Source organism: Callionymus lyra, chromosome 12 (assembly GCF_982586985.1).
Source record: "Callionymus lyra chromosome 12, fCalLyr1.hap1.1, whole genome shotgun sequence".
Classification (NCBI taxonomy): domain Eukaryota; kingdom Metazoa; phylum Chordata; class Actinopteri; order Syngnathiformes; family Callionymidae; genus Callionymus; species Callionymus lyra.
Window position 1 is genome coordinate 25313753 of NC_141829.1, and position 70484 is coordinate 25384236.

General features: G+C 41.6%; 3 protein-coding genes across 5 annotated transcripts; 2 read left to right on the forward strand and 1 right to left on the reverse strand.

Moving 5' to 3' along the window:
• Window positions 1-12018: 12018 nt before the first annotated feature.
• Window positions 12019-21071, forward strand: gja5a (gap junction protein, alpha 5a). The gene is made up of 2 exons (XM_087803639.1): window positions 12019-12124; window positions 18742-21071. Exon 2 carries the CDS (start codon window positions 18814-18816, stop codon window positions 19969-19971), a length of 1158 nt encoding a protein of 385 aa, XP_087659765.1. The 5' UTR covers window positions 12019-12124; window positions 18742-18813; the 3' UTR covers window positions 19972-21071.
• Window positions 21072-22872: 1801 nt separating this feature from the next.
• Window positions 22873-26748, forward strand: acp6 (acid phosphatase 6, lysophosphatidic). The gene is made up of 12 exons (XM_087803637.1): window positions 22873-22913; window positions 23122-23165; window positions 23546-23747; window positions 23814-23942; window positions 24171-24301; window positions 24367-24446; window positions 24504-24591; window positions 24657-24789; window positions 25795-25895; window positions 25955-26044; window positions 26102-26267; window positions 26324-26748. The coding sequence occupies exons 3-12, from the start codon at window positions 23553-23555 to the stop codon at window positions 26456-26458; spliced, it is 1248 nt and encodes a 415-aa protein (XP_087659763.1). The 5' UTR covers window positions 22873-22913; window positions 23122-23165; window positions 23546-23552; the 3' UTR covers window positions 26459-26748.
• A 694-nt stretch (window positions 26749-27442) lies between these two features.
• Window positions 27443-58157, reverse strand: bcl9 (BCL9 transcription coactivator). 3 transcript variants are annotated; one of them, XM_087803552.1, is made up of 10 exons: window positions 57983-58157; window positions 54897-55063; window positions 37689-38162; window positions 34442-34755; window positions 34259-34366; window positions 34004-34184; window positions 33283-33379; window positions 31061-33209; window positions 29790-30026; window positions 27443-29715 (listed from the first exon to the last, which is right to left on the reverse strand). In XM_087803552.1, the coding sequence occupies exons 3-10, from the start codon at window positions 37970-37972 to the stop codon at window positions 28676-28678; spliced, it is 4410 nt and encodes a 1469-aa protein (XP_087659678.1). In that variant the 5' UTR covers window positions 37973-38162; window positions 54897-55063; window positions 57983-58157; the 3' UTR covers window positions 27443-28675. The 3 variants fall into 3 exon arrangements, with proteins under 3 accessions (XP_087659678.1, XP_087659676.1, XP_087659677.1); XM_087803550.1 differs by having other exon boundaries at window positions 29790-30062; XM_087803551.1 differs by lacking the exon at window positions 57983-58157 and adding an exon at window positions 57603-57906 and having other exon boundaries at window positions 29790-30062.
• Window positions 58158-70484: the final 12327 nt, after the last annotated feature.

Sequence of the window (70484 nt, forward strand, 5' to 3'; positions counted from 1 at the left end):
ATCTCCCACAAAAATATTTATTCATAAATATATTGACCATTTTTTAGTCAATATTGAACAAGACAAAACAGTTACCTACACATACAATATTATACATACATACATACAATAGTGTCTTTACATGAGTTTACTGTAATGACTTCCACTTCCTGAATAATTTAAGCAGCCCATTGGTCAGTATCTAACTAGTAGCAAATCAGTTCAATTTTATTCAAAGCATAATTTCCAAACTAAGTTATCTCGAAACACAGTTTAAGCAAGACGATATGGGAGAATATAAAAGCTAATCTCAGTGAATCTACAATGGATGAAGTAGTGTGACAGTGACAAGGATAAACTTTCTTAAGTATCGACTTCTTAGTAGACAAAAAACCCCACCAAAGATATTTAGCGTTTGAAGATATTTAGCACACTCCTAAAATAGTCCTGGCTTCTTCGAGGACATGGCTGAGTGTCTGAATACAAGTTGACGGTCTGTGTCATCAAGCCTTCATTTTTAAAAAATACATTTCCAGTAGAGATATCCAATTTTGTAACCTCTCTGCCTCACTTAATGAAAATTCAGTGTTGAGTTACATTTATCTTTACTTTTTAATTGACTGTGGTCACATAGAACCACAGATGCAGATGCATCATCACAATGTAAATTAGTTTAGCAGCCGAAACACTGGCTCCCTTGTGTAGCAGTCAAGTGACGGGGTGGATAAAAGTTTGACGTCTAATTTTTGTTAAGAGTAAGAAGGGTTGAAGTTGTCAAAATGAATTTATAAGGATCAAATGTTTCACTTAAGGGAATGACAAAAAGTATCAATGTCATTGTGAATAAAAAATAATTGTATTTACTTTTTCTTCATTCAAGTCTTGCGTAGTCATCAGTGAACCGTTTTATTTAAAAGTCTTAATATTTAACTTGTTTTTCTAAAAAGTTACATTTCTATATAAAAACCAGGGTCACAAGCAAGCAAGTTTACACAAATATTGATTGACTTAAAGTATCTTATCGCATGTACGTAACACACCATAGATTCTGTAAGAAGGAACATATTTTTTCAACAGAAATGTAAAGTTACGGGAATTTTAAACTGAATGCAACACTTGCTAGCTAAGCTATTGGCTAACAGTGCTAGCTTCATTGAGATTAGAATGTAAATTGTTGAAATCTACACAGAAATAACAATTACCTTTTATAAAATGACAACAAAATATATGTTTAATAGATTTTATCTGATGTGGGAAATATTTGTATGATGTTACATTTAAAACAGAAAAGTGAAATTGGAAATATTAACTGGAGCTATTCTACCATAATTTCGTTTCATCCATTTTTGCCTAATTCTGAGGTCATAGAGGTCCCAACTTGTCCCAGCTACTAGGTATAAAAGGAATGGGACACCCTGGAAGAATCCTGATGATAACCCTTACCATAAAAAGCAGTTTCGATGATATGGTGTTATATGGTGTTAAAACGGATGATTTTCTAGGGGAACAGGTGAAGAGCAAAGCAGTCATCCGGAAAGTGATTTTCCAAAATGATCTCGGAGGTTCACGGCTGCAGAAAGGCGTCATTCAGGGCCGGCTTTGAGAGATGCTATCAACGAGAGCCTTCACAGTGGCGAGCCGCTCGGGGCTATTTTAAGTCTCATGACACGGCACAACGCTCAATGGAATCAGGCTTATGGTTACAGACGCACATTGTTTTAGAAAACTTGTTGGTTTTAGAGTTCACCCGTTCATCAATGAATATTTGTGCCCAGATGTGTGAGACACATTGTCTCCCTTTGTGCGACCATGACCTCCCCCTCTGCCCTCACCACTCACAAATCCTTCTGTTTACTTTGCAGAACTCTTTTTATTTTCTCATGAGTCATCTGGTTCTTCTTCTCTCTGAAGTATGAATGGAGGTTTGTTGCGTCAAATCGGCTTCCTTCGTCACAAACCTGTGCCGTGTTTCCCTGTTTCCTCTGTTGATGGTTTGAGAGACCAGGAGGCCTCACTAGAACTCAGCAAAGTGTTCCTGTCCAAACATTTATATTATATACATGTAAGTCATTGTAACATGGTGTAGTGAAAATATGGTTCAATTTTCATGGAATGTCTAGCGCTCTGGTGATAATAAATCTTAAATCCTATTTAAGAATTGACCTAGAATGACAAAGTACCATCTAACTAATGGCCTTATTTATTATTAAACGTTATTTTTTAATCATCATCAGCTCCTAAATTGGTTACAATGCAATACAAACCGGTAGAGGAAGATGTATTGAAGCAAAAGAAAATATAATACAACTGAGGAAAGTGAAGAATATGTAATGAAAAGAGAAGTATCATGTCAATATCACAACTATTCATTTTCTACCGCTTATATCCCTTATAAGTTGGATCTGGACCTGGAAGCATTAACTACTGCACCAACGTGCACCCGACAAGATTGACTTTTATAAGTACTTCATTGAAAAGTTTTATAACTTATTTAAGCTAAATTGAAAACCAACACATATCAATCTATACAACAGAGCAATAAAGGACAAGCGTCCAGGATTACCACCGTTGAACGGTTTGATCGAGAGAGGGCGAAGACTCTCGGATGCGAAGACATCCTGGAGGCTCTAAGGAGGGGCCAAAGCAAAGATAGTGGCGCTGACATCAAGGCTGTTTGAATGCTGACCTGGATTCTGGCCTGGATCACATGGAAGCAGCCTGTTTGGTGAAGAAAGGTAAATGTAGGACAGTGAAGCGTCAAGAGAGACAAACTGCACGCGTTGAAGTAAGAAGCAGAAAAATTTTAAATGGGGCAGATTTCTCTTTTACAGCACTTTTACACCATGAAGCTAGAGATGTGTACCTCGCCTCTTAATGTCCGCATCGGCATCTCATTCATCACAAATCTCTTATTTCACATTAAATTCACAATTATTATTTTTTTAATAATTAACATGTTTTTTTCTGTGATCGAATACACCAACTCGTATTCTATTAATTTGGTCAACCAGGATATCATGAGATAATGTTTGAAGATGGGGGGTTATGGAGTTTTAAATTAAAAATGTGTTTTTATAAAACCCTGACGAGTGTCCGTCACAGTTGAAGGTTCTGGTGGAAACACACATCCTTCACCATGAGCCACTTATCTGCTCCTGAGACATTGTGTGAAGGGGCCGAGACCTCAGCTGGGCCAGGTCTTGCTATTGTGTTCGGGAGGTCAAATTTGTTGAGTTTGGACTGAACCACTGCGCAACAACCGGCTAGGACAATAGTCTGCGGTCGATAAGTTAATGTCGCTCAAACACACTTTTACAACAGGAATATGGTGACATAACTGTAGTATCGCAGTGTAAACAAAAAGTACTGGTCGAAGATGACAACTTTTGTCGCGTCGTAAATATTTTCGCCGGCTATTGTGCGGCAGTCTGCTGCCAAACGCGTGAACGCGATGGCCGGTCAGATTAACGCGAGCGGCGGCGGCGTGGATGGTGAGAGGATCGCAGTGTTTGGACTCACTACCTGCTTCTGTGCCTGAAGTTTCCTCTACAGCCACAAACACCTTCCTCCTGTGTCAGGAAGTAACGTTGGTCAAACGACAGCCATTGTCCTCCGTGTGTGTTTGTGTGTGTGTCGACCCTTCACTACATGTAGAGACACAAAAGTGTGTCACACAGAGGATTAGTAGCATGTTTATTACACACCAATTCAACCTCTCAACTGTAACTTCCACTGTTGCAGTGCACTATGGGATTGTGGTGCAAGTTGTTATACTAACAGGCCATTGACAATAAACATTGGAAAGTTGTTTTTTCTTTCAAACTCAATAAAAACTTGACAACTTGTTTACAAACTTGGACTCGCTCCCACTCAGTGAACCTATCACTGCAGCATGCTTGTGTGTTCAAATGTTCCCCTGTTTTCACACAAACAAGACAGCCCCACTTGTTGGAGAGCAGGGATCAGCGCCATCTAGTGGCAAAAGACCAACACTTCAGAAATACATTGTGGTAGATGTGTGTTGGATTTGGGTATAATTTTTATGTCACATTGCTTAGACATTTCTTGCTGACCCTCACTGAGCATTGGTATCTTCTTAGCTCGACATTTGATTCATTCCAGACCAGCAGGAGGTTCTTTGACAGTCTCCATAAGCCAACCCATTTCTTTAAGGTCAAAGGTCGCTGGAGCTAACTTCTTAAGTCAGCATCTTACAAAGTATCTGAAAAAATTTAGATCAATTGTTGAGCTCCAACAATGCTATAAAAACAGCTTTAAAAGCTGAAAACAGTAAGCAGTAGACAAACAGCTTGATGTTTGTCCAGTCACAGTTGGACTTTAATGAGGTTGTAATTTGTTGTCCAGATGTAATCTGGCGGTCAGCTCCAGCAGCTTCGGACTTGAAAGTGTGGGTGGGAGAAGAGGCAGGAATTGTTCTCACCAGTGCAGGAGGAAGTGGAAGGGCAGCTTCCTCTGAGGGATGCATAAGTACAACTGGGTGGAGTGATGTGAAACTTTCAGAGAGACGAAGCTATGACTGTGTTGGTCTCCACCTGCCCTTGAACCATGAATTGTGTTGCTGTGTGTCATGTTTTAAATGGTCAAACAGAAGATTCCTGAGTTTTCTTCACATTCGCTAAAGCTCTCCAACATCTTCACATGAGCACCCGTGTTTGTGTGCATGCATGTGTGTGTGTGTATCCTTTTTTTTTCATGTGTTTATGTGTGTTTGTATATATTTGTGTGTGTATGTGTGCATGCATCCATAAGTGTTTCTGTACATGTGGGTTTCTATTTGTGCCTCAGTGAGTTTATATGAATTTGTATGTGTATGCACACGTGGTTGTGTATATTTATGAGTTTATGTGTATGGAGTTAGCTCTCTACCACCAATATGTCTTGGTTATCATACTCAAAAGGTTTTTGTCTCTTCGCTCAAACCATCTTTCACTCTGCTGCTCGCTCAATGTAAATATCAGAGAACTAACAATAAAATGAATTAAGGGGACAGTGAGTGGTTATGTTACATATCATTTATTTGCTTCTAAATGGAGTCTACTGACTCCTTCAATAAACATCTTAAGACATTTTTATTTGTTCAGGCTTTTCCTTGATTTTCTGGAACTCCTGTGTTATTCTCAGTATTATCTTGACTTTTAAAGTATATATTTTATTGAGTATTGTTTTGATTGTTTAAGCACTTTTTGACCCTGGTCTGGAAAAGCGCTATATAAATACAAATGACTTACTTACTTGATGTAATCCTTAGCCCGCAACGTTATTTCTGCTTATTCTGTTCGTTGCAGATGCTGTTGTAAGTCATTCAAAAGAAAAGCATTCTCTTAGGGATTCACACACCTAGCACAGTCACCAGAAGACGTTTAAGGCTATTTAATTTCAGTCCAATACATCAAGCAAGGCGTAAAATAAAAAAACTGGCTGACGTGGATATAGGATGGACAAGGACCTGACAAAACATCAACGAAGTACTGGCGACAGAGAAAGAGGAGAGGGGAGCTTCATTCATTCCTCGTGCTATAGATTGTATAATTCTGTATTTTGGAGCAAGAGCAGAGTGAAAGGATGATGTTATTCTATATTTGTACCCTTTTCTTTTATTATTTCGTTATTTCCTTTGATCCATGTTCTTTATATTTGCATTTTTTCATCCCTCGAACTTTGTTCTTTTTACTTTTATTTTCTTGTTCTTGTTTTTATGAAACAATCGTCTTCTGTGTACTGGAAACCCAATTTGCCGAAGGAGATCTCCAGAGGGATTAATAAAGTACATTTAATCTATCTAATCTAATCTAAATGGAGAAGAGACCAGGACCTGCTGTCGATTGTGAAGGGTATAAACAAACAGCAAGATAAAAAATGTTTAAAAAAAATATATTAAAAAATAAAAAAAATAAACAAAGGGAAACTAAATATGTTAAGCCTTTTGACAACGTGATACATGCAGCCTTGAACTAAATTGATGCACATGTGAGGTGTCGGTTGTTCCCAGATTCGGAGCACTGTTCTACATATGAGCATTAGGATTAGCATTAGAACAACGTTTGTTGTCGCACTTTTTGAATACCAAAACACAAAACTTAAAAGTGTTTTAGTGTCACTGTTCTACAAATATATTTAGCTTGGTTATTATGCTGGAAATATGCTGCTAAACTGTTAGCCACATGCTAAAGACAAAGGAGCATAACAGATCCCATAGATGCGAAGATTACAAGACTCAGGAAGTTCACGACTGGAGGACTTGAAAGCGAAAAATATATGTGTGTGTGTGTTGGCGCAGGAAGACCTGGAGGTGTATGGAGAAGCGGACACTCCCTCTGGTCAAAGGAACACTCGGACCTGCCGGCAGCTCCCGTCCACTGCCTGCTGCACAACACAATGTTATCATGAAGCGGAGCACCGACACACACTGCCAGGCCTCCACTGGCACACACACACACCCGCCTGTCGCACAAGTTCAGCCAGAAAAGATTTACAACTCGACCTCCTCAGACCCACTTGAGCGATGACCCGGTCCACCAGGAAGTCATAAAGCATCGTCATATTGTGCACATCAAGTGTGCTGCGACCTTTTGTCCGAAGGTCAACGCACAGACATATAGAACCAACACGTTCACACACACACACACACACTCCTCCGCTGTCAGTCATCGCACACACATAAAACAAATACTCAAGACAAAGTCAATCTGTTCACACACAGCGCCCGTCTGTCTTGCTGCTGTCCGGGGTGAGACCGGCTTCTTCCTGTGTTTGTTAGGCGGCTCCTCCATACGAGGATGCTGGCCTCCTCAGTCCAGGGTGGACGGTACCAAGAGTGCAAACTTCCTCTGACACAAACCTTGATAACCCCTGCTGTGGGAGAGGAACCTGCCGCTCTCACAGGTTCTGGCTTGACAGCTCAAAAGTCATGATGACGGAGGGTTCGTGACATCGATTGTTCTGAGATGTGGCCCAGGAGTCATGGAGGGACTGTGTGAGAAAGCTACAAAATAATGGACCTCAAATATTTTTTAAATACTTAAACATTTGATGGTACAATTCTGACTATATGATCCACCATTTTGACTCTCCACTAACTTTAGACCTTCCACTATGGTGACCTAGTTTTTTTTTTTAAATGGGAAGTCATTTTGTTACATGGAATTAACAACCACACAGAGGCAATTAGCAAAATCTACATATTACGTTAGTTGGGAAGAAACCTTTATTCAAAGCTTAATTTTATCTACAAAATTTTAACTGCAAGCATAGAGCCAGGGCGTTGAGTTCATGACTGACAACAATACTAGCCACAGAAAGATTGCAACTCAATGAGGTTAGTGAGAGGGAGTGTGACGGATCGATGACGTAAAACAAGTTGGGAGTGAGTTGTCTATTGAGTTAGAAAGTGAGTGTGAAAGAGATTTTATTTGAGGTAGAAGACTAGCTGTTCTTTGTTAGTTCACTTGTTTGAGTCTCACTCAAAACCATACATATATATATAAATATATATATATACATTTAAGTTGTCGAACACAACGATGTTTAATAGCTCCAGATGTCATAAAGAAGAAAAATGAGACAAAAACTGCCGCTAATCTACAGACAAAATAAATCAAAACTCATACATGTACTATTGTAGTACTTTAAGGCAGGGGTCCCCAATATCTTTTGAACCACAGACCTGTTAAATGTCAGGATTATAAACGTTTCACTATAACGCTGAATCAGCAAGATGATCGTGTATGTGCATCTATGTTGTGTGTAAGCATTATTTATATGGAATGAGTATTCTGAAACCAGAGTTTGTTTCTAGAGTTTTGTGTTTTCCTCGTTTTCAATAATTAAGAGTCACATGCTCATGTTATTTGTGAGAAAATCCATTTTCTTTTTTTAAATGAAACAACTTTTAGATAGTAATAATAAATAGAAAACTTTTTTTTTTTCTTTCTGAGTGGCCCGGTAGCAGACGTCTCATGGACCTGTACTGGTCTTGGTCCCCGGAGGTTTAATTCAATTCAATTCAATTCAATTTTATTTAAAGTGTCTTATCATAACAAAGTTATCTCAAGACACTATACAGTTGAAATAAGACTACAGTTGATTAAGGAAAAATAGATCCCAGCAATTCAACAAAGAGCAAGAAACAAAACACTGTACAGTGAGCTGTACAGTGAGCAATGGCGAGGAAAAACTTCCTTTTAGAAGGCAGAAACCTCGAGCGGAACCCGACTCATTGTTGACGGCCTGCCGCTTTGACCGGCTGGGAGGAAGGATGGGGGGGTAGACAGATGGATAAGGAGAGGAGTGAGGGAGGATATAGTGAGAGAAAAGAGGAGAGTGTAGGAGGGTCCATGGGGGTGCTGGAGAGAACTCGGGATCTGATGACGTGGTGAAGATCCTGGATCAGCAGCAGCTCTGGAGGTGGATCCCTGGATCAGCAACAGCTCTGGAGGTGGATCCCTGGATCAGCAGCAGCTCTGGAGGTGGATCCCTGGGGCTCCGGGAGAGAAATAAAAAGGTGTGGGTTTGGGACAAATGTAGACAATACACAGGTATACAGACTCCGGTGACGGGTGAAGATATATAGAGGGGAGAGGGGGGGGGGTTGAAATAGCCAGGCCAGAGGGCACATACCTAGCACAGCAGATCCAGACACAGGGGCCCAAGCTGCGGCAGGAACCCGCGGGAGACCAGGACCCGGCAGGCGAGATAACCACCAGAGCAGACCCCAAACACCAGCGAGAAGGCGGACCACCACCGGGGGCGCGAGCACAGGCGAGGACGACCGAGGAAGCAGAGAGGGGGAGGCACCAGGCGCAGGCACCGGGGCAGAGGGGCAGCCAGAAGAACCAGTCAGGGGATAGGGCCCCGGGGCCAGGCCGGGCGACGGAGGACCCCCAGACCGTCAGGCCGCCACCAAGGAGATGGGGACCCACCACAGCAGCGGCGGCGGAACCCCCCCCAATACCCTGCGGACACGGCCAGTAGCCGGGTTGAGTGCCACCGCATGAGCCCGGGGGAGCAATGGCCAGGCACCGGCCCAGGTCCCCCGGGTCACAGGGGGGCCACGGTTGTGCGGGCAGGGCGGGGGCAATGGGGCTGCAGCCATCCGGGAACGGCCCCCAGTCTTTGAACTGTAGACCGTCCCCAACAGCCGCAGCCCACCTCCCCATGAGGGAAGTTTGGGGGGCCAGCAGTATTCCATGGGCAGTCCACGGTCTCTAAGGTGCCGAGGCCCCGCCCATCACACGTACTGACCCCCAGCCACCGCCCCCACCCACCATGCAGCACCCAGGGGGACAGCAGCACTTGCATGGGTTTAGGGACCACTGCTCTACAAAAAACTCCACAAGTCAGACAAACAACAGATTAACAACCTCTTTGACACACTTCTGCACACACGTGTGACCCAAATATACATCTGTGACTGCAGTCCAGTCAACAGTGAGGTCAGAGGTCAGCTGGAGTGAACAGCTTTGGTCTAAATTTGTAAGTGGAGCTGAGACTTCAAATAAACTTTGTTGTTTCAGATTCTTGCTGCCTCTCACCTACTGTGAAGAAGCTTGTTGACAAGTACGACGACTCATCATTCATAATCGTGATTCCAAATGTCGACGCCCCTCAACAGTTTGAGTCGTGAGAAAGTGTGATTTATGAGGAAGTAAGAAAGAAATGGGTTGTTTTTTTTAAGCCTTTCTAGACCAGGGAAGAAGCCAATCATAGCAAATTATGAGATTATGAACTACTGTGACATCATTCTTCCTTTCCTCCACCACCCTCATCAAACCTGCTGCAACATAAGTGTGTGTCCGGGAATATAGTCACCAGCGCACTATTGTGTACTGCTGTGAAGTGATACAACAATGATCTCACGACACAGCTCAGTATTGTACTTTGATTGACAGCACCAAGCATACCAGAGTGGTGGCTCATTCCTGTCAGTGGCACTTTGGTCACATTAATGTCGGAAAGTGACGCTTTGAAGTCACACACTGTGTTTCTCACTTCAACCTCCTGGAGTTTGACTGAATTGTAGAGTTCAATATTTGTGTTATCTCTGGTTCAAGGTGACCCAAAGGCCCGAAACAAATGTATTTGTGCTACCCCTTGTGTTGTGTCTGGCTCAAGGATAAAGACCTTCCTGGCTTCCAGAAATTAATTTGCAGTGGTGGAGGAAAGAACCATCAGTTTGTTGTGTAGCTAGTCAAGAGGCAAAGAACATTTTTCAGTGTGAATTAAAACTCTAGGTTAACTTTGACAATTTACCGAGAAACAGAAGATTAGAATTTTTAAAGTGTTTTATAGTTCCAACTCATTCAATGATGTTTATTTATTCACTCAACTTTTCCTAACTCAAATCTGAACTGGCACTAATATAATAACATGAATCATCTTCCTTGGGATGGAATATTATTGTTTCTTGTTTTTTAAAACCGTTCTTTTAATGTGAAACAAAGTTTGCATGATTAATTTTCTAAATACGTGTTGTGGAAAAAATATACTCCTTCCTGATTATTTGTTTCCATCTCCTTGGGGTTCACTGACAGCAGCAGGACTCACCTGGAAGACCTGGATCACCATCCAGTCAACATTCCTCCTTAAACCATCCTGATGAGCAGCATCGTGGAATTGCAGTGGAAACTTCTCGTTATGTTGTTAGCAACAGTTTTTCTTTTCAGAAGGCCAGTGTGGATAAAGAAGGAGCCTGAGGATCCGTGAGGTGCTTCATTCAAATGTCACTTCGCAGTGACCGGACTGAATGAAACACATTCTCAGCCCCAGTTTGTCATGAGATGTTTCCTCTGCTATTAATACACACACGATTGCCTCTTCAGTCAAAGGCGCACTTGTTGGACCAGAGAATTTAGCTTTTCACTTTTGTGACTTTAAGGAGGGTCGTTTATGTAACTTTGCTCTCATCGTTGTCAAGAGAGCGACAAGTGTGTCTTCCTCTAAGGAGGTGATGGCCAATCTTTCTGTTAGCAAAATAGCTTAAACGTTCTGAATGCAAATATACTGTAACAAACAACAGGAGTCGACCTGTTGGTGGTCAGGTTGTTAAAACTCTATAAGATGAGTCATACAAAACATAAGTGACTTTTTTAAGCAGGAGCAGCAGGAGTGTTTGGTGTGTGTGTCTAAAAAACACATTTTGAAAGTGGACCCAATATGAAAACAACTGCTGGAACTCAATCGGTTGTGGTTAAAAAATCAAGAACTCTTAAGAGAGAGCAAAATAGTCAAGTGTATAAATGAAATCATCTCTTCTCTCTAGAATCTCATAAATATTATTTAAAAATAAGAGTCACAAATACATGTTAACTAAAGTAGAAGTAAAAACAATGATAATAATCTATGTTCTAAATGGTCACCTAATCTCAGTTTTTATCAAATGTGTCACATCCCCCGCCACATATTGTAGTGCCACAGTTTGCAACAGAACCTCTACATGGTAATCAGTTACCTTTACATGTGTTTTGATGTGAAAACTGTGGGAAAATATGATCAGCCTGAAGACTAATCTAGCTTCTTCAGTTTACTCTGAGTCTCTACTGGATGACTGAGCTTCTAGGATGGAGTCAAAGGCAGATACGTGGTCTTGTTTTTTTCAAGACACCACAAAGCTGTTGACCACAGGTAAGAGTTTTGTCTTCTGGCTCAGCTCTTTCTTCCCCACTATTCAAATTCAACATTGTCAAGAAGCAGCTACGAGCTTTGTGAAGACGAAGTAACAAAAGGAAAATCATTCAATTATGAGAAGCAGAAACAAATACAGGCAAGACGGAAGAAACAACACTTGTCCTTCACAAAAATGGGATTTTATGACACAAAGAGCTCTACAATGCTCCCTGAGAACACACACTCTGGAAGTTTACTCAGAGCGGAATTCCCATTAATCCTAGAAAACAATTCCACTTCCCCTCCTGTTGCCCGAGAATGCTTCCCGGCAGAAAATAGAGCACCAGGGATGTTAGAAGAAATGGGTGTCGGGGGGGCGAGAGGAGGAGGAGAGTGAGCTGGGAGGGCTGTTTGGAACACACTCGTGATGCTGGTTTCTCCTGCCACTCGCGGGGGGACGACAGGAGAAGAACGTTGTGTTGTGAGGAGAGCCGGTGTCCAGACGACCTGCCAAGACGAGAAGGTAAGACTTGAAGAACCCTTGTGATGGAGCAACCTGGTGGTCTCTCCTGCTCCTCCTCAAGACACTAAATGATCACAAGAGCATACAGAAGTCAGTGAGCTCAAGACCTCATGCTGAGTGAGGAAAATCAAGGCACTAAAATCTGACCTAGATGGAGCCTAAAACAACGCCTGTGTTCATATAAATGACCAGAGATCTGAACTCAACACACATGCATCAGATTGAAGGTTCCAGTTGTGACTTTTGTGATTTAAATATGGAACAATCTTACTTTGACGACTTCTTTGATTGATATTTATCACAATCCAACACGTATATATTTGAGCTGCTTATTATATTGATTTATTTAGTTTTACATCTGAACTCTGACTATCAGTTATAGTTATTTAGTTTAGTTTTATTTGTATTATAGACTTTTATTTTATTAACAAAACATTTTGTGTATTTGTGTGTGTGTATGTGTCGAGGTGTGTGTGTGCGTTTGCGGGTCAATGAAGCCTCCAGCCCTGCACACATGACGCAGAACTGACGCAGAATAGAATAGAATGTTCAGAATTTTTTATTTTTAATAAAAGCTGCTCAAAAGCTCCTCTGTTCAAACTCTTCAGTACCTTGACATTGATTTTCTCATCATAGTAGAACACTGAATTTTGCGGACAGGTTCATGAGCGCTCAAAAGAAAGTTTTATAAGTTGCCATTACTCTCAAAGGATTTAGTTTTCATGTTATTGGACACAAGAAAACAGTGGAAGTAGTTGCTCTGCTTCTTATAAGTGTAGGGATGAGGATTAACAACTTCTGTTGTTTCCTAAAGAAATCAAATGTTTGTGAAGCAGTTCAACAGTTCTGCTCCACAACCAGTTCAGGTTAGTCATCTGGTTTGGACTTTCACTTAGTAAGGAAGAAACTGGCCTCTAGATCTCCTTGAGATTCAGTCAGACTGAGACCTTTTGATACCACTGGAAAAACCAGGATGAGGATGTCCCTCCAGGCTGAAGATCTGTTCTTACCCAGGTGGAGGAGTTCAAGTATCTTGAGGTCTTGTGCACGACTGAGGAAGCGTTGGAGATCAGGACTCCTGTGGTGGTGAGGAAAGCATAGCCAGACGACTGACCATGTATCCCTACTATCACCTTAGGCAGGTATCGGCTCTAGTCATTTAGGAGAGACTCCCAGGAGAACTTCTGAACCTCCAAGAAGAGACAGATAAGGTGTCTACGGCAGGGAAGACGCAGTCAGGGAGTCCTGATGGAGAATGTTGGAGATGGAGAAACCAGAGAAAGTTCAATTCAAAAGGACATGGAGGTGGTTAAGGAGGTCGTGAAGACGGAAGGTATAGAGAGAGGAACGTACAGACTTTAGATGTCAGAAGTCAAGGGTCAGCTGTACAAAGACTAGATCGAGAGACAGTCAGTGAAGAACGTCAGTTGCATTGCATCATCGATCATGGAAATATGTTCCCACCTGGATCACCTTTAGGAAGACCCTGACCGACCTGTATTTCTTGCGGAATGTTGATAACAGAATGATGGATGGAAAGATGAATTATTATCAATCACATCATGGATCCCAAAATAAGCTGGTATTACAGCAGCTGTCTGTTGTTCCCTTGAAGCTCCACATGCAGACAAACAATAGATCACAACGCGGCAGTGGGTCTGCGAGCACCAGTGACGAAGAGCCACACTGCCATGTAAGGAAGCAGCCGGCGCCACGACCCTTGCACTGACATGTAGTCTCTGCTGGCGACAGGTGAAAATTTAACTGAGAATTATTATTCTGCAGCCAGTCCGTCCGTGGATCCTGAAGTTACCCCCCTGCGGCGAGTATATATCGCTAAAGTTAAACATGTTCATCCTTGATGGTAATCCGCTCACTCATGAGACAGATATGTGTGTCGACAGCTGCTGACGCTCGGCCGTCGTCCACTCTCAACAATGCCTGTTGCCGTTTTAAGATTTGCAACAAAATCATCCACGGACTGAGACAATAAAACTGTAAAGTGTCACATTTTCAAATTAACACTTTTGTTTCCAGATTACGAATAAAGAAAAAAAACACCTCAGAGGGTCACAAGGGTCAGAGGAAGTATGTTTCGAGCCAAGATAGTTTGATCAATAAGGATTCAGACTTTACCTGCTCTTGACTTCAAATACTGAGACAAAATTACTTTTTTATTGTATTTTGAAGTCATTTAACTTTCCACAGTTGATCGGTTCAAACCTGTATCCCTACTTTATTTACATCTTTGAAAATACTAGTAATGACTATTTTGTTTCAGAGCAAACTTTATTTTATATCCTGATTTTGGTTTGTTTGTTTGCTGTAGTTGCATCATTGCATCTTTATCTAAGACAGTCCAGTCAATTATTTCCTCTCTAAAAAACTGCAGGTAAGAGTAGAAATACATATTTAATTGTCTTCTAGTTCTCCTCGTGACTATAGATACATTTATCCATCTTCCCTCATTCATGAACAAGAGAGATACTTCAAAATAATCCATCTATCATGGCACTTTTTATTTATGGACTAGTCGTCTGTGGTCACGGTTCATGTCGGATCAAATGAAATGATGTCTGACTGATGTTTAGTCCCAGGATGGACACGGGGAGTCACGTAACCAGCTTTTAAACCTGTGTGTCATTGAAAAATCCGCTTCTTTCCACTTTAGCTGCTAATGCACAACATGATGAATGTGTTTTACTCGACTAATCTCAGTTTAAACAGCAACCTTAAAAGGCAACCAGGAGGATGTGTATTCACACTTTTGAGGGGCAGACAGTTTAACTAAAGTAACAGTCTGGTGTGCAAGATTCTCCAATAAAATACACACCTATGAACCAGAGGTGTATCTAGTCATATGTGGCCTTGGACATAGAAATGATCTGGTCTGATCATTTATGTTAACACAATAAACATTTGTTTTTCAAGCCTTTAACTCAGTGACAATTAAATCCAGTAACGTGCTGTGTTGACTCAAAGTCATTTTATGGACTTGACCTCCTTGGCAGAGGTATATGCCATCTCAGTGCTATTCTGGCTAGTTGTGATTTTGTTTTTGTTTTTATTATTATTTTATAGTATAGCTTTTATCAATTTATTCAGATTAAAAAAAAGAAAATCAGTTTTTCAGTAAATAAATGAATAAGTGTAAATATAATGTAGATATACGGTGGCCCAGAAGGGCAAAATTCATTCAGAAACGCTGGTACAAAATAACAATTTACAACCTCTGAAACTGTAAATTAGACAATTGACAATGGTAATCAAAATTAAATTAAAGTATTTGTTTGCATGTGAAAAAAGGGTAAGAGTAGAGATTGGATAAAGTGAATTGCGAAGTGATAATGTGATGGAAGAGTGAAGATGAGTGAGTTTGGGGTCAATCATCAGAGTGATTGACAGAGATAAAGGTGAAGAAGTGGGTGCAAATTCAAAGATTCAAAATTAGATATGTCATAGTTAAAGAGGTTAATTCATAAAAAGATGAGAAATTAGTTCATCAGAGTAAAATATGGAGGTAAGTTAGGAAGGACAGATGATGATGATGATGATGATGATGAATGAGGACATGAAAGTGTATCTAGAGGATGATGACAATGAAGAAGATGATAAATACTGAAAAAATGGTGACAGATATTTCTGTCAGGACTCATTTTCGTTGGCTGCTATTCATGTCAGGTCTTTTTGTTTTGTGTGTCTAACTATGATACGTAATAAAACAGCAACAACAAACAACATCTTGAGATACCAAAGATCCCACAACTAACCCTGAAGGCTGATCAAGATATGGAGCGCTACAGAAACACTCTGTGTTTTGTAAAGCTCAGCTGATTCACAAGTTCCAGTAACCAGACAGATCAACAACATAGCACACTTGTAACGCACCCTCTGAGGAGTGAAATGTTGAGTTGTTACACATTCATACAAAATCATTCAACATGCATTTCTGTCAGCTGTTTGAGGAGCTTCTCATCTGTGTGTTGTTGTGGCTCCTCTGCAGCTAATACCTCGACCTCTCTGTCCTGAGGAAGTCAGATTGTTTCCTCTGAGAACCTCAGCGGTAGGAAGGAGACAGAGTGTGTGTGTGTGTGTTTGTTTTTGTTTCTGTGTGTGTGCGTCTCTGTGTTTCTTTCTATGTATGTATTTCTGTTTTTTCGGTGTGTGTGTATTTCTTTTTGTGTGAATGTGTGTGTGTTTCTTTCTGTGTGTGTGTGTGTATTTCTTTCTGTGTGTATTTGTGTATGTTTCTTTCTGTGTGTGTCTGTTTCTTTCTGTCTATCTGTGTTTCTTTCTGTGTATGTATTTCTGTTTTTTCTGTGTGTGTGTTTTCTTTTTGTGTGAATGTGTGTGTGTTTCCTTCTGTGTGTGTGTGTATTTCTTTCTGTGTGTGTCTGTTTCTTTCTGTCTATCTGTGTTTCTTTCTGTGTGGGTGTGTGTTTGCATGTGTGTGTGTTCCTTTCTGTGCCCGTGTGTCAGTTTATTTCAGTGTGTTTTTCTGGGTTTCTTTTTGTTTGAGCTTCTGTTTCTTTCTGTGTGACTGTGTGTCTTAGTTTGTCTTTGTCTGTTTCTTTCAGTGTGTGTGTTTCTCTGTGTTTGTCAGTGATTATGTCTGTGCATGTGGATCTAAATATGTCTGCCAGTGTGTGTGTGTTATTTGTGTGTGTGTGTGTGTTTCTCTGCGGCTGTTGGTGTGTGTGTCTGTGTTTATTTCTGTGTGTATGTATTTTTATGTGTGTTTCTGTTTGCGCGCGTGTGTGTGTGTTTCTGTTTGCGCGTGTGTGTTGTGACTAATCAAAGTGGTAAAAATCAGGAGGGGTCTACTTTGTGTTGACTGGAGCTTGATTTGTTATCACTACTGTGGACGTTGATTACAACAAACAACAAACACTCTGTTAACAGTGCCGTTGCAGAGTTGTTGTGAAGCTCCGTTGTGGGGATTTCCGAGCTCTTGCTCTCATTGCGGCCACATACAGCTTGCTCAAAAACATCGCAACACAACTTGACAAGAAAGTTTTCACCCAAAAAGACATAGAGAGGAAATAATGTCCGGGCCATTGAAGCCAACGGTTTCACACTCGACACGAAAATACTTCTAACTTGAGATCTTCTCTCAGTAAACATTAAATGAAAAGACAAGATAAGACAAGAGCAGTCTGAGGTCACATGTCTGTGTTTGGTGAAAGTCCCGCTCTCACCTGCTGAGATTTACGTCCTCTAAAGAGCATCAGTTCCATCTAAGCTGAGGCTTCAAGCCAGACTCCCCCCCCCCCAGATCTGACACGGATGACAACCGTCAACTCTGAAGTGTTGCAATGGTAAAGTCCCTTTGTTGTAACTTGAATCCTCCTCTTGGTATTTCTTATCTGTACACGAGCTCTCTGATTTTATGTCCATCATATATATTCTCTCTCTTCAAAGGAGAAAGGGGGCGACGGGGGGACCCACGTCACAGACTCACATACACTCAGAGCTCTAAGATGAACAGTTGATAGACTTACATGCTTGTTTGTGTTAAAACTAGCATGATCTACAACACTTTTGTAGAGATTAGCACTATTCAACCCACGGGCTGTTAGCTCTTATGTATTGAACTAGCAACAGCTTAAGGTCTCCTCAAGTTATACTCCTCGTTTGCGATGCAGAAATCAAGACACAAATAAATATTTTTATCACATTCACAATTAAATCTTTTTTCTCCTTGTCAACTTCATGTCGCTTTGAGAGAGCCATGTTGCATAATCCAAACTGGAGCTTCATATCTTACCGAGAAATGTGTCCTTTGCGGAAAAGCAAACTACAGTTTTATCTGGTTTTTAGATTACACATTCATTTTTTATGGGTAAATGGGCCAGTCCAAATAGGATAAAAGGTTGGATCTGGCACGTGGGCTTTAAGTTGAATAGCACTGGGGTACATGTCCATTTGACCCTTTAGAGACAATAAGGTGATTCCAGGATTAGAAATGACGGTGACTCCTAAAAGCGTGATCTCAAAATTAAATTCATAAGATGGATCCTTTGGAGACTCTTCTCGTCCTGATGTTTGCCTTGACCTCTGTCGGAGACGAACACGAAGCTGGCACGAACATCCCTGAAGGGTGATTCTGTGAGGTACCGGCTCGCTGTCACCAAGTTTGGCTTTCACAGTGTCAAGAGGTGAGACTCTGGGGATGATCTTGACTGGATCTGAGTCCGCACAAGGTTTCCATCATCCTGACGTGGAAGCTGCTGTGAGTCTGTGGCAGCAGTTGGCCACGGGCACGTCAGCGGGTCACAGCGCTAAAAGGTCGGACTCTCCTCCCTGTGACTCGCCCCATGGCGGCCTCCGCGCCTCTGTGTGCGTACGTGGCGCACACGTTTGTCTTGTTTAAACATGCATGGATCGTGATTTCATCACTTCCTGACTTTTTTTAAATATCAGCACGTTTTGAGATTTGTAATGAAATGCAAAGTTTGATGGTGAAAGTGGTGATTTTGATGGCGGAGTGTCCAGTCCTGCAGCGCTGCACAGACAGGGCAGTTATTTTTACGCACTTGATGACCCTACGATATACACACAGACACACACGAACACTGCCTGACGACTGATCTGGATTTGTCTTCTCTCCCCCTCAGTGAGAATTCCAAACCCTGAGAGCCGCACCTCCTCCTGGTCTTCGTGTCTTCACTTGACCTCCTGTTGCCGTGATGGGTGACTGGAGTCTCCTGGGAAATTTTCTCGAGGAAGTCCAGGAACACTCTACCTCAGTGGGGAAGGTCTGGCTCACGGTCCTCTTCATCTTTCGGATCCTGGTCCTGGGCACGGCGGCGGAGTCTTCCTGGGGGGACGAGCAGAGCGACTTCCTGTGCGACACGCAGCAGCCCGGTTGCACCAACGTGTGCTACGACAGCGCTTTCCCCATCGCCCACATCCGTTACTGGGTGCTGCAGATCGTCTTCGTGTCCACGCCGTCGCTGATCTACATGGGTCACACCATGCATATCGTGCGCCGGGAGGAGAAGAGGAGGAGGAAAGAGCAGGAGGAGCGGGAGGAGCGGGAGGAGCGAGGGGAGAGCGGCGAAGAACTGGAAGCAGAGAAGGAGTACCTGCAGCAGAGGAAGAGCGAGAAGAGGGTGAAGATGGACGGCGTGGGAAAGGTCCACCTGAGAGGCGCTCTCCTGCAGACCTACATCCTGAGCATCATGATCCGCACGGTGATGGAGGTGACCTTCATCGTGGTGCAGTACATGATCTACGGGGTCTTCCTCAAGGCGCTGTACTTGTGCACGGCGTGGCCCTGCCCCAACCCGGTCAACTGCTACATGTCCCGTCCCACCGAGAAGAACGTTTTCATCGTCTTCATGCTGGTGGTGGCCGGCGTGTCTTTGCTGCTGTCCCTGCTGGAGCTCTACCACCTCGGCTGGAAGAGCATGAGGAGATGTGTGCGGCGAAGAGTCGTGCGGCGCAACAGGGCGTTGAGCATGGCTGCGGCATTGGAGCCCAACAGTCCGCCGCTGCCGCCGGCCTCCTGCACGCCTCCACCGGACTTCAGCCAGTGTCTGTCCGACACCAACGCCATCAGTGCCATGACCTCCATAGCCTCCATGGCCTCCCATCCCTTCAACACCAGAATGGCTCTGCAGCAGAACTCCGTCAACCTGGCCACAGAGCGACACCACAGCTGCGACAACCTGGAGGATGAGGAGGACTTCATGAGGATGAGATATGGTCAGCTGCCACCAGATTTACCCAAGAACTGCTCCTCCTCACCTTCACCCCTCTCTGGCTACGTGAAGGACAAACGCCGTCTGAGCAAGGTGAGCGGAGGCAGCAGCCGCATCCGTCAGGACGACCTGGCAGTCTGAGCGGGATGTGGCACCAGGAGGGATCCACAGGGGGCCGACCTGGAAGAGTAACTTCAGCCTTGTTTGTAACCTGTGCCTGAAACACTGAGAAGAAACTGTTGAAGGTGGAGCGGTTTACCAGGCGTGAGGTCCAGCAACTGCACTTTTAATGTTCAGGGAGAACAGAAGAAGCCAAAATCGTGTTTTGTGAAGAGATGGAGAGAAATCTGAAAGCATCTGAATAATGTAAAAGGTGAAAAACCTCATTTTCAAAAGTGCCTTTTGAAAAAGTTTTTCTTGAATCGAATTTTGTCACATGTTTAACATATGAGGTAAGAAAACTGTTGAGAAACACGTGTGTAAAAGTGAGCGTGCATTTATTACTAAATTAGAAAATTGTGAGGGTGTTTTTTTAGATGAGTGCACAAAAACGAAAGATACAAATTGAAAAGTTACAACTTTTATAAATGATTTGCATCAAATAAAAGATGAACGTGAATCAAAAAGAAAAATCGTCATATGGTCACACACAGGTATTAATATTTCTTGGGTATTAATATGTTACACTACGTTATTTTATAGTATAGTTACTTGAGTTTGCAGTCGAATCATTACATCTCCACGATGGCCGACAATGCTCGCAACAAATAAGCCACAACGGAAATACAAACCAAACTTGTGTCACCTAAACAAACCTGTGACAACTTTTGTTTTTATGTAATTTTATTTTACTTTTATTCTGAAGATAATTCCGTGCACAAATAAAAAAAATAAATGCACATTTGCTTGAAACACGTGCGTCTTGTATAAGTATCTTTACCTGACAAAAAGCACTTTGCATTTGACGGGACGAAACAGGGAATGTGATTTCGTTGTCAAAGTTATCGGGAAGTGGAACCAAAAGAATCTTAGATGAGGAGTTTTAAGGACATTTTGAGGAGGTCGCTTTGTGTTCTTGACTTCTGCCACTAGATGGCAATATTGCACTTGGTCCTGGTATGATTTTTTTAAAAACGTCTGTTTCATCTTTGTGATTATTCAAATCAAAATTTATTCATGTCGCAAAGGTTGGATTCGTCTGATACTATGTTTTTTTCTGTCGTTGTTACCGTCCTATCAAATAAAACTGCACTATCACTGGCTTCCATTTTAATTATTCCCAAAGTTTTTTCTTACTTTTTACTGGCTTCTTGTAGCCAGTGGCTACGATATTTAATTTAAGTGAGTGAAATATTTTCACGGATTCTTTAGTTTTTTCTTCATGTAATATTTGAAATGTTAATTCAGATGTTAATGAATACTTACTAATAATATTATTATTACTCGTTGTTGTATTTAACAATAACAATATATGATTTAATAATATTGTGTTTTAATTTTAGAATCCGATATTTTTTTTATATTTTCGGATAAAAAAGTTCGTGTACGATCACGTTATCAGTAAACTTCTGTACAAAACATTAAATCAAGCTCAACACGACACACAAACGACAACTTGATTTAACATTTGACTTCAGGCAATTGTCACTCACGTTTTTGATGTTGCCGTTTTAAGTTTGACGATACTGAGAGTGATGACAAAACAACACACTGTTCAAATCTCAGTCGGACCGTTTATCAATTTTTAAACTGATTTTGAGTCCAACGACTTTGTCAGCTTCTTCTCGTTCCTCTATACAAAGATGCTTGAAGGTTGGACATGAAAGAATGTTTATTTTTTGTTACTTTTGTTACACATAGTTAACAAGTTAACACAAGTGATACAGAATAAAACAACACATCAACATTATATTATAAATTAAAAATAAACACATTTATCATAGAGATATTGATTGATTCTTGGCAAACAAGAGGTTACAATACCATAGCCCATTATGATGTAATAAAAGGCTTCACAGTCAATCACTGCACAGTGGGTGTGGTAAACAAGATTTAATCTTCAGAAAAACATGTTTTTAGCGGACATGGCTATTTTTTTAATGTAAATATTTCAATGAAAAGAGAGTTTTGTACAAACAGACCAGAGATTAGTTTAAGAGACACTTAAATCAACACAATAGTTGACCTTTACGTTCATTCCATAATGTGAGTCCAGCCTGGATCAACATTTGTTTCATCTGCATGACAAATTTTCATGGAGGTTAATGTGATGGAATGTCCGAGCGAAACAAGTTTCTTCCTCTGACCCTGGGTAGTTCCCTCCATGGACCCCTGGCACACTGGTGATCTGGCCACATGGATCTGAACCGATCCAACTGGACCAACAGTAACCCAGGAGTCGGGTCACGGAAAAGGCAAAAACTAATGGCTTCAAACAGGTGAGTCTTGTTGTCATGTGACAAATGTGGCCAATGGTGAAATATTCAGGCAATAAACCTCTGAGTAACAACACAACAGATCTGAAGTATTATCAAGCTAGGCACCGCAGAATGGCTGCGTTGGTTCTGTTGTTCTATTGCTTATTTTGTGTGTTTTTAATATGATTTACTTTAATATTTGTATTAGTACTACCACCACAAAAAACATGTGTTGTTTTTACAACACTAGCAAAAAAGTTTTAAATTGTGATTCTTTTGAAAAGGCAGCAACTCGCCGACAGAGGGCAGCAAAAATCGGGGCTGAAATGTCCCCATCGCTATTTTGAACAAGAAAAAGGTTCCGGTAGTTAACTATGAATGAAAGACATTTTATAATAATTGAGTTTAAATATAATAGTTGAATCACACGTTTGACAATGAAAGGTCAAGAATCCGCGTGCAATAAATTGCATCCTGAAGGAAGGCACCATCTGGGAACTGTAGTTTTACCGCTTCGGCTAGTACGTTCACTTACATGAAACCTAAACCCAGTTGGACTACATTTCCCATCTGTAACGTAAACCGGCGCTAAAAGTCGCTCATCGCACAAAATCATTACAAAACACACAGTTCCTTCACCACACTCGCCGGTCAACTTTACTGTCTGTGAGTAGTCTTCGATAAAAATGTCGTTATTGTGCGTAACCTTAAAATACTACACAACTTTGACTGCGCGTGTTTAGATAAATGATAAAAGCTGCTTTGAATGACAGGACCGCATAGCAGAACCAAACGCTCACTGAAATGATCTTTTGTACTTTAAATGCTATCTTCCTTGTTCTATCATATTCATGTTTCTCTTCTGACTCACCAGGAAGTGAAAGTCCACACAGGTGAAGAACCGCTGACGAACTGGAGGTAAGATGGTGTTAAACTGAACATTTGGTCTTAAAACATATATATACGAATGTGATCTTTTTAAACCACAATTATGCACAGGTGTGGGTTTATATTATGACTATAGAATTGTTCAAATAATATTTGTGAATGTTGTATATATCTGTAGTTACTAACGTTCATGAGTTTTTGCCTGTAATAACAGTTGTTTTTATGTATATCTTATAACATGGTAAGAAGTGTAAATAGAAATATATAATCCAATTTAGATGAATTTAGACTTTTTTACATATTTACAAACGCAAGAATAAGAATTATAATAACAGGTGTCTAACATCTCTTTTTTTTACCTTTAAGACTTAAACATAATACAGATGACAGATTATTTTTTTCTTCAGCAGCACAGACATGAGGAACCTCTTGAGGCGTACAGCTCTAGTGGGCTCGGTGTCGGTGGGTCTGTGCACGCTGCTGTGGACGCAGAAGAAAGAGGCCGTCTGCTCGACCACGGATCCAAACTCTCCTTATGAGCTGAAACTGGTCCAGGTGTTGTTTCGACATGGAGCCAGAACGCCACTGAAGTCAATACCTGATGTGTTGGAGGTGTGATGTTCTCACTCTGGCTGCTTCTATGCTGCAAAGAATCTAATCAAAAACTGGATGTTTTAGGCACGATGGGTCCCGGAACTATTGGAGCCTCCTGCACACACTCGCATCAATTATGTGGTGACGGACCTGCACGGCGGGCCGAAGCCCTCGTCTCCAGTGGAAGAAAATTATAGAAAAAACATTCTGAGCGTGAGTAGGTGTGTTATTGAAAATGAAGAGAAGCTGTCAATACATTTTTGACATGGAATTCACACATGGATGAACTCAAGTCATTTATAAGACAAATGTATTATGAACAGCCTATCACTTGGCAGATATGGACTTAAAAATAGTGATTTTTAGGCTGTGATTGGGTTATTGCGTGGGGTCTATGCAGAAGTGGTTCACGGATTGAAGTCACTTTTATGTCAAACTCAGGGTGGCACCTTCCCTGGTCAGCTGACCGCGATAGGGATGCAGCAGCTGTACGACCTGGGCTCCAGGCTGAGGAAGAAGTACGTCGACGAGAGCAGCTTCCTCAGCTCCACCTTCGACCCGTCTGAGGTCTAGTAAGTTTGAAAAGACTTCAACTTTTTCTCTGCCACTGTCTGAGCCTAACATCGGCTTGCTCCAGCATCCGCTCCACCAACGTCGTGAGGACCATCCAGTCGGCCACGTGTCTGGTCGCAGGACTCTTTAAGCAGAAGCAACGAGGTGAGAGACGTCGTCGGTCCGGTCAACAAGGTCTGATCGTCTCATGATCTTCCACAGATGTGGTTTCCATAGAAACCGTTCAAGCCCAGCAGGAAATCTTGTATCCCAACTATCACGGGTGTGAACTGCTGAAGCTGCTCTGCAGGTGCGGTTCCTCAAATCTGATCATCCAGAAAGGCTTGTCGTTGACCGTCAGCATCTGATTCACAGGCACCGCTGGGCCGAGTCCTCGACTCTTCCCGACGTCGCCGTCGATCTGAAGAACATCCACAGAGAGCTGGGAATCGTGGCTGAAGATCCGGTGGACTTCATCCTCATCAGAGACGACATGGTCGCCAGAGAGGTGCCAAGATCTTTCCCCATCAGAGAATAATGACCCCACTAGTGTGTGACCATAGTTGAGCAACGTCAAAAGCTTTTCTTTTTTTTCTTTCCTCATTTAAACCACCACGCAATGAGTTTGTATTGCTATTGAACCACACCTTATAGGGTAAAACTGACCTTTCCCAGAGCTAGACAAAATATGACCCTGAACAGAACACCAACTGGTATTTAAAATGGTGATTTTGAGACTGTTGGGCCGAAGGAACTCTGAAAAACAAGGATTATGTATAGATTTATTGATATTAAATTTATTCAAGTTGGGTTCAGTAGGTGTCATTTAAATCATGAATACTCGCCTGGACTACTGCAACAGTTTATTTTCATGTCTTAACAAGAAGAAGCTCTCTCGCCTGCAGTTGATTCAGAACTCTGCAGCGAGAATTCTGACCCGCTCAAGTAGAAGAACTCACATTTCTCTGATCCTTAAAACTCTTCAGTGGCTTCCAGTTTCTTTCAGGATCAACTTTAAAATTCTGATTCTTACTTTCAGAGCAATTCATGGTCAGGCTCCTCCTTACATCCCTGATCTAATCCAGCCTTACACTCCAGCTCGGGCTCTGAGGTCTGTGGATCAGAATCTACTGATGATTTCTCGCACACGGCTCAGGACCAGAGGAGAGAAATCCTTCCAGGCTGTTGCTCCTAAGCTTTGGAACGATCCTCCTCTCTCTCTGCTCTTGATGGAGTCTACTGACTCCTTCAAGAAACATCTTAAGACGTTTATATTTGTTCAGGCTTTTCCTTGATTCTTTTTCACAGATGTTTAAGAATTTGAAATTAATTCAAGGGTTCAATATAGAAGTGTTTAGGCAGCAGGAGGCTCCGATTCTAGTCAATTATATTTTTGAATGGATATTAAAATCTAACATGTTAAATCTGGCCACAAATTCATGTCATTTTGTTCTTCACCTCTGCGGTGAACAAACATGTCTGGAGTGCCTGTAACTAAACTGTCTCTGCACAGACTCACGGTCTGCCCTGCCCAAAGGGTCTGGACTCCTGGAGAGAGAAAGTGGAACAAAGATCAGTTGACATGATCTGTCACATCTTCCAACCCAATAACAGGTGAAGTCTGATGGTTTCACTGCCTTATTGTGCCGAGTCTGAGTTCGTGTGTGTGACAGGGAGAGTCTACAGCTCAGCGTGGGACCTCTGCTGCACATCATGCTGAACAACATGGAGGAGAAGGTCGATGGCACCTTGCAGCCAAACAGGTCGGACATATTTAGATAGTCGGCTTCATTTTTGTAGGAACATTGCTTCTCATGCAGGAGGTTGTTCCTGTACTCGGCTCACGACACCACCCTCATCCCGTGCCTCATGGCTCTGGGGGTCTTCGACATGCGCTGGCCACCATATGCCGCTGACATAACACTGGAGCTACTGCAGCACCGCACCACCAAAGAGTCCTTTGTGAAAGTCTCCTATAGCGGCCAGGTAGAGTGATTGTTGAAGACCTTTTTATTCTCCGATTCACTGATGTCTCTCTCCAGGATCAGCTGATCAAGGGATGTAGTGGCGTCTACTGTCCTCTGAAGGAGTTTAAACATGCTCTTACTGCCTACACTGTGAGCCCGGAGGTCTACCACAAGTTGTGTAACAGCACAGAAAACGTCAGCGAGCACTGAAGCCAGAGAACACACTCACATTAAGCTAAAATATTTCTGACGCAGGAATGTTCTTGGAGTAAAACATGGTTGTTTAGTGTTTGAAGGGCATCATTGTGAGTGAAACAAGTAGCCAAACTTGATGTGGACCACTGAAGTCTGAGGTGCAGCTAAACCACTGTTTTCATTTTAACTTTGCACAGAACCCCCAGAACTGATCACACAAATGTAAAAAATGAATCATGAAGTTGTTCTTTTTCTGCCACACTTCATAATAAACATTTAATTCTTGAAGTGTTTTTTGTTCCCTTTCAAATCCAAAACATCTTGGCATGTAAACATATTTGCTAATTTCTGTCTAAGTTGAAATCCCCAAATTATTAACTACCTGCTCTCTGAGTAGAACATACCAGTTTATAAATTGTGTTTCATTGGAAAGAAAAGTAGGAACTAAGTGAACAAACGAAGCTGTCTGGTTTTAGCTCAAGCTTAATTTAACAGATTGCTTAAAATTACACTATTTATAGAAGTCTATTGATCATGGCTTGCTAACTGAAACATGTGATTTTAAAATAAACGATGATGAGAGTAGCAATTTAGCTCATTTTTAAATTAGCTGAGCTCTCTTCACCGTGACTGAAGATTGTTCCAAACCATTTTTCTGTGTTGAAATTTGATGCCGGCTTACCACGGGTACATTTTGGTCACTTAGATCCATTTTATAAAGGTTACAGATCAATTGCAACCAAAGAATTTGTGTGCTACAAAACAACCTCTGGAACAACAAACACTATGTTGTTGGTAACTAACTCAACACTGGAGTAGATCCAGCTTTCAATTAATCAATATTTTTCTTTAACCCAGCTGTTGAAGCCTAACGTTTGAATGAAACAGTACTGAGGAAGCAAAATACGAAGAGGCCAGAACGAGCAGAAGTCACATCAGCACACACGACAACGAGGTCAAACACCAGCAGGGTCACACACTCCACACAGACAACGTAAATATACCAAAACAATATCTTTTATTTGTCCATCACCTTGACCCAGGTAGGCCAGTATTCTGCACCAAAGCCAACGGAGAAACACATGACAAGCTTGTACAACAGAGAAAAGAGAGGAAGCCAACTGAAGGGTAAATAGTGCGTGTTTACATTAGTGACTCACCGCAGACGTCACGCTATTGTATCTGTAACGCGTCTATCGAGCGCCAACATACTTGCGGCGGCACAAAGCCGCTCCGTGCTGCTGACCATTGGGGGATTATTGCTGTGGGAATGATCTACCCAGACCAGGAGGGGAAACAGGAGACATACAAACACAGCTGGGTTTCAGCAATAATCTTGGGAATATGAGTCCTGAAAGTTTTGGAGCACCAAAATTCCGAAATCTCGATTGTGCTGCAAAGCTGTCAGGATGTCCTCGGGTCGTGTGCTGCTTCCGAAAGTAAAGATAGAGAAAGAAGACGCTTTCTGCAGACGGTCCATGTTTGTGCTTTTTTTAATAATACTATTATCTTAATGAGGTCATAGTTTGGTTTGTTATACACTGGAGTTACAAAGGAAATTAAAATAGACTAAAATTCGAATAGCCCACCAATGGTAAACAGTACAGTATTTCAGGGGGCGTTCCTCCCCCTAATTAAAGCGGGGTGAGAGGAGTTGAGAGGTCACTGATAGAATGCCTATACATACAGACACATACATACCTTACAAACACACACCCGAGCACACACGCACACTCACACACATATATACTGTACAGAAACAGTCAAAACAATGGAGCCAGAGACAAGATGGAGTTCCACTAAAGTCTTCACAAAGCACAAGTTCTTCTTGTCCCTCACCATGTCTGTGATTTTTTTTTTTTTTTTCATCTGCAAAAGTAGACCTCCAGGCGAGTCCTCTTTATCGTCAGAGTCATCTCAAAAGTCAGGTAATCAAAAAACACAAACAGTTCGGCCAAATTGATGCACAACAATCCCATACATTCTGAAGTACATGAGTCAAAACGGAACGCTCTTCTGGCAAAAGTACTCCAACCAGGGCCCGCCCAGGTCCCTGCTGGCACATCTCCCTCAGTACGTCACTAGGGGTGACGGTTCACGCCAGGATTTGGGTACGTCCTCGATTATACTTCCTTTATTGGAGTCCGACTCGCTCAAACACCATGAAGACACTGAGACGCTCACTCCATATGTACGATCCAAGAACATTCTAGATACAGAGTTCATAATATATTAGAACATTCCAGGGCCCGGACTAAACCCCATGTCCATGTCACGTGGCCTCATTTGCCCGCCCATCATCATTGTCTGCTGTGGGGGGCCACCCATGCCCTGGAGGGACATCATCATGTTAGGTGACCCGCCAGGGCCTGGGTGAGACATTTGTCTCCCCTGCATCATTCCGCCAGGACCACCGGGGGACATCATCCGATGCTGAGGGCCCATCATTCCTTGGCCCATGAAGGCTGGTGGCCGCATGGAGTTGTGCCCTGGATTTCCTATTGGCATGTCTTGAGGTCCCATTCCTCCACCTGGCCCCCCTGGCATCCCTCCCATTCCTTGCATCGGCATCCCCATTCTCGGCGGACCATCGCCCATCATGCCCTGCATTGGGAAACCAGAGGGGTGAGGCGGTTTGCCACCAGGATTCTCTCCTCCACCGCGTGGAAAGTAAGAGAGAGTTTGGCTGGGTTTCTCTGACGGGATAATCCTGGACAGGTCGAACTCAGGAATGCCGGACGCTCCAGGTCGCATCACTTCATGAAGGTCAGCGTCAGTAAATCCCCCTTGCATGTTGTTAAACTCTGGTCCTCCTGGTGTGTTAGGCTTGCACATACCCCCATCTGGGCCACCACCGTGGGACATGTTCCCCAAGCGTCCTCCCATTGGTCCACCTTCTCCCTGGAAGCCCATTGGATGGCCAGGGAAGCCCTGTGGCCCAGGTCCATTGTGCGGAGAGAAAGGGCCCTGCTGAGATGGGGACTGTGTAAGTGGGTAACCTTGGTTTCGATGGGGGTAACCTAGTCGTCCCTGGGGCATCATTTGAGGGTTTGCCATGCCAGGGTCTTGTGGGTTTGGTGGCATCATCATGCCATGGGGCATCATACCGGGACCCATGTTTGGGGCATTGGGAGAGGGCATCTGTGGGGGCATACCATGGGAAAGAGGCTGGGACCCCATGGGATTCATGCCCAGGGGACTAAGAGCGGGCATTGGTCCGGAGTTACCAGGTCCCATCATGCGTGGATTTCCTTGGTGATTCATGGACATACCTGCACAACAGACGGAGATGAAATGAGAACGCGTGCTCAATATTCAAATCAAAGACTCAAGAGTATCGACTCACCATTGTTGTTCACTGAAGGCAGGTTCGGGGAGCGGGCCGGGGGTGAGTCGTCATCAGAACTAGCGACGGTCTTGATGGCATCGTGATAGAGCGGGGTGGAGCTTGGCATTGCAAACTTGGACATGCGTGACATCATTATGGAGAGTGGGTTCTGGGACAAAGTTGGCTCAGGAGGGATGGTGTACGGACTACCAGACTGCACATTTCCAGGAAGAGACATGGGACCAGAGGGAGCACCTGATGAAGGAGGAGCAGTAGGAGGACCGTTACCACCTACGAAAAGGAGAATAACACAATAGAATAACTTGTACGTTAAGCCATAAATGTGTTGTATTCTACAAGCAGAAGATTTACAGCCACCAGAGGGAGCCACTGAACCAAAAACGGTCCGCGACCAGAGCGGACATTGAGAATCAGTTTTAATACTTTAGATTTAGGTTTAAATGGATTTTTCTCCATTGCATCCATTAAAAAAATCTCTCGACAAGCTCAACACATTTAATAATTCGGACTACAGGGAAGTCTGGAGAAAATGTATATTCAAATTGGAAGGTATTTCAAAGTTAATTTACGTCCCAAAAATTCCTTCATCCACTGCTTCATAGCATTTAGATGGTAATAAGTCTCCAACTTTAAAACCATGTGCTTCTACCTCAAGCTGTTCAGAAAGTGATCAGATATAATGTATGGTGAAGATGATTGTCATGGCAACACTATAATAGCACTTCATCCTCTCAAGATTTTTAAATAAAGACCACAAGAGAGGCAAGGAATTCTGAATCCAAATACAAAATGATGCTGTTGATCAACATGATTTGAAATGTTCCAATTCTAGTTCTCCAAAACAGCACATTTTTACAGAGAAAACCTAAGAAATATTTCTCTTGAAGCAGACGACACAACTAGAAAATAGGTCTTCTGTGAATTCCTTCTCTAAGCTCTTTTGTTGTCATTCCCCTTCTGCCACTATGTGAACTCAGACTGACTGAAAAAGCAAAAAGTGATTTGGCCTTTCTTTGTTCCAGGTCTGGGTTAAACTTGTCTAGGAGATTCATTAAGTGAGTCAGACTTCCCTCTTGTACTTCTGTGAATCTTGCTTTTTTATAAATGATGCTTATGCACATTATTTAGCAAGTGTTATCATTAGATAACTGACATTGGCTCAATGTCAAAAGTGGTTTGGCATTAGAGTAACTATATTAAGTGAATTAAAAACAAAACATATTTAATAGAAAATGTCTTGCTGTTGCTGTGTGCAGGGCTTTTCATACCTTGATCCATGTTCATCATGTTCGGGGAGGTGATGTTGAGAGGAGGCTTTCCACCTTGTGTTTGAATCCCCGGGCTTTGCATGGGTGGTTTTGGCGACGAGGCCCATCCAGGAGATGGGTTCGGAAGAGAAGGAGATCTCATATGTACAGGTGAAGCCCCAGCTGAACCCATCATGGAGTGAGGGGATTTCATTGGTGCCGACGTTGGAGGGGCTGGAGGTGCACTCGGCCCAGTAGGGCCAGCCAGCATTCCAGCCAACTGGGACGGCGTCTGAGGAGACTTCAGATTTCCAGAGGGTGAGCCCATCATGGGAGACTGTACCTGCCTTAGCGGAGGGGATTTTAGAGGGTTTATATTCGGGGAGTTCCCCCCAGCCTGGACATTCAGATCTGCTGGTTTACGACCCCTCTGACCCTGTGCACCCCCAGCAGAAGAGGGGTGGTGATTCATGCGACCATTGCCTCCAGTTGGTGTGGACCTGTGCTCTGGACCAAATGGTTGGTCACCATGTGGAACCCTCATGCCACCCGGGCCACCAGGGAATGGTCGCCCAGGACCCATGGGAAAGTCCCCTGGTTGCGGCTGCTCAGAAAAGGGTGGTCCCTGCATTGGCCTCCCATGTGGACCCATGTTTTCCATAGGCGGTCCCCCACCCCCTCTCATTCGCATGATCTCTTCTGGACTCATATTCATTTGAGTATCTCTTAGCTTCGATGGGTGAATATGAGGTCCACCACCTGGACCCGGACCCATGCCAAACTCAGGTCCCATTTCTCTGACACCCATTCCCTGGAGTCTTGAGGATGGACTCATAGGGCCATCTCCAGGCATTCTGGGAAACATACCCATGCCATTACCAGGCTCCAATCCACCTCTTTGGTGCCCCATCATTCTCTGCATGTCCATCATCATGCCAGGAGGGATTCCCTTCTCCCCACTCATACCCTGGTGGAACATTGCTTCTTGGACTGACTGAGGATTTGGGAAACGTTCTCCTCGACCCCCTGGACCTGCAAACATGGCTCCTGGTCCGCCAGGAAAGCCTCTTCCATCTCCCATGCGGGGTGGCATGTCATCAGGCCAGCCCATTCCAGGCCTTGGTGGTCCCTCCATCTCAGGGTTCATGATACCCGAGAAGCCTGGCATCCTCTGCATATGTGGGGGCATACCTCTGGGGCCAGGGCCCATTGCCATGCGCTCCTGATAATGCTCAGGTGGCCCTCCTGGTCCACCCCACATCTCTCCCGGACCCATCTGGTAAGGAGGTGGTGGTCCACGCATCATGCCACGTGGACCATGTGGGTGCATCATCATGTCAGGAGGAAGGGGTCGGTGCTGCATCTCTTGCTTTTTCCTCTTCTCCTCATAGAACTCCTGCTGCAACTTCAACCATGCCACTTGTTCTGGAGTCATTTGGTCTCCATCTCCACAGCCCCCTGGGCCGCCCATGTGCGGACCCATTTCATCTTGTGGAAATGGTGGCATATCTCTTGGACCATGGGGTGGGCCAAAAGGTGGACCTTGTGGGCGTGGCCCTCCTGGACCTCCAGGTGGACCAAGACTTTGGGATTGCGCCATCATTGCCTGTAAGGGACCCTGCTCAGGCCTCCTGGGACCACCTTCAGGTCCACCATCATGCGGTCCACCATGCGTTTGTGGGGGTCCAGCAGAGGGGGCATCTCGGTCATCAGGGAAAAGCATGCGTTGTATATCCCTTAACGTCTGCAAAGATCGCTGCCTGTGTTCCAACTGTTCTTGTGACAGACCCTCTGTGTTTGCCTCCATATTCAACAACTCCTGAGCAAGCTGCTGTTGCTGCTGTTGAGGCGTCAGCCCCTGCCCACCGGACCCAGGTCCCTGCACTCCTTCTACTGCCGTGGGTGCGTTGAGGCCTGCCTCAGTCTGGGGGATGGACGTCTGGTCGACTGGGGCAGTGTTGTTACCCGGGCTATCAACAACAGGAAGATTTTTTGAGTCCAGGCCTGTTGAGGATGACCCATCTTGGGTTCCTTGACTTGAAGGCTGTGGGGGGGCTGGCTCTGCCATGCCCGCTAAAGACGGTTTGGATCCAGGCTGGTGGCTCTGATCATGGGACGGCTGTTGCTGAGGAGGTTTGGAGTCATTTCGGAGGGCGTTGGCAGCATTGTTCTTGAAGATACAACAGCAAGAGATATGTCAACTCACTTGTACACAAATGTTAAGAGAGTAAACAAACATTTACCAAAAGCTGGTGAGCTTTGTCTTTGTTGTTGGAGATATTTTTCATGTGGAAGGCAATAATGTTTTCTGTGTGGCCCGTGAGAACTGCATCAGCTGCCCTGGAATAACACAATTAACATATTTTCAGTCAAAGTTGAAGTCACGTTTGTTCCACACTACATCATTTATAAGAAGAAACAGCTGCACAATCAAGTACTTTTACTGGTTGAATTTATTCAAATCACTTTTATAGGGGTTTTAAGTTCATAATTTCTCTAAGCTTGTCTATCTGTCCTATTTGAAAAGTGTACTCCTCCCTGACCTAAGCTGTGATTGGTCAAAAGTGTTGGTTGCTTTATCAAAATTAATTGTTAAATGTTACCGTATTGTAATGATAGCTGCCAATAGCTATTCTACCACTACAGCTATTTCACATCAATCTGATCCTAGAAGATCTCTCACTGCATTTCATCACAGGAGATTAAACAGACATCACATATGACTAAAACACTTTTACATTTAAGTTACTGTCAATCCAAAGTTCATAACATCTTGAATCTCTTTTGGACGACGATCACTGAGAAACATTTTGTCTATTTGTTAAAAAGTTTACAGATAACTGAACATGATGGTGAGTAGAACATTAGGGAAGTTTAAATTTTGCTTTTGCTAAGGAATGTTTCAAATAAGTCCAATATCAAATATGTGATATTTTAAATGCAGAGGATAAAAATAAGACTCACTTGTTGGCCATCTCTGTTGTAAAAACATAAACAAGTTTAGAACCGGTCTTCTGGCCACTCGGAGGTTCTGACGCTGAGCCCTGGCCTCCGTGTAAATTGTGGGAGGGTGTGGAGGAGCGACTAAGTCCGGCGTTGGAGGTAGAGTGGCTGTCCTGGGGCTTCACGTCGCTAGAGTTACAGTCTACAGAGCAGACAGAACAGTTTCAGGAGTGGAAGGAAGGAAAAGGGTACTTATCAATGACTACAAGAACTCACTGAAGAACCCTTTGTCGTCTTCATCACTCTCTCCTCCAGAGCACCAGTCCGCTCCACTGTAAGGCTGTCTCCTCTCCGCCACACACATCCGCTTCACCCTGCTGGTCTCTGCACACACAAGCCACTTGTCAAGACAACATCATCCGACTGACAATGTGTCACACAGTCCTTTAGGTGTTTCACCTTTCTCCTCACTGGTGGGTGTTCCACCCTCGGGCTGCTCGAACGACTCCACCGAGGTGCTTCTCTCCCTTTTGACCTTGACTTTGGAGCTGGAGCCAGAGTTCAGGCCCTGGCCGTTCTTCAGCCCCATGCCCCCCGCCACGTTCTGAGCCCCTTTGGATCCCAAGGATTTGGGGTCACAGGGAGAGGGCTGCGATTGGCTTCCAGTGCTGCCCGATTTACCCTGATTGGGCATTTTAGAGTCCATCTGGGCAGCAGTGGAGGGGGACATGACAGGAGGTGAGCGGACCATGGCCTCCGTCTTCGGTTTAGGGCTGTGGAAAAATAATGTCGATAAGAATTGAATAATCAGAGTATTTTGCCAAAAATCACAGAAAAGGAGCTTTATAAACAGTAAAACCTTATCAGAGTTACAAAACGACCATCAAATGAAACTACAGAATAACAAGATGATAATGAAATGTGATCAGGAAAAGGTAAGAGAAAAACATCAAATTAAGGGTGATTGTCAACAGTGAACCTTGGGATACATGATCAAGAACATTGCACCTCTGCGAGTGGCAGCCCGTCGCAAAAGTTTCACTTTTTCCTCTGTTTTCAAATAATCTGTAGTGTTTTAGCAAGTATGATTTCACAGTATAGAGAGGAATGTGCAGACAAGCGCCTAAAGCCGGTACCCTTAACCCAATTTACTTTACTGTGTACCTCTACGATATTAAATGGGTATTTTCTTACTACTTACTTTACTAATGTCATTTTAATGACTCAAAGACAGACTTGTAGGATACTCTGATTTGGATGTGAATCATAACCACAACCCCATGAGTTGGTAGGAGCTTTTTAAAATAGCCTAGAATGCAATGTTAAGTCACGTCTCTTTGTTTTGAATGATAGCTGTAAGCAGTTTTTTTTAAGACCCTTCAAAATCTGCAGTCTGTTTTGTAACATCCAACACTGATAATTCCTAAGTTTATCAATCCATCAAAATATGTTTAAAACCTGACAGCATCTTGAATAATCTTTATACCAGCCCTGAATGTTTGATTTAGTTTAGTTTAGTAGGAAAAGAGCTTGTCATGGGGTCAAATAAGGTAAAAACCTAGAAATGCACTTTGATTTGACTTACACCCAGTGACGTGCATGGTTTTACAATTATATAACTTTTTCAATTGGGTACTGGTTAATTCATATCAACAGAATTCTTCACACACACATGCACACACACACCCATGGTCTTGGGTGAAATCTTTAAAAGACGATTTAAATGATTTTATCAGACTGATGTTCTCACCTCCATGACAGTTATCAAAAAGTCTAAATTGAATTGTTGTGATATTTCGTGGGATATTAGTCTAAATTCTACAGATCTTTGGCAGTCATCGATTATGGATAAATATTGATTTACACCTTCATAAACCTGACATCTTTGAAATAGACATAAGAGTCATAGCTGAAAGACTAAGTTTTAACTATCAATTTATTTAAAGTTATATATTCAAAATGTTTAACCTGCCATATTTAATGATCCGAGACCTTTCAATTGGCTAAAAAAATATGAATATAAATTTGTTTTAAACATTTAATAGATATAGAAAAAGCGAAAATTCTCCAGATTTAAATTTGGCGCAAGAGTGAATAGTCACGAGCAACAGTTAGCTTGACAGCATTATGATGTCTGTATTTGTATTATAATGTTAAGTTACGATGACCCCATCACACATTGTTGTCAGTGTTAGACGCTATGTTGTAACGAAAGATAGACCCACCTTTAGTTGCTTCTGATTGGTTAATATTGCGTGGTAAATTCTGTGATTGGCTAGATCTAGCAAAAAGGACTAAAGTCTATAAACATGAAAATATCAATATTGAGTATTAAATGGGTCAATATAGGCGTGAGAAAAACGTAAAAAAGTGTAGTTTTTAAATATTCTATTCTATATCTATTCTATTGTATTTTTCTTAGAAGTATCCCTTTTTTATACGATTGAAATTAAAACCGTTTCTCGTCTTAACTTTATCTGTAGATAAAGTCCATGCGCCTTTCCTTCACCACACAAACCTCTGTTTATTTCCTTTAGTTTTAAAAGTCTCCGCCTCATTGGAGAGACCGTGACATAGTCTGTAGAGGCTCATTAGCGTGATCACTGCAGTTATATTTCTGATCAGCTAAACTAAATAAGACCCTTACAAACATTAAACTTTAATGGTTAAAAACATTAGCCAGACTGCGGAAAATCAAGGCAAATAAAGTATCTGCAAGCATTATATTGGCGACATTCAGAGATTCGGCAACCGGGGCGTGTCAATTGCATGCATCAAAAAAGTTTGCGATGGATTGTGCATTGAGAGGTGAGGCACAGCCTCACCTGACTCCCCTGACCGCACATCCCTGGTCACACCACAGAACTTACTCCAGACTCACACACTTATTTCCACTATAATTTAAAAGACGTTATCGTTGATATAAACCTGCATATGTTGCCAGATTTGTGAGGTTTCCACCCAATCGGACTTCTATTAAACATTTTGTTTGTATAAAAAAAAAGAAAAAAGAACAACTTAATTTTAATATGGAGGTGTGGATATATTTTATTTTGTTTGTTTGTTTTGTGGAAAGTTCATGCAGATTTTTGGATGGATCTAGCAGCACCTTCTAGGGAAAGCTTTGACTCTGCACTCATCTTCTACTAACACATTGACGTTTTAGAACTTAAAAACATCGTTTACAAGGCAACATGTCAACAACGTTTAGAGGAATATCCTTAAAAACCAATCTGTGATAAAAACAGCCAAAAAATATCGGTAACACTCATGCTACTGCTGCAAATGATGATTTTTGTCTGAGGACTTGAGGAAAGTTAGGTCCAGCGGGAGTAGACAAAGTCACGGAGAAGCTCACAACTCTTACTGTCTAAGAGCGCTGCAGCTGGCAGGCCAACATCTCCAGGTCTTAAAAACCATCATCTAATCTTTTACATAGTATTAACTTCATATTTTCGTTAAGCTCATTCAAGCTTCTCTGACATTTTTCTCCAAAGAAATAAAACCATTTTTGTTATTTTAGTTCTTGTTTTCTTAATGGCCATCAGCCATAAATTTAGTTCTACACTTGAGCGTAGCATAAATATCGGGTGATAGGATGAGAAGCTCAGCCGAAGACTCAAAGTAGACTGTTGTTGATAATGATCAAATAACTGAGGGTGAAAAAAAAAAAAGGAATGATCATGTTAGTGTGTGCGTCACTCACCTCTGCGTGTTGGTGGACGGGGAGTTCTTTAACCTATTGGAGTGCATTGATGGGGGTCCCAGTACTACAGAACAAGAAGTGATGAGCTGGTGAGGACTTCCTGTGTGCGCAAGTGGTGCTTTTGAACGAGCGTTTCTAGAGCCAGAAACAGGATTTCCAATACTGGAGAGGCTTCCACGTCCTTCCTTGGTCTCCTCTCGCTCTTTTTTTCCTCTCTCTTTCTTGTTGAAGTGTGTCGTCGCTGTACCTGCCCCTGCTGGCCTCTCCTCTTGGACCTCCAACATTCTCTCTATGTCCACTGTTGTGTGAGAGTGTTCGCGCCCCACGTGTTAGTGTGTATGTCTCTGTGTGTGTGCATGTGTATGCGTGTGTTTGTGGATGTGTGTAAAAACAATAATCGTCCAGGAGTCTTTCCTTGTTGGCTGGGTTTTTATAAAACTTCCTCACGGGGGCTTTCATTGGCCCTCGGGCACACTGCAGAGAGACAAAGAGGCCGTTACTAAATTGAACAGAACGGCAAATTCAACTGGTAATTAGGAGCTTCTGAACTTTAAGGTTTCTGTGTCTGTAATGATGAAATATGTGACTTTACCATTTTTCTCAATGCAAAAGTGGAGGTCACAATTTCATTGAAAAAACCTTGACGAATGAAGATAAGCTGGAGACATTTGTGGAGAAGTAAAAGTGTCATGGTATTACTGCTAGGATAGGCGTTGGAACCATTTTTTAATTTTTTATTTTTGATTCCGCTTGATCATTTTTAATTCTTTTTTTTACGACCTACACTCTTTTTAGGGGAGAGCATGGGAACATTGAAAATGATCCTCTTTTAAAATTAATTTGCAAATCAATTGAGGAAAAAGTATAGCTCTTTTTAACAATTTGCTTTTTGAGGACGAGGAATAAATATTGTCGTGTTTTTCCACTCTTCAGATTTTTTTAAACCCATTTTGTACTCCCACATAATTAATCAATATATATTGACATTTTAATTTATTGCGACTTTCGAAAACGACAAACAATCCTTAATACTTTATGCAACTCGTTTTGTTTTACAATTATTAAACAGCCAAAATATAATTGACCGACACCAGTGAAAAAACTCAAGAAAAAGAGTCACGAGTCAGAGGTTCTGTAATTGAGTCCATCAAAAAAACATGAGGAAGTTTGGAGACAAATCTACTGTGGACGGACCTTTGAAAACATGGTAAGAAGAGACAGTGTTGGAATTATTACGTTGAAGATGAAGACAATAATTTTGATGAGTGAGAATATGGAGGAGTGATTCGATTGTTTTTGAAGATGAAGGTGGTGGAGGTTTAGCATAATAGACATGCCAAAACCATAACACAAAAAACCCTAAATAAGTTCTCACCATGTCTTGTACTTCAATGTGTAAAATCAAACCCTAAAGTCTGCTGAGAACCGAATCTCTAAAAACAACATATTGTCCATTTTGTGTTCGGCAAAAATCAGATTATCAACTCATACAAGATAATGATGGATACATGTGACAAACAACAATATCGATTTATACATCTTCAACTCTCTTATCATCTCTTATTTTGAGGGCCACATTTACTCAAAAGAAGAATAAAAGATGGAAAAGGGGCAACATTAATTTATAAAATTAACTTTTACCAATTTACCGCAGGAATATACATTTTTGGTTGTTCTAATTAGATTAGACTTTCCCCAGATCTGCTTTACATCGACCAGGAAATAGTCGTAATACTACACTTATGTCAACAACAACGAGCTTTAATGGGTATTGGTTGGGCTATCCGATACGTTTGAACCAGTGCAGATGCTTCGTCCCAAAACGGAGTTTATAATTTGTCAAAAAACTTTTTTTTCAGAATTTTGCAAATTTAAAGCTGTAGTTCAATTGCTTCGAGCGTGTTCCCATTGTTATGTTCTGACAGGACATGAAACGTGGAATCAGCATCACTTTCACCCAAGTTACTATTGGTTACGTCATAACTATATTGGTACATATAACACAACACATGCACTTCATGTTCATGTAATAGTCATTCTTTCAGATGGGATCGATCAATCTATCGGACAAGAGTGCAGGTAAGTTCTGCTTTGTAGCTCAACACTATACCTCGGTACCTACATCTCTTGTTGCAGTATTGACCAAGTGTGATATCATGATCGGTTTTATTTTTCCAGCCGATTCGCTCACATGTTTATCTGTTGCCCACAAATAACCAGCATAGCCACAATTATTGCAAACAAAATTATAGCGGCCTGATCCAATTGTTGGAGTAACACAGTTAGACTCAAAGAAAATCCTTGTTGGAGGAAAATCATTATCAGAAGTTGCATTAAGTCATTAGTAACAGTCATGAGGGGTTTTGATACAGAGACACGATCGAGGTGTCTCTAAATGAGGAGAAGAGTGCTGAAGCTGTGTGTGCTGGCGCGCGAGGATAGCATGAGAAGCCCACAGCCGAGTCAGTCAAATTACATTGTCATCCTGAAAATATTTAGGAGCTCTTCCAAACACTCAACATTGTAACTGGCTCCAGAGTTCCCCTGGGGAGAAGGAGGTGGAGTGTTCGCGGGGTATGGAGGGAGAGGGGAGGGGGAGGGTCACTGGGAAGCAGAGAAAACACAGACTCCTGCTACAGCAGCAGAAATAATCTCTCTCTGGGTTTTTAACCATCAAGTCTGCTTTCATGTGAGGGAATTATGGCTGCGGATGAGATTCTGGAGTGGACTGGGACAAGCCCAGAGGTCCACTTCGCTGGACCTCTGAGTGATAAATTGGAAGTAACTACCAATTGATTGTAAATAGATTAGACTCAATGTTTTGTACAGAGTCGATTAGAAGGCAGGCAAACAGTTAACAACACCAACTCTTGAGGTTACAAGCTATGATTTTCAAACACACATCTGAAAATTATGGGCAGACACTAGGGCTGGGCAGTATGACAACATTTTCATATCACGTTGTTTTAAAAAAAAAAATCATAACGGTTTCACAGGATTTGACACTATTCTTTTTTTTCGTGCAAGAGGGTTCTTACACACATTTTCTTCTAATAAAATAAGTACTGGGGCTTTAAATAACCCATTTTGCTGTCACAAGGACTGTATCATGTATTTTTTCCATGTCCAGACACAGGTAAAAGCATGAGCCTTCAAAGGTGGTAGTAATTAAGTTAGAAAGATTAGAATGATAATGGTTGCACTGAAAATGGAACAGTTTGCATAATCGATAGTTAACCATCATTATCATCTGCATGTATTTACAGAAACAATATCCTAGACGAGGTGGAATGTGATTGCGTTCATTATTGACCCACCGCTTGCTTTTTTTCCCCTCATAAACAGTACCTTTAGCGAACGCGTCTTGAATGGACGTTTCCTACTTGCAGATTAAGCTGTGGATGTGGAGGGTACTTTTAAAGGTGTTTTTGGCTAAGGTGGTGAAGCAAATTGCTAGTGTTGCTAAGGCTGGCTACCACTTTTGCTTGACAACATTTGCAAAAGATAGTCGTTTGGTCCACGTCCGACCTTTTAAAACCGAAGAACTTCCACACCACGGCTCCTCATTTTGGCATTACTCCCTCCGAGGCAACAATGTGTGCTTCGCTTTGAGCGCTCTCGCCAGCAACCATTCTAGGCTCAAACTGTCCTATGCAGCCGCTGTGTTGTTGTGCAGCAGTCAAATGGTTCCCCCACTGAAACACCTTAACGCAGCGCACGTTCCAGACGCCGTTTGGGTTATTCACCGGTATAGCAGAATATGAAAAATTCATATAACGAAAATAAAGACCGTTTTCCAGGACGCACCGATATACCGCCCAGCCCCAGAGGACCCCACACACACACCTTTGAAGGTGAAGTTCATACAAACACACATCATACCCATCTACAGTTGTTGTAGCTCAAGAAGCACTATAGCCTAAGAAGCACCTAAAGAGTGTAACGCCTATATTGAGAATTCAATTATTTTCATTAAATTAAAAAAAATTAAAACTGCAGAAGTACTTTAACGTTTAAACTTCATCATTTTCAGGTTCCTGGGTAAAAAAGAAAAATATTACAGTTCTTTTTTATATTTTGTCTTGCAGGACTTGAGAGATCTGAAGATTCTTTATATAATAAAAGTGCAATTCTAGACTTAAAGACATTTCTCCACATGCACAAGAAAAAAGCAGGACAGACATGCATTAGGTGGAAACACTTAACAGAACATGCCACCGTGCATAAAACATGCCTCCAAAATGTCCTTCACTTCTGCAAGACTGTCACAAGAATTGATTCTGCATATTTAGTGACGTTGCCGGAGCAACTGTAGACACTTTTAAGAAACTTAAAGAAAAGGAGTAAAGTAAGGTTGTCATATTTTCATCACTCTACACAACAACCAGATCTGCTTAACTAAAGGGGTTCAAATCCTTCAGCAATATGTGTCGACAATTTGATCCTGTGTTTTTTTTTTCCAGAATTTGTTATCTTTTTAACCGTTTCTTCAAACTGAGTGAAAATCCAGTTGTTTTCACTTCATACATGCACTCCACTACTCTGCAACTAGACACAAGCAACACAAGGCAACACATTTGACAAGCAGCTACCTTCAGAAACTTCATTTGGATGACGCAGAGTTGAGGATTAAAAGTGAAGGAGTTTTATCTAACGTTACCATAATCCTGCTGGAGCGAGAACTTGGATCTTGGCTCAACCTCACAGCCCACTGACCCACAAAACTCCACTTAAACATACATTAAAATATGAACCTAGTTTAATCATCTTTGAGTCTCAAGCAACAAGCTGTGACAAAAATCAAGGAAATTAAACATATATAAATAAAACACAATTTGAAATGTCTATATGCGACTACATGGTCAGAAGATGATAATGTATTAAATTATATAATTAATTATGATTAGATTATTAATTCGTATGCATTTCTAGTAGCAATGCATTGTCGGAAAATAATTTGACAACAAAAATAATTTACTTTTCAAACAATTTAAGACAAATTTATAAAAGATCTGACCCACAGAAAATTACCCACTTTGGGGTAAACTACCCAACTATTGAGAATCACTGCACTTAACCACATATATACTTCAGTCCTAAGAGGTTCTGGTTTAGTCAGCAAAAAATGACTAACAACACATATAGCAATAAGAAATGTGATTCAGGATTCATTGAAGGTTGGATGAGTGTCAAACACATAATTATTGTTTAAGATGTACCCGATCAAACTGGAGGCGGGTGAAGTCATAAACTTTTATTACAAACTTTATAAACCCTCATTTGACTGATTTATGACCGTGCCCGCCGTTACGCACAGAAACGCCCACAGAGGTGATCAAACTAAACATTTATTCAATAATTAAACACACTTGTGTCAGTGCCATCCGCATTGACATTGACTTTTTCTGATGTAAATCCCTCTTGGTTTTCATACCAGTGTTCCAGAGGGACGTCGGATTCAAACTTAAGCGTAGTTGAACAATGTTAAGGCAAAGCAAATGCGATTGTGCAAAACTTTAAGATACTGATCCAAAAACCAGATTAGAACATCAATATTTGTGTTAAGCATAAACAGATGAGGGGCATGAATGGTATGAATGTCGGGCAGAAGTGACCAGCTCTGGGGCACCAGTCACACCGTGCAGTGGGGGGCACCAGCCCACACACCAGGATTGACTGAACGAGATGATCATCATCATCAAGACTAGAATAACTTATTTTAATAATGTGCAAAAGTAATAAGTTACCCAAAATTTAAATTTCATGAAACTAAAACTCTTTGACAACCCTTCCGAGAGCACAAGCACAGACAGAGCAATGTCGGGGCTCTAATACAAAAGGGACATTACAGATAAGTGGTAAGGAGGTATTTGGATGATTTTGGTACATCTTTCTGGACCAACGAAGTGAGCCCAGTTCGCCACCATTATATGGCCATACACTCATGCCCCTCCCTGTAACTCCAAAAAGGCAAGGATACCAGGGAAATGTCTCTCAACCCTAAGTCGACGCCTAAATGAGTTCATTTTAATTTAATTTGGATTGGGGGGAGGACTATCTCTAAGTTAAATTATCGAGCTTATCGATCAAAAAGCGTTGTGTGCTCTGATAAGAATTAGAAATATAGGAAGCATTTGAAGGCAACAGGCTTCGGTTTACAAGGTATTGATTTACCACTACCATTTTAGTGTTTTCTTCCTGCTTCTATAATCACTGATAAGTTCATGAGGTCCAGACATACACCCTGAATAAGAACACAGCATCAGTAACAACCATCAAAATGATTCAACTTTACGACAACAATTAAAATGAATTTACAAAATATGTACCAGCTAAATGAAGCTTAATTAATCAATATCATTATCTTAACCAGCTGAGGAAACCATCTACCAGCCATTTAAAACCTGTAAAGAGCAGCTTTACTACGCTAAGTGTAAATGTTGTGATGTTGGACATTTATGGGCTTTAGCGTGAGATGGAGTCATTAGTCATGAGAGCAACAGGTTTTTCAAGATTCAACAGAGAAAAACACACGAGCGATGTTCCAGACTGCTGAAGGGCTCACGTCGAACCACACGACTTTCAGAGCAATTATCATTATAACATCTTTTGTTTTACTTTAAGCTGTGATGCACACTGGACTCTCCAGCAAAAAAAACCTCTGTCCTCTGTTCTTTCCAGGGCTCTTCTAGGATCATCTACAACAGAAACTATTCATTTATAACACCAGGTCAGGAGGCATTGCATTGTTTTCTCCGACACGATTCATCTAGATAATTTAATTATGTGTCTGAAATGAAAGTTTCACCTAGTTGAATCCCATGCAGTAAATTATAATAATACTATAACTCCAATGATGCCCTTTGGCGGCATGACTCAAGTTTTGTGACTGTTGCTCTACAAAAGAATTAAAATGTATTTAAATAAAACTCTTAGGATTTGTTGATAAAAGGACAAAGAACAGATCAGTGAATCTTGGTTATGTTCTGGATCACCAAGTAAATACATCAATTATAAGAAGGCCAAGAATGAGCTAAAATCCCAATCTTGCCATCCTACTGTGTTTCTTGAAGTTCTTGAAGGCTTCCTCCAATTCGTGTTCCAATACCATCTATGCTATTTCAATAGGTCATTGCTGTAAAAGGTATTACGAAATTAAGGGAAGAAAATAAAAATTAGAGCTCTCTTCAGTGCTTCTCTAGTTTAAAAATGGTGCTTTGATGATTCATCATCAGTTGGTTTCCATTATAATAAACTAATAATGTCTTTCACAGAAACCAAAACGTTTTTCGCCTGTTGGCCAATGTGGAACTTGCTTAACAAGAAAATTAAATTAATCAAATATACGCCCAGCTACTGTTCAATATTTCTATTCAACGAGCTGAACGGCCCAACTGTTGAGTTTTTCAAAGCCAGGATGATGTACTGCCAGTCAAGTCCACGCTTTGAGTTGTAAATAGTGTACATGGTTTCTCCAAAGATGAAGTGGATAAACATGTAACTCCTTTCACATGACTGCCATGAGGACCGAGTTGACACAAAATATGATTACTCAATCATCGTCTTGAACAAAGTTTTCCGTCTGTATTAATTCGTTGAGGGACTATGACGTGGACATTGAGCTTGTCGACGAGTGTTTGAGGTGCAGAAAGGATGAGATTGAAGCGTCCATTGGAATGCTGTGTGCAACACACTATAGATACTATCACAGTCCAACTTAACACTAAACATCTTGAAACAAATTCATTTGTTACACATACCCGAGTCACTTATGCCGTCTCTGCACATAACTGTTTTTTGGCCTCTCAATGTAAAATGAGTTACTCTAAACGTAGTTTTGCTATATTGTGCAGCAGTTTTAAATTGTTAAACATCAGTGAGTAGATGAGCAGCACAGATGAGACTTTCCTCATCAAAGCCAAATCCAGTCACAAATCAAACTTCCACAGCGGAACGAAAAACAGCGTCTTGTGTTGAAGAGTTAAGAGAAGTTCCATAACTAAACAACAAAAATCAAATCAATCTTTTTTGAAAACGATGTGGATAATTGTTTTATAAATTAAGTTGATGTGTAAATGTAGCATTGTATCATTTTTCAACGATTTATGAAGCCGTTATATATCTTCACCCTAATCTCAGGAACCATCCGAACCATCTTGTTTTTTCCTCTTAATTTCACTGGAGCAAGAACCATATTACTTTCATATTTGAAACTTTTCCACAATGCAGAGTAAATATAGTTGATGGTCTGGTGGTTACAACACATGTGACAAACATAAGGGCTAAGAGCCAAATCTGGTCAACTAATTCATTTATGGAGCTTCCAAGATTTTTAAATACACAAAGTTGACTCAATGTGAAACACATCAATATTGTGATTTCAAAGATGAAATTTGCAGAATTTCCTAGTTTTCTTGCAATTAAAGAAGTGTTTTGTTTGACTTTTAGTCAATGACTTTTTCAAGATGGAACTTCTAAAAGGGAAGGCTAAAAAAACTTGGATGTGGTAGAAGATGAAAAGACGGATTGTAAAAGCAAAAAAAAAACTATTCATAATCAGGAATATTTTTAAGACCTTGCGGACACCATTTCCAGCCTCCATTAAACTCTGACTGCTGACGACACACATGGCAACGACTCGTGGTCATAAGACGGTTCTGAGCGACGCCACTGTCAATCACAAGTTAAAAACGGTTTTAGTTTAGTTTTAGTTTATTTTTTTGAATAATTTGTTCATCATGTTTGTATCAAAGAGCAGCTCCTCACTAGCCTCCTCACAAGACTTAATTCCTTCAGGGGTTGCATCTAAATCAGTGCTTCACATACGTTTGTCATTCAAGTATCGCGCACACACAACCAGCAGGACCTGTCAATCACCTGATCGCTTCAATCGCACCCTAATGAGACACTAATTGGGGAGCTTGCTGACATGACGGTCATACGGAACGCACCGACACACAACCAGCAGCTCGCACACACAACAAAGAGGCACTGAGGCAATCAGACGTTTCTCTTCTTCCATCTCCGGGAGCGACGCGGCTGAAATGCCGATCACAGCGCGCCTGAGGAGCCCCAGAGCATCCCCGTTAATGGGGAGGCAAAATAATGAGGATCTCAAATTGAGCATTGGCTTTATATTCAAAGGTGGTCAGACATTAAAACGGGAATACGTGAATTCAATTTTTTTTCTCTGGGTGGCGTTGAAATGTGAGCATTTTATTTCATGCTTATGTAACAACAAGCGTCTTCCCAGCGACGTCACACAAAAAAATCCTCCACACAGGACCACTTGTACCTCCGGAGGACTCATGGTGAAGAAATAAAGCTCGTGTTTCTGTTTTTGAACACACAGAAAGCGTCAGGCAACCACTGATGCACACTCTGCTGTCTTCTCTCTGCCTGCTGCAGGAGGGCCTGCTGATGTTCCAGACTTATTTATGCAAATCCCGTTTTGCAATTCAGTCACAATGAAGTATTGCTCCCTCTCCTGCTATCTCGCTAGCTCCTTTTACCGCTCCTGGTCTGCCAGGCCTCCATCTCAAGAATTTCTGCAGACTATTACTTTGCTGGAGAGAATCACTGCCATGACTGCTCAATTTTCTTTGAGAAGTTACCAAAGAAGAAGCCATTAGAAATGAAGACAGAAGTAAGAAGCAGTGGACCATAGTCCAATATTTTACTTAAATAACTCAACATGCAGTAGAACTATAGATTTTTTGGTCTCCGGAAAATGGCAGTGACGACAATAATTTAAAATAAAAAAAATAGTTTTTAAAATGTCTCCATATAGTAATGTGGACTTTAATTTGGCTGTCTCATGGCCCTTCACACGGTCCTTGTCCGTTCAGAGAACACTATTTAACAATAAAATCCTAAAGGCGAACAGAACTCCGTATACATCAGCAAGGGAACAAAATATCATGTTCAGGTTAATAATTAAAACGGTGATTTTCCCATTTTGAGGAGCTGCACTTTAAAGACCCTCTGTGAATCCATCACCTGGACATAACTGGTAGTTGAGTCTCTTTGGCATTTCACAAAATTAACTAGTCTTAATAGTCATACAAAGACAACAAACCTTATTCTGCATTTGTCCTTTGTGTCTGTAATAAGCTTAATTTAACAGTTTATTTTACAAAAATGATGGATGTCCGTTGTTAACCCTTTAAAACATGAAGAGTTTGATGAGTTTGACAGGCTTCCCTACTCATATAATGTCAGAGACGAGGACATTCACTCGAGTCCGCGTCAGAGAATGGCCATCAGACACTTCTTGATACCTGATCCCATCTTGTTCAAACACCTGCAGGCTCACCTGCAGTGTAGACTTCCATCTGTCACACAAACACCACACCCTGATCACGGACACACAACTCATAATAAGTGGAATCTGGAGACTGACTAAAGATAGAGCTGTGATGGCAGAAACACTACATTTGACATAAAACATCTTCCATCACGTGTGCTGACATCAGCACGACACGGATGTCGCTCTGGAAGTCAGTGTGGGAGTTCTGCCTTCTCCTCGGCAACATTTTACATTCCCATCTTCCTGCTGGGTCAATGCAACAAATAATCCTCTATACGTCACACATGATGAAAGAAATAGTTGCTAGATTAATTGGTAGTTTAATATTTTTTACAGTGCGGTTCAGTGTTATATTTAGTTATTTTAGACATCCGTTTGAAAATAAATAGATGGTTACTCTTAACAATAAGCATCTGTTGCTCTTCAACATATCTTCAAAGAAATTGTTGGTAAAAGGCTGCAAACATGTCTGTAAAATATAGCCCTTTTTCATAGATTCCTTCAGGATTTAGCCATTTTTACGTGTTATCTAACCTCTTTGAATGCAAAATTTATAAAATATAATGGGGAAAAAACCTTGGGGAAAGAAAGCGAAATGCTTAAGTAAATTCCATGATATCATCATTATAAAAATATGATATGAAAGCAATTTTCTATAAAGAAAAATTATTTTAAGGGATAAAATATATTTTTTCAAAAATATAAATTGAAAGAGGATAAGAAAAAATAGAAAAAAAGAAGGTCCTTAACGTATAAATAAAGCCAGGGTCGCATGTGTCTTGTTTGTTTTTTTATCATGAATTAAAATCGACCATCAATAAATTCCTAATTATACATTTTCTGACGTACAAGCCCTTTCATGGTTTACAATTAAGTCATGTAAAAGCATTTGTATCTCTAATGACCTGAATATAAGTGAGGTTTACATCGATCCCTTAATTTCAGTTTTGTTTAGTTTGTAGGAATCTTCAACTCTGGCCGCCCTGCATCTAAACAACAACCTTGCTCCTCCTCGATCCTTTGTTCATCCTCACACCCATCTGTAAAAGACGGCACACTCTGGCCTGGCAGGCGACATGTGTCTCATGTCTCACACCGTCTCATCATCTCACCGTGACGGAGGCTGTGTGTCCATCACGGCAGGGACGGACTCGTGCTGCATACGTACCAGGGATGGCTGATCGAGCCAGAGAGCCCAGGTGGGCGTCGCACACGAGCAAGAGGGACCCACAGCTGACTCATGAGTGGCACATCTGCTGGCGTTGCCTCGGCGCCGAGCCATGAGAGGCGGCCAGCGCAAGCAGCTGGACCACCACTCTGGCCGGCTCTGATCTCCCTCTCAAACACGCTTCTTCTATCTCTGTCCATCTGCCCTCAGACGCTGCATCCCCAGCTGAGTGTGTGTATACGTGCGGGTGTGTGTGTGTATTTGTGCAGCTTGCCCACTGCTGCCACTTCAACAGGGACAAAGAAGCTGAGCAGCAAACGACTGCACGAGGGAGAGGCGGGTCAGAAGACTCCGTCTCAGATTAACATTAATTATATATATATATATATATATATATATATATATATATTACATGCTTGAAGTCCAATGATCAGGTTTAGGTTTTGTGATATTTTAACTAATGAAAAATGACTTCCACATCAAAAACCATTCAAAAATCTAAGGCAAACCCACAGCATTTAACTGAATATTAATTTAAAATATCTTCTATCAAATAGTGCTGCACCAATCGATTCATTCTATATTCAAGCATACAATTGATTGGAATTTTGGTCAACCTGATCAAATATCGACTCAACATCATGGAAACATCTATAATAAGGTGACAAATACACACAAACACAACTATTTACTCACAGTTTCTTATGTCCAATACAAAAGTGCGTCTGTCATGCAATGCAGTCGTGCCATGTATCCTACTTGATCCGTCATCATCCAGAAGCCTTAAAAAGTGAATTTAGGCACGCAATCAGAACTTAACCAAACTTTTAATATGCAAGTTAGTCTTCTAGTAAATCAAGTTTTCAGTGATTTAGTGAGTCAGTTGGAACCTAAATCACTGTATGTGTCAATGTGTTTTATTCTAACTTTAAAAGATAACTTTCCCCTTCTGCCATGTAACATTGTGACGTTAACTGCTGAAAGAAGTACAATAAATATCCTCACAACATAAATTATGAATTAATAACTTTGGATTCCAATTTCCAATTTCTCACAACTTGAAGAGTGGCTGTGATCCTCAGTGTTCTTTATGTAGATGTTTTGACTCTGCAAGAGTTCAAGAAGATTTTATTGACCCAGGTTTTTTTTATTTATTAAAAGTCTACCAGAGACCAAAGGAACAACCATATCCACAAGCCATGTCCTCTCCCGGTTCCTTCAGCATCAGAACGCCACAAACAGACAACAGAAGCCAAGAGTACAAAGAAATCCTCCATTTGCTTTCAGACCAACTCTGCTGCCCTCCGTTCAGACCCCGACTCTCCTCCCTTCCCTCCACCATGCTCTGTGGTCCGTGACTCCCTCCCTCCATCCCGACAGTTGCTCCCACACTCGGGGCACATTCCTCCCCTGCTCATGCTGGGAGGACATCTCTCTGTGGCTAAAAGCATTATGGGAAACCCCAACCAACAGCCAGAGAATGTGTAAAGGAGTCTCACGTTTCTCTCTTGTGGGTAAAAAAAAGAGAAAAGAACTGCATCACTTGCGAGCTGCTTTTGAAAGGATTTGCACAATTAATAAAGCGGCGGCACTGTCATAAACAGTAGACCCTTAAATAATGTATGTTACTGAAGTCGCAGACAGCCAGCTGAGCCGCAGTTTACTGCTCTGAAAGCATTATGCAGGAATTTAATTTTGTGAACCATTTTCCACTGCTTGTTAAAGAAACACTCGTTCAGTTAGCGAAAGGCCTCAAATGACAACAGGCAGCATCAAAAGTTCCCATTGACAAAACAGATGTTCTAAGATAACACATCGGTAATTTAAGTAATGTTTGAAAAAAGTACCAAAAAAAGGAAAACTAGTCATTTTGAAGGGAAGTGCCTTTATTTCATAGTCATGTTTTGTCCATCATCCCCTTATGATTTATATTTATGTTTCTCAAATGTGGGTCACAGCAGGTCTGAACCAACTATTGGGTTTTAGTTTGAACGAAATGGACCATAGCTTTAAGTGTGAATTCAAGAGAAACAAATATAGTCTGTTGATTTGGACAACACTACAGAAAGGTTTTTAGAATCATGGCGCCAAAAAGAAGCATTGTCCATGATAAATATCTAGGACCTTATTTACCACAAATAATTTGGATTGGAGAGTAATTTGTTGTCTAGGTTGTGAATACCAGGCAAAAACATTCCAACACAGTCATTTCCCATTACATACATAATACATATATTAAACTGAAAGAAAATAACACTATAACACAAGACCAATAAACTAGTCACAAAATAGACATTAAATAGAAAAAACAAATCACTGCAGAGAATACTCAGCCCAGTAACATTAGCAACATCTACGACAACACAGCAAAAAATGGACTAAACACGGCATCAACATTTCAGACAAATTCATTGGATTTGTTTACGACTGAAGGACAAGATCGAGAGTGTCAGACTAAATCTTGGTGCTCATCTGTGGTGAAGAGGAGCCACTCGGGTCTACTTCCTGATCATCAGCAACAGACTTTTCAGGTGAAAATCTCTCAACATAGAAACACCATCAATTGTCATAAGAAGCAATCATCACTTTAGTGATTTCTAATACACGAGTCATGACTGCTCAAAAAGAGACTCAAAACGTCAATGTGAAAAAAGTTTAAGAAATCAGAGAAAACCTTTAAGTCTTGATAGTGTCTCACATAGTTACTCAGAATTTAGTTAGTGATGTACAGAAATGAGCCTTGTTTGAATAGTGAGTGGTATGAGTGTGTGTAAGTTCATCTGGACATTTTTTACTCTCTATACTGCTCTTAATCTTAATGAAAAGTTTGTTTTCCTGGAATTATCTCACTTCAAAACTGTTATCCAAGCATAGTAACTTGAACTGGACTTTTTGTGACTGACTTGTAACGTCACTGTGTTGGTTCTTGAAATGAGCATATGGTGAAAACTAATTGATTTAAGTACTAAAAGATTGGTTGATTTCTTCACAGTCAGGGATCTGCAGGATTACACGATTAAGTAGATGTCTACCCCAGACTTTTGTAGCAGGTATGTCGTTACTAGGGTTGTGCATTAGCAAGAACCTGGGGATACGATACATACAACGATACAGAGGCAACGATAAGATATATTGTGATACTGTGGGAACAATGGTATATTTAAAGTATTTATATCTAGCTGCCAGGAGTTTAATGGCAATAAAAATAGAAAGGTTTAAATATTTGTATATATATATATATATATATATATATATATATATACACAATATATATACACATATATATAATATATTATTATATTTTACACATACATTAATGAAATATAAATCATAAAACAAATGATGGTAACAAATAGAATATGATTTGAAGGCCAAAAATGAATCATCATTAATAAATCGTATAGAGTGATGTTAACTGTCAAGAACAGTGCGATATATAGAGAAAAGAATGCAGATTTTTTGGGGGGATCTTTAATCACACAAGATTTCAATTTGGTCTTCATCATACTTAAGATTGTTGTGCATCACTTCTCAAGAGTTGATGCAAGTTTGATTCTGAAGAAGTGTATTGGAGCACCTAAAGACTAAATCATTTCATGATAAGACATTCAAACATTAATATTTGTATTATCAATAACTACAGCCTGCTGCATTCATAAAGCTGCCCAACAAGTTCCCACGCAACTTTTTAAGTTAAGATAAACTGACATAGGTATGTCGCCCTTTAAGTGATTTCAATCTTGTCATTAAAAAGGTGAAAGTTAATGCTTTTTACTTTTGAATGTCATTACTAATATAAGCTAAATGAGTCAAGGACAATGTCAATGTCAACATGACTGCCGTATGATTTTAAAATTCCAAGATAAATAAAGAATTTGGGGAAACTAGTATTATATAAAAAAATTGTCCTTAAATTATATATGATTTCGTTAATATGATTCATGGGTATTGACCCAAACACGATTGCAGATACAAGCAGCCTAGAGATTTCTCTGCAAGGTGCCTGAATACCTAAGGGTTAGGAGCTCAGTCGTTCAGGAAAGAAAGTAGAACCTGTGCTAACTTTCTAGGATGCAAACATGACGCACCCCTCGTGATTTAGACACGACCAACAGGGAAGAGACCTTTGGCAGACACAGGACATTAAAGATAGACTTTGTCATTTGGTGTGGGAACACCTCTGTATTGTCCTAGTGGAGGTGGAAGATGTTTCCAAGGGGAGGAAAGTTTGGACCTCTTTGCTCTGGCCACTGACGGAAATTGATCAATATGCAAGTCATGCTCAACTTTTGACAGAAAATAAACATACAACTAATAAACATGGGAGACCTTCAAATACCACCAACAAATTGAATTGACAAAAATATCCTTATTGGGTGACATAAATAAAAACAATACAGTCGTCTCTCATTTAGCGGGGAATGCGTTCTTAGAATAACCCGCGATAGACGAAAATCCACAAAGTAATCAACTTTGTTTTTTTTTATAATTATTGTAGATGTTTTAAGTCCATATAACCCCCAACCAAACTCTTTTATACACTTTTCTTAGACAGGCATAAACATTTTCTCACACGTCTCTCTTATTTAAACACTCTCAAACTTTCGCAGTGTCTTGACCGTAGTTAGACCCGCGGGATTTAAAAAATGTAAGTTCCAAACTTAGCTGGCTCATTCCTAGGCATCGGTAACTCGCCGTCCAGATAGTTTTATGTAAAACTGGTCACAACAACTTCTTTTGTTCAGCTTAACTGGTTTATTTTTGGAAGCACCGGACTTCTCGAACAAACACAAGCGGCTGCTTCGCTCGCCTCCTCACAATCACAACAAATGCACGCGCAAATTCCACCGACTACACAATACTACCTTATTAAGAATATTGGCTGGTAACACTGGTAACACTGATCAGGACGCCGAACACAATGCGCGTTCATACTGTACGCTCTAAAAAAAAAAGCATGCAAAAAACTAAAGAAATCTGCGAAAACAGAAAGGCTGCAATCGGTGAACCACGCTATAGCGAGGAATCACTGTATCCATTTTTTGTTCACTTCATCAAGCACTAATCACATGTATTTTTAAAAAGTTCGGAGACTTGACATGCAAATGTCCAACTACAACGTAGCTAAATCTTCCAAACCTTAAAGAGACCGAAAGGTATGAGACTCCCTTCTTAATAGCCAGTTAGATGAAGAGACAAAAGCTTCTCTCCAATCGCTCCCTCCCTGTCAAACACAACACTGCAGTATTTAATTAGAAAAACCACGATGCAAAACAAACACAAGGAAACATGAGAAGTCAACAGAAGCAGAGAACACAAAAGTTCTTCCGTCCAGCGTTCAGGATTTAAAGACCGACTGCATGTATAGATATGAAGTTGTGTTTCACTGGTGTGTAGTAAAAAGATTGACCAAAATCGAAACGGCCAAAAAGAATACAAACTGGAAAAAGTTATGATGAAAAACTAATATTAGATTTTTTTTAAGAAGCCAGTTTTAGAGGGTTGCTGTGTTCATGCAACAGTGTTGACATTTAAATATTCCTTCTCATATGGGACTTCCATCCACGACAATATAAACATTAAATGGATCTTAGGAGGACACGATATGACCTCATTCAGAAACATCATTTATCAGCGAGTGCTCACACAATCATGGTGAAGACATGACAAGTATGTGGTCTGGGGTTCCAAGGCATCGTAAGTGTGAATGTGTGTGTGTGTAGGAGTTTACCTCAGAAGCCCCCCTGCCCTTTCAGCAGGGCCTCATATGGAGAACCAGGCCTCAGGTCCCCTGGGCCCTGATGTCTGCTCCCCACTCGACTCCTCCCAGTCAGCCACGGAGGCTGTGCAGGAACCTCGGCCAGCTCAAGACACCCTACAGCCACGAGTCATTCACACCTGGAACAGAAGGAGACGAGTCTGCTCATCGGGGGTGACACACAAACAAGCAGACGGCAAGGAAAAGCACTCAAGTGGTGCATGTTGACAGGACCAACATGTAGCAAACACATAACCGGCGCAAAGCGAAGGTCATTAGGGGCCAACGCTGACGTGTGTATCCTGGACCATTTTAACCCAGACACTCGTTTATACTCCAGTTACCCACTGGTGTGCACACCAGGGACCTCAGGCCTGGATATGATACGTGTCAGGAGAATTATCTTCTCCTGAAGACCGTTGAGGACGTAAATATATTATTTAAATATTCATGAATGAAAAACAATTAATAGAAACTGCTGTAAACTTTGTCCAGCGCTGCATTTCAACCGTGTCTTAGCGATTCACTTTTATTCCAAGCATGCACAACAATTCATCTTTTGTGTGAAAAGGAAATTGTTCTCTGAAGTTAAGAAGCAGAACTTATAATAAAAGATGTTGTGCAACATGTTCAACTATAGGTGAAGCCCCACTTTTGTGAGCAACTCGGTTAACCATGGAATGTAACACACGTTAAGGTCTTTGGCATTTTTCAAGAGGAAAATCTAGCATTCTTAAGTGCAATCGAACTAAAAATAAGGTTTGTCAAGATTCGGTAGCAAAATATTGAAACAGCTTGTTGTAGTAATGCATGTACACTAGGCCTTGGGGTCCTTTTGCAGCCCTTGATGAGATTAAATGTGGCCCTTAGTCTCTGTCATTAAAATGTTCTAGTTGTAGCTCGCTGCTAAACATACTTTGCTACTTGAAATGAAACTACCACACCATCTGACATAATCTATTAAGTCAAGCAAAAAAATAAATTCTACAAAGTCATGTTAACTAGATGCTTATTAAAAAAAAAACATCCGTCCAATGGAAGAAAATATATTATTGGTCCTACAGTATTCCAATATACCTACAGCATTACAATAATAGTGTTGCCTCTGTATCATCATACGCATCCTATCACCAGATTCTTGCCTTGTTTGTGGTTGAACAATGCAAGTTTAAGATGAGTACAACTTGTGTTTTGAAATACTGAATACTTTTGAAATTGTACCTTTATTTACTTAATATGCCTTTAATTACTTTTGGTAGACAGTTGTTGCCACGTATGTGGAAACCCATGTTCTAGACTGTGCAGAAACTAATTCAAATGAACAAGTTAAAAAAAAGAGAAAGAAAGACCCTCGATGGAAACACATCCAAGTTCTCCTGACAAACCCTGATCACTTACCCGTCAATACCAATGTTTTTGTCTCCATGCATCAGTTTGTCGTTAAAATGAATTAACATTCTGAACACTGTTAAAGTAACATGACATTGGATCAAGCATTAGATTACTTCACTTTGGTGCTATTCGTACTTTTTATCCGTATTATTTAAAAAAAAATGTTAAGGCAGCTCTGAAGGACAAAAACAAAACAATCCTGACTTTTAAAAACACCGCATAGAATCAAATCAGCAAAATAATGCCATGTGACCTACAAGACAATGCGTCATTATTGTTCATTCATACACGGTTTGTGCAGAAAGAAGGTTAAAATCCTCTGTATCGGCCCCGAAAGTTACAAGTTTGCAGTTGCAGCATGAGAGCAAAATGTTGATATTTTTGGTAATTCTTGGATTATTGGACAGTATGCCGTCCTTTATATAGATGAGAAATAAGGACTTTGGCTGTGGTTTGTGCAGTCTTTGTGCTTTTCTAGTTTATCAAGTTAAAACGCTCATAAAACTCAAAAACAGAATATTTCACTTTTTCATATACAACATTCCAAACAGAAGTAAGAACATCATTATTTTGACTCAAACTGAACTAAAAAAAAAAAAACTCTAACAAAAGGAAAAAAATTAACACAGTTAAACAAGATACTTCAGAAAGTCACACTGGAGATCCTTCACCACGTATGCCAAATGGTTGTGTGCATTTTCAAACCTTTACTCTTGGACACACATGCCACACGACTTACTCTCACACGGGCCCACTCGAGGAAGTCTTCCCAAAATACAACTCCAAACCTAAAAAGTCTATAAATATACCTGGATCTACTAGACTTGCGTGCTACAATCTCAGCGCCTCACTGGACAAACTCCTGGCGGACAAAGTGGTTCCATGGCTCTTCTAACTCCAGGAACTTTTTTTTTTTTTCTTTTTCCTAAAAGAAGTTGTTCCTGTTTCGCCAGAGAGCTGAGGGGGAAGGGAGGACTTGAGCATTCATGGAGCCTCGGCCAGCGCAAACAAAGTCTTCCCCGAAGAGGGGAGGCAGTGAACGGCGAGAGCGAGAACAACAACGACGTGGGCCACACAAGCACACAAAAACAAGCGACATTAAACGATAGTTTAAGCGAACAGCCTGCGTGTGTTTCGAGCCCCATTGTGGCTCTTGTAGTCCAGCGTGCGCTGCAAGTTAGCACGGCTAACAATGTAGGAACGAAAACGACACAATCCACAGCGAGGCCTGTAACCTCCACTCATAAATCACACCAGACTCTACTGAGAAGCAAGAAAACACTGTACCGACTGAGGGCTTCTCCGGGAAAAACGCACAAAAGACTTGCTGCATTGTGTCCCTTTTTTCATTTTTCAACGAGCACGGACGCTCCTCCAGGATAAAGGGGGAAAAGCCGATCTCTCTCCGCGGGCTCTACACCACCAGAACATGGTGAATAATCCGACGGCGCTGCGGTGGGACCGCGGGTCGAGGAGAAGGACGGAGCTCGAAGTCTGACGTCGGTCTCGCTAGCCAGCCCTACAGGGACGGAGGTGGAGAAGAACGGCGACCGGAGCGAGATGTCCCCGGGAGGAGGACCCGCGTGTGCCCGTTGCCAGGAGGCGAGCTCTGGTGCGGACACATTTCACCTGGATTTGCAAGGGGAAAAACACACAACAATGCTCACCTGTAATGCTGCCGTAATTCCCAGAGTCCTCGCTCGACCGATTTATCCCGCACACTTCCGAAATCACAACATTATCACGGCACCATAATAAAATAGAAATATGTCTCCCCCCTTTCACCCGATCTTTCCAGCGGTCCTACTCCATTGCATCCCAGTCAAGATTTCCTGTCGTCGCCCCCCCTCCGCTTTCGAAAGATGGTTCGGTCCGAATTCTAAGTAGCAATTCTAGGTCAGGTCTGTGTGCCAGTGAGACAGTTTCTGTGGGACCTCCTGGTCCGAGAGACATGTCCTCCAAGTCCGAGGGACATTTAGGATGAGACAGTAGAGATGTGTCCACCAAGTCTAAGAGACATTTATGTAGAGGACGTAAAGATGTGTCCGCCAAGTTTGAGATATATTTAGGATGAAACAGCAGAGCTGTGTCCACCAACTCTGAGGGACATTTAGGATTAGACAGTAAAGATGTGTCCACCAAGTCTAAGAGACATTTATGAAGAGGTCGTAGAGATGTGTCCTCCAAGTCCGAGGGACATTTAGGATGAGACAGTAGAGATGTGTCCACCAACTGTGAGGGACATCTAGGATTAGACAGTAATGATGTGTCCACAAAGTTTGAGATATATTTAGGATGAGACAGTAGAGATGTGTCCACCAAGTTTGAGATATATTTAGGATGAGACGGTATAGATGTGTCCACCAAGTCTAGCAGACATTTATGAAGAGGACGTAGAGATGTGTCCACCAAGTTTGAGATATACTTAGGATGAGACAGTAAAGATGTGTCCACCAACTCTGATGGACATTTAGGATTAGACAGTAGAGATGTGTCCACCAAGTCCAAGAGACATTTACGTAAAGGACATAGAGATGTGTCCACCAAGTTTGAGATATATTTAGGATGAGATAGTAGAGATGTTTCCACCAACTGTGAGGGACATTTATGATTAGACAGAAGAGATGTGTCAACCAGGTCTGATAGACCTTAAGATGAGACAGTATAGACATGTCCATCATGTCTGAGAGACATTAGGATAAGAAGATAGAGATGTGTCTACCAAGTCTGATAGACCTTATGATGAGAGTATGGACATATTGACCAGGTCTGAGATATAATAGGACAAGACAGTGGTAACACGTCCACCAGGTCTGAAAAACATTGAGATGATACGGTAGAGACATTAGAATGTGATATAGAGACGTGTCCACCATGACTGAGATACCTTAGGTTAAGACCGTAGAGATGTGTACACCATGTCTGGGAGACATTGCGATGAGACAGTAGAGGCAATAGGATGAGACAGTTAGGACATGTCCATACTGTCTGGAAAACATTAAAATGAGACAGTAGAGACATGTCCACCAGGTCTAAGATAACTTATGATGAGACGGTATAGACATGTCCACCAGGTCTGAGAGACTTTAGGATGAAGCAGTAGAGACATTATGATGAGACGGTAGAGACCTGTCCACCAGGTCTGACGGACATTAGGATGACGCAGTAGAGACATGTCCACCATGTCTGAGAGACATTAGGATCAGCCAGGAGATGCACTTCCACCTGGTCTGAGAGACATTAGAAGGAGACTGTAGAGACTTGCGCACCAGGTCTGAGATACCTTAAGATGAGACAGTAGAGATATGTCGTCCATGTCTGAGAGACATCAGGATCAGCCAGTAGATGCATGTTCACCTGGTCTAAGACACCTTAGGTTGAGACAGTAGCGATGTTTCCACCAGGTCTGAGAGACATTTGGATTTAACAGCAGAGACATGTCCACCAGGTCTGAAAGTCTTTACTAAAGTTCTCACAACAATCTAAAACCAGCTCACATTCTCGTAGTCATTGCTACAGTAGCTACCAATAATGAAATAAACCAATAACAAACAACTAGAACAGTTTTGACAACATTGTTTGATCACGTTTGATCGATGTAAAAGTGTCTCCTTTACTTTCTGTGTCTGTTTTGAGTAAGAGTTGACGTATTTGACCCAAAAACCTACTGGCCAAGTCTCTAATGTCTCATACCTCGCCTCCACTTGTTCACTCAAGGGCACACAGTCATACTGTCACCCACTGAAAGAGATGTATAGTTAGTGACTAGTCTGGTGACTTCGAGACAGAAGGGACACACTCATCTGTATGTGGGATTTCCTTCAGGACAGCACTGAAATAGCTGCTCTGTATCACACCTGAAGGGCAGTACCAGTGAGACTGAGGTTGGTGACTGAATCCCTTTGGGTCTGATGTTCCTTCCAGGCCTGCGACTGTTAAAGACCAGCAAGTATGAGACTGTTCTTATCCTTTACAAGGACTAAAAAGATGACTATAAAGCATTGCATGACAAGAGACGAGACGAGAGTAAAGATAAGAGAGGCTGAGAGATTAAACATTAGAGGACTTGACATAGAAAAATATAGGAGAGTTTAGAAATGAGAGGACAAGAGATGACACTAGAGAGGATGTGAGATGAGACAGGAGAGGAAGAGATATGAGACAGAAGATTATGTGAGAGGAAAAGTAGATTATGTCAGATGAGATAGAAGATTATGTGAGATGAGACAGTAGAGGATGTGAGATGAGACAGGAGTTTATTTGAGATGAGACAGCAGATTATGTCAGATGAGATAGAAGATTATGTGAGATGAGAAAGTAGATTATGTCAGATAACACAGGAGATTATGTAAAATGAGACAGCAGAGGACGTTAGATGAGACAGTAGAGAATGTGAGATGAGACAGTAGATTATATGAGATGAGACAGATTATGTGAGAGGAAACAGGTGACTATAAAATAAGACAGTAGAATATGTGAGATGCAACTGGAGATTATATTAGATGAGACAGTAGATTATATCAATTGAGACAAAATATTATGTGAGATGCGACAGCAGAGGATGTTATTTTAGACAGTAGAGGACGTGAAATGAGATGGTAGAGCATGTAAAATCAGACAGGAGACTATGTGAGATGAGACAGTAGATTATATGAGATGAGACAGGAGATTAAGTGAGAGGAGACAGGATGTGAGATGAGAGAGTAGAATATGTGAGATGAGACAGTAGAGGATGTGAGATGAGACAGTAAAGGATGTGAGATGAGACAGTAGAGGATGTGAGATGAGACAGGAGAATATGTGAGATGAGACAGTAGAGGATGTGAGATAAGACAGTGGAATATGTGAGATGAGACAGGAGAAAATGTGAGATGAGACAGTAGAGAATGTGAGATGAGACAGTAGAGTATGTGAGATGAGACAGGAGAATATGTGAGATGTGACAGGGGGATACGTGAGATGAGACAGTAGAGGTTGTGAGATGAGACAGTAGAGAATGTGAGATGAGACAGGATAATATGTGAGATGAGACAGGAGAATACGTGAGATGAGACAGTAGAGGATGTGAGATGAGACAGTAGAGGATTTGAGATGAGACAGTAGAGGATGTGAGATGAGACAGTAGAGGATGTGAGATGAGACAGGAGAATATGTGAGATGAGACAGTAGATGATGTGAGATGAGACAGTAGAGGATGTGGGATGAGACAGGAGAATATATGAGATGAGACAGTAGAGGATGTGAGATGAGACAGTAGAGGATGTGAGATGAGACAGTAGAATATGTGAGATGAGACAGTAGAATATGTGAGATGAGACAGTAGAGGAGGTGAAATGAGAGAGTAGAATATGTGAGATGAGACAGTAGAGGGTGTGAGATGAGACAGAAGAAAATGTGAGATGAGACAGTAGAGTATGTGAGATGAGACAGGAGAATATGTGAGATGTGACAGGAGGATACGTGAGATGAGACAGTAGAGGTTGTGAGATGAGACAGTAGAGGATGTGAGATGAGACAGGATAATATGTGAGATGAGACAGGAGAATACGTGAGATGAGACAGTAGAGGATGTGAGATGAGACAGTAGAGGATTTGAGATGAGACAGTAGAGGATGTGAGATGAGACAGTAGAGGATGTGAGATGAGACAGGAGAATATGTGAGATGAGACAGTAGATGATGTGAGATGAGACAGTAGAGGATGTGAGATGAGACAGGATAATATGTGAGATGAGACAGGAGAATACGTGAGATGAGACAGTAGAGGTTGTGAGATGAGACAGTAGAGGATGTGAGATGAGACAGGATAATATGTGAGATGAGACAGGAGAATACGTGAGATGAGACAGTAGAGGATGTGAGATGAGACAGTAGAGGATTTGAGATGAGACAGTAGAGGATGTGAGATGAGACAGTAGAGGATGTGAGATGAGACAGGAGAATATGTGAGATGAGACAGTAGATGATGTGAGATGAGACAGTAGAGGATGTGAGATGAGACAGGAGAATATATGAGATGAGACAGTAGAGGATGTGAGATGAGACAGTAGAGGATGTGAGATGAGACAGTAGAATATGTGAGATGAGACAGTAGAGGAGGTGAAATGAGACAGTAGAATATGTGAGATGAGACAGTAGAGGGTGTGAGATGAGACAGAAGAAAATGTGAGATGAGACAGTAGAATATGTGAGATGAGACAGGAGAGGATGTGAGATGAGACAGTAGAGGATGTGAGATGAGACAGTAGAGGATGTGAGATGAGACAGGAGAAAATGTGAGATGAGACAGTAGAGAATGTGAGATGAGACAGTAGAGTATGTGAGATGAGACAGGAGAATATGTGAGATGTGACAGGAGGATACGTGAGATGAGACAGTAGAGGATGTGAGATGAGACAGTAGAGGATGTGAGATGAGACAGGATAATATGTGAGATGAGACAGGAGAATACGTGAGATGAGACAGTAGAGGATGTGAGATGTGACAGTAGAGGATTTGAGATGAAACAGTAGAGGATGTGAGATGAGACAGTAGAGGATGTGAGATGAGACAGGAGAATATGTGAGATGAGACAGTAGATGATGTGAGATGAGACAGTAGAGGATGTGAGATGAGACAGGAGAATATATGAGATGAGACAGTAGAGGATGTGAGATGAGACAGTAGAGGATGTGAGATGAGACAGGATAATATGTGAGATGAGACAGGAGAATACGTGAGATGAGACAGTAGAGGATGTGAGTTGAGACAGTAGAGGATGTGAGATGAGACAGGAGAATATGTGAGAAGTGACAGTAGAGGATGTGAGATGAGACAGTAGAGGATGTGAGATGAGACAGTAGAGGGTGTAAGATGAGACAAGAGAATACGTGAGATGAGACAGGAGAGGATGTGAGATGAGACAGTAGAGGATGTGAGATGAGACAGTAGAGGATGTGAGATGAGACAGGAGAATATGTGAGATGAGACAGTAGAGGATGTGAGATGAGGAAGTAGAGGATGTGAGATGAGACAGGAGAAAATGTGAGATGAGACAGTAGAGAATGTGAGATGAGACAGTAGAGTATGTGAGATGAGACAGGAGAATATGTGAGATGTGACAGGAGAATACGTGAGATGAGACAGTAGAGGTTGTGAGATGAGACAGTAGAGGATGTGAGATGAGACAGGATAATATGTGAGATGAGACAGGAGAATACGTGAGAGGAGACAGTAGAGGATGTGAGATGAGACAGTAGAGGATGTGAGATGAGACAGTAGAATATGTGAGATGAGACAGTAGAGGATGTGAAATGAGACAGTAGAAGATGTGAGATGAGACAGTAGAGGGTGTGAGATGAGACAGAAGAAAATGTGAGATGAGACAGGAGAGGATGTGAGATGAGACAGTAGAGGATGTGAGATGAGACAGTAGAATATGTGAAATGAGACAGTAGAGGATGTGAGATGAGACAGTAGAATATGTGAGTTGAGACAGTAGAGGATGTGAGATGAGACAGGAGAATATGTGAGAAGTGACAGTAGAGGATGTGAGATGAGACAGAAGAAAATGTGAGATGAGACAGGAGAGGATGTGAGATGAGACAGTAGAGGATGTGAGATGAGACAGTAGAGGGTGTGAGTTGAGACAGGAGAGGATGTGAGATGAGACAGTAGAGGATGTGAGATGAGGAAGTAGAGGATGTGAGATGAGACAGGAGAAAATGTGAGATGAGACAGTAGAGATTGTGAGATGAGACAGTAGAGTATGTGAGATGAGACAGGAGAATATGTGAGATGTGACAGGAGAATACGTGAGATGAGACAGTAGAGGTTGTGAGATGAGACAGTAGAGGATGTGAGATGAGACAGGATAATATGTGAGATGAGACAGGAGAATACGTGAGATGAGACAGTAGAGGACGTGAGATGAGACAGTAGAGGATTTGAGATGAGACAGTAGAGGATGTGAGATGAGACAGGAGAATATGTGAGATGTGACAGGAGAATACGTGAGATGAGACAGTAGAGGTTGTGAGATGAGACAGTAGAGGATGTGAGATGAGACAGGATAATATGTGAGATGAGACAGGAGAATACGTGAGATGAGACAGTAGAGGGTGTGAGATGAGACAGTAGAGGATTTGAGATGAGACAGTAGAGGATGTGAGATGAGACAGGAGAATATGTGAGATGTGACAGGAGAATACATGAGATGAGACAGTAGAGGTTGTGAGATGAGACAGTAGAGGATGTGAGATGAGACAGGATAATATGTGAGATGAGACAGGAGAATACGTGAGATGAGACAGTAGAGGATGTGAGATGAGACAGTAGAGGATTTGAGATGAGACAGTAGAGGATGTGAGATGAGACAGTAGAATATGTGAGATGAGACAGTAGAGGATGTGAAATGAGACAGTAGAATATGTGAGATGAGACAGTAGAGGGTGTGAGATGAGACAGAAGAAAATGTGAGATGAGACAGTAGAGGATGTGAGATGAGACAGTAGAATATGTGAGATGAGACAGTAGAGGATGTGAGATGAGACAGTAGAATATGTGAGACGAGACAGTAGAGGATGTGAGTTGAGACAGTAGAGGATGTGAGATGAGACAGGAGAATATGTGAGAAGTGACAGAAGAGGATGTGAGATGAGACAGAAGAAAATGTGAGATGAGACAGGAGAGGATGTGAGATGAGACAGTAGAAGATGTGAGATGAGACAGTAGAGGGTGTGAGATGAGACAGGAGAATATGTGAGATGAGACAGTAGAGGATGTGAGATGAGGAAAAAGAGGATGTGAGATGAGACAGGAGAAAATGTGAGATGAGACAGTAGAGAATGTGAGATGAGACAGTAGAGGGTTTGAGATGAGACAGTAGAGGATGTGAGATGAGACAGGAGAATATGTGAGATGAGACAGTAGATGATGTGAGATGAGACAGTAGAGGATGTGAGATGAGACAGGAGAATATATGAGGTGAGACAGTAGAGGATGTGAGATGAGACAGTAGAGGGTGTGAGATGAGACAGGAGAATATGTGAGATGAGACAGTAGAGGATGTGAGATGAGACAGGAGAAAATGTGAGATGAGACAGTAGAGAATGTGAGATGAGACAGGAGAATATGTGAGATGTGACAGGAGAATATGTGAGATGAGACAGTAGAGGTTGTGAGATGAGACAGTAGAGGATGTGAGATGAGACAGGATAATATGTGAGATGAGACAGGAGAATATGTGAGATGAGACAGTAGAGGATGTGAAATGAGACAGGATAATATGTGAGATCAGACAGTAGAGGATCTTAGATGAGACAGTAGAGGATTTGAGATGAGACAGTAGAGGATGTGAGATGAGACAGGATAATATGTGAGATGAGACAGGAGAATACGTGAGATGAGACAGTATAGGATGTGAGATGAGACAGTAGAGGATGTGAGATGAGACAGTAGAATATGTGAGATGAGACAGTAGAGGATGTGAAATGAGACAGTAGAATATGTGAGATGAGACAGAAGAAAATGTGAGATGAGACAGGAGAGGATGTGAGATGAGACAGTAGAGGATGTGAGATGAGACATTAGAGGATGTGAGATGAGACAGTAGAATGTGTGAGATGAGACAGTAGAGGATGTGAGTTGAGACAGTAGAGGATGTGAGATGAGACAGGAGAATATGTGAGATGTGACAGGAGAATACGTGAGATGAGACAGTAGAGGTTGTGAGATGAGACAGTAGAGGATGTGAGATGAGACAGGATAATATGTGAGATGAGACAGGAGAATACGTGAGATGAGACAGTAGAGGATGTGAGATGAGACAGTAGAGGGTTTGAGATGAGACAGTCGAGGATGTGAGATGAGACAGGAGAATATGTGAGATGAGACAGTAGATGATGTGAGATGAGACAGTAGAGGATGTGAGATGAGACAGGAGAATATATGAGATGAGACAGTAGAGGATGTGAGATGAGACAGTAGAGGGTGTGAGATGAGACAGGAGAATATGTGAGATGAGACAGTAGAGGATGTGAGATGAGACAGGAGAAAATGTGAGATGAGACAGTAGAGAATGTGAGATGAGACAGGAGAATATGTGAGATGAGACAGTAGAGGTTGTGAGATGAGACAGTAGAGGATGTGAGATGAGACAGGATAATATGTGAGATGAGACAGGAGAATATGTGAGATGAGACAGTAGAGGATGTGAAATGAGACAGGATAATATGTGAGATCAGACAGTAGAGGATCTTAGATGAGACAGTAGAGGATTTGAGATGAGACAGTAGAGGATGTGAGATGAGACAGGATAATATGTGAGATGAGACAGGAGAATACGTGAGATGAGACAGTATAGGATGTGAGATGAGACAGTAGAGGATGTGAGATGAGACAGTAGAATATGTGAGATGAGACAGTAGAGGATGTGAAATGAGACAGTAGAATATGTGAGATGAGACAGAAGAAAATGTGAGATGAGACAGGAGAGGATGTGAGATGAGACAGTAGAGGATGTGAGATGAGACATTAGAGGATGTGAGATGAGACAGTAGAATATGTGAGATGAGACAGTAGAGGATGTGAGATGAGACAGTAGAATGTGTGAGATGAGACAGTAGAGGATGTGAGTTGAGACAGTAGAGGATGTGAGATGAGACAGGAGAATATGTGAGAAGTGACAGTAGAGGATGTGAGATGAGACAGAAGAAAATGTGAGATGAGACAGGAGAGGATGTGAGATGAGACAGTAGAGGATGTGAGATGAGACAGTAGAGGGTGTGAGATGAGACAGGAGAATATGTGAGATGAGACATTAGAGGTTGTAAGATGAGACAGTAGAGGATGTGAGATGAGACAGGATAATATGTGAGATGAGACAGGAGAATATGTGAGATGAGACAGTAGAGGATGCGAAATGAGACAGTAGAATGTGTGAGTTGAGACAGTAGAGGATGTGAGATGAGACAGTAGAGGATTTGAGATGAGACAGTAGAGGATGTGAGATGAGACAGGATAATATGTGAGATGAGACAGGAGAATATGTGAGATGAGACATTAGAGGTTGTAAGATGAGACAGTAGAGGATGTGAGATGAGACAGGATAATATGTGAGATGAGACAGGAGAATATGTGAGATGAGACAGTAGAGGATGCGAAATGAGACAGGATAATATGTGAGATCAGACAGTAGAGGATCTTAGATGAGACAGTAGAGGATTTGAGATGAGACAGTAGAGGATGTGAGATGAGACAGGATAATATGTGAGATGAGACAGGAGAATACGTGAGATGAGACAGTATAGGATGTGAGATGAGACAGTAGAGGATGTGAGATGAGACAGTAGAATATGTGAGATGAGACAGAAGAAAATGTGAGATGAGACAGGAGAGGATGTGAGATGAGACAGTAGAGGATGTGAGATGAGACATTAGAGGATGTGAGATGAGACAGTAGAATGTGTGAGTTGAGACAGTAGAGGATGTGAGATGAGACAGGAGAATATGTGAGAAGTGACAGTAGAGGATGTGAGATGAGACAGAAGAAAATGTGAGATGAGACAGGAGAGGATGTGAGATGAGACAGTAGAGGATGTGAGATGAGACAGGAGAATATGTGAGAAGTGACAGTAGAGGATGTGAGATGAGACAGAAGAAAATGTGAGATGAGACAGGAGAGGATGTGAGATGAGACAGTAGAGGATGTGACATGAGACAGTAGAGGGTGTGAGATGAGACAGGAGAATATGTGAGATGAGACATTAGAGGTTGTGAGATGAGACAGTAGAGGATGTGAGATGAGACAGGATAATATGTGAGATGAGACAGGAGAATATGTGAGATGAGACAGTAGAGGATGTGAAATGAGACAGGATAATATGTGAGATCAGACAGTAGAGGATCTTAGATGAGACAGTAGAGGATTTGAGATGAGACAGTAGAGGATGTGAGATGAGACAGGATAATATGTGAGATGAGACAGGAGAATACGTGAGATGAGACAGTATAGGATGTGAGATGAGACAGTAGAGGATGTGAGATGAGACAGTAGAATATGTGAGATGAGACAGTAGAGGATGTGAAATGAGACAGTAGAATATGTGAGATGAGACAGAAGAAAATGTGAGATGAGACAGGAGAGGATGTGAGATGAGACAGTAGAGGATGTGAGATGAGAAATTAGAGGATGTGAGATGAGACAGTAGAATATGTGAGATGAGACAGTAGAGGATGTGAGATGAGACAGTAGAATGTGTGAGTTGAGACAGTAGAGGATGTGAGATGAGACAGGAGAATATGTGAGAAGTGACAGTAGAGGATGTGAGATGAGACAGAAGAAAATGTGAGATGAGACAGGAGAGGATGTGAGATGAGACAGTAGAGGATGTGAGATGAGACAGTAGAGGGTGTGAGATGAGACAGGAGAATATGTGAGATGAGACATTAGAGGTTGTGAGATGAGACAGTAGAGGATGTGAGATGAGACAGGATAATATGTGAGATGAGAAAGGAGAATATGTGAGATGAGACAGTAGAGGATGTGAAATGAGACAGGATAATATGTGAGATCAGACAGTAGAGGATCTTAGATGAGACAGTAGAGGATTTGAGATGAGACAGTAGAGGATGTGAGATGAGACAGGATAATATGTGAGATGAGACAGGAGAATACGTGAGATGAGACAGTATAGGATGTGAGATGAGACAGTAGAGGATGTGAGATGAGACAGTAGAATATGTGAGATGAGACAGTAGAGGATGTGAAATGAGACAGTAGAATATGTGAGATGAGACAGAAGAAAATGTGAGATGAGACAGGAGAGGATGTGAGATGAGACAGTAGAGGATGTGAGATGAGACATTAGAGGATGTGAGATGAGACAGTAGAATATGTGAGATGAGACAGTAGAGGATGTGAGATGAGACAGTAGAATGTGTGAGTTGAGACAGTAGAGGATGTGAGATGAGACAGGAGAATATGTGAGAAGTGACAGTAGAGGATGTGAGATGAGACAGAAGAAAATGTGAGATGAGACAGGAGAGGATGTGAGATGAGACAGTAGAATGTGTGAGTTGAGACAGTAGAGGATGTGAGATGAGACAGGAGAATATGTGAGAAGTGACAGTAGAGGATGTGAGATGAGACAGAAGAAAATGTGAGATGAGACAGGAGAGGATGTGAGATGAGACAGTAGAGGATTTGAGATGAGACAGTAGAGGGTGTGAGATGAGACAGGAGAATATTTGAGATGTGACAGTAGAGTATGTGAGATGAGACAGGAGAATATGTGAGATGTGACAGGAGAATACGTGAGATGAGACATTAGAGGTTGTGAGATGAGACAGTAGAGGATGTGAGATGAGACAGGATAATATGTGAGATGAGACAGTAGAGGATGTGAGATAAGACAGTAGAATATGTGAGATGAGAGAGTAGAATATGTGAGATGAGACAGTAGAGGATGTGAGATGAGACAGTAAAGGATGTGAGATGAGACAGTAGAGGATGTGAGATGAGACAGGAGAATATGTGAGATGAGACAGTAAAGGATGTGAGATAAGACAGTGGAATATGTGAGATGAGACAGTAGAATATGTGAGATGAGACAGTAGAGGGTGTGAGATGAGACCGTAGAGGATGTGAGACAGTAGAATATGTGAGATAAGACAGTAGAGGATGTGAGATGAGACAGTAGAGGATGTGCGATGAGACAGTAGAGGACGTGAGATGAGACAGGAGGATATGTGAGATGAGACAGGAGAATATGTGAGATGAGACAGGAGAATATGTGAGATGAGACAGTAGAGGATGTGAGATGAGACAGGATAATATGTGAGATCAGACAGTAGAGGATCTGAGATGAGACAGTAGAGAATTTGAGATGAGACAGTAGAGGATCTGAGATGACACAGTAGAGGATTTGAGATGAGACAGTAGAGGATGTGAGATGAGACAGGATAATATGTGAGATGAGACAGGAGAATACGTGAGATGAGACAGTAGAGGATGTGAGATGAGACAGTAGAGGATGTGAGATGAGACAGTAGAAAATGTGAGATTAGACAGTAGAGGAGGTGAGATGAGACAGTAGAGGATGTGAGATGAGACAGTAGAGGATGTGAGATGAGACAGTAGAGGATGTGAGATGAGACAGTAGAGGGTGTGAGATGAGACAGTAGAGGATGT

Excerpts from the sequence above, each read along its gene's own strand:
- bcl9 (XM_087803550.1), bottom strand. The coding sequence starts at position 37,972 with ATGTTGGAGGTCCAAGAGGAGAGGCCAGCAGGGGCAGGTACAGCGACG. Across the intron at positions 33,210-33,282 it reads ACAAAGCTCACCAGCTTTTG|AACAATGCTGCCAACGCCCT; the intron begins GTAAATGTTTGT and ends TGTATCTTCAAG. Across the intron at positions 29,716-29,789 it reads GCCTTCAGTGAACAACAATG|GTATGTCCATGAATCACCAA; the intron begins GTGAGTCGATAC and ends TCTGTTGTGCAG.
- acp6 (XM_087803637.1), top strand. The coding sequence starts at position 23,553 with ATGAGGAACCTCTTGAGGCGTACAGCTCTAGTGGGCTCGGTGTCGGTG. Across the intron at positions 24,790-25,794 it reads ACGACATGGTCGCCAGAGAG|ACTCACGGTCTGCCCTGCCC; the intron begins GTGCCAAGATCT and ends GTCTCTGCACAG. Across the intron at positions 26,268-26,323 it reads AAGTCTCCTATAGCGGCCAG|GATCAGCTGATCAAGGGATG; the intron begins GTAGAGTGATTG and ends GTCTCTCTCCAG.
- gja5a (XM_087803639.1), top strand. The coding sequence starts at position 18,814 with ATGGGTGACTGGAGTCTCCTGGGAAATTTTCTCGAGGAAGTCCAGGAA.